We start from the raw sequence: 72,089 nt of genomic DNA on the forward strand, positions 1-72,089 counted from the left end.
TAAACCAAAGAACAATGCACCTAGTCAAAACACCAAGAGCAAAAGGAATAGTTGGAAAGCTAAAAAGGCTATGATGAAAGCACGTAGGGAACGAGAGCATAAATCCTTAGCTGAGGAGCATACCCAAGCTAAAGAGAAGATAAGACAACATGAGGAAAGGGTTTGACCTTCTCTTACATACACGTCTCAACCTCAAAAAGAACCATCCATGGAGGAGAAATCAAGAAGTGCTAGTTCAAGAGGATCAATGTTGATCAAGAAGGTTAATAAACCTTTAGACGCAAGTTTGGAAGCATATGAGGCACGGCTTAAAAATAACCAGACCCAAGAACAAAGGTGGCTGACATATTCATATGAAGAACTAGAAAATAAAAGGCCTAAAATGTTCTTGAAAATGATTCAAACAACAAAAGCTTTACTAGAACCACCAATTGGAAAACTTGAGGATGTGATCCTTGTCCCACCTACACTAGTAATCCCACCAAACTAGGAACAAATAGAGCCAGATTCCAGTCATGAGCACGGACCAAAGCTCAAGGACCAAACATTAGAACCAAGGATGATGCTGAATACCACGGATAACTCTTTCGAGGGATTTCACCTAGCTATACTAGAAGATTGTAGAGAAATAAAAGTTCTTGAATAACTGTGGAAACAAGTTAGAGAGGCCAATGAAGCCAGTGAGCTAAGCAGACGAGTAAACCAAAGTAGTGATGACAGGGGAGTGTTTATTTCACCAATAGAGGAATTGGAGGTTGGATCTCAAATGAATCCAACAGTGCAATTGTATTAGGGAGACAAAGGATCTATACAGTCTATGGAGAGCCATCCCCATTCACTAAGAATACTACCATTCTACACGGGAGAGCACGAGGCCAAGTCAGATGTTATTGTAGACCCAACTCACAGAAACTCTCTTCCAACAAAGTCGTTGACTCTAAAGGGTTAATAAATATTCTATCTACCCAGTCACCTGTACAATAATGTTAGCCGAGTTTCTCAGAATAAGACCAAACATGTGGAGTACTGTGGGAAAATGCCTAGAGAAATTTGGTGTAAGAAAACCAATGACTCAAATCGAGGAAGGTATCAAAGAGGTTGAAATTCCTCAGCTAAACACTAAGCCAGTTCCATTAAACAAGGTAGGCAAGTACTATGAGGCAAAATATGGGAACACCACTCTTCTTGTGGAATTCCAAGGTATAAAAACCATGGCAATCCTTGACATTGGAGTTGGTGTTGCCATTGCAAAAAAAGAGATCTGGAAAAAATGGGAAAAACCAGTAGTGAGGGCTACTAAAATGAAACTACAGCTTTCAGATGGACACATGGAAAAGCTCATAGGACTGCTAGAAAAAGTAGTTGTCACTTCTTACGGCATTGAGTATTAGCATACCTTTGCTATTGTTGATTTTGTCAAGAAGAAAAATTACAATGTAATATTGGTAGGACCATTCATGTGGCAACTAAAAATCGTACAGGATTGGGGATACAAGCATACCTACTTGAGACTTATGGAAACCACGACAAGGAGGTTTGATTCCGCTACTATAGCAATCAAAACTTCCAACGTGGTTGGGTAAACCTAAAGAACTATGGATGTGTGGAGCTTTGAAACAAGAGGAGTGTATTTTAGAAAGGGCAATCGATGATAAGAATTATATCCTAGAACCATTTTTTGAAGAAGCATTAGAGCCACTAGAATGGGATCACATCTTGGCTACTCTGGATGTTTGTGCTATTCAAGACGGTCCAAAAACAAAGTTTTGTGATAAAGATGGCTTTAATATCGTTCCTTACTTTGCAGTGAGTGTGATCCAAAAGCCAAAGAGAACCAAGCATGAACAAGTTCCCAAAATGAAAAGAAAACAAAGGAATGTCTCGAATCAAAAGATGAAGAATAAGATGAGTTTATGACTCCGTAGAACACTTAGAGCTTCAATAATATGCCGACAATGGAAATCCAGAAAACCCAATAGGTGACATAAATGAAACTTTAACTAATGCACAATTTTAGGATTATCCAGATCAAAGGTCCAAGAATCAATGTCACCTCTGCAAGAATAAAGTGCTTTGAAAGTGGACTCCAAAATTCCCGATGGAGATGCAACCACAACAAGAATCCTCATACATGGCTCCTATACAGGAAGAGAAGAGTCAGCCAAGAAGAAGATGGCCATGGAAACGAGCTAACAATGCGCTAATCAATGGTCTAGAAAAGTCATTCCCAAAACTGCAACCTAATAGCAAACAAACATTAACTTTTCATAACCAACCAAACCACTAAGGGAAAGCACCGGATATCAACCTTGCTGAGGATAATAGCGATAGTGATGATTCTTATGCCATCCCCTACCAGGAACTCACGTCATCACTATCACTATCAACTTCCATAACAACCAAGGAAGAACAAAGGCAAAGAACAACAAGTCAGAGCCAAAAATTTCAACACATTTGGATACCAAAGAGCAAGCTTGGCCAAAAGCAGGTATGGATCGAGACGATAAAGGTCTTTGATGAAAAATCACAAGATCCAACGACAAAAGGAAAACAATCTAAGTATGAAAGAACAGCTAAGAAAATCACAAAATCACAAGCTTTTTCAATCAGATTTGGTTTCCAAAGAAGTTGATTCAAGCAAAAAGAGGTCAGCAGTTTATTTGGATTCTGAAATGGTTGAAGTGTCAACTCCCAAAGTCTGAATCCCATCCCTAACCAAGCATACAAGGGCTAAAGCAAAGACCGTTTGCTGACTCACACAACGGCAAGGTGGATCCCAAAGAAGTCTCTTCAAACACAAACAATAGAGGGACAAGTATGGGTTCCCAAACGAGCATCATCAACGAAACAGTCAGGAATCACAAAGAAGTGGGTGCCAAAGGAAACCAATAAAACTATTATCACTGCATCTTCGCTTGAATTCTTTCAATTCCTCCTATGGTTATAGTACAATTAGAAGAGATCAAGTCGCTCGCTTCACCATTGCATGTTGCACAAGGCTTATGGATGAAGAGATGAAGTGAATGCACAAAAGAAGCTCGAAAGCAAAATAACCAGAGGTAATCAAATAGGAAGTCCAAATATCAAACAAGTAAGCTAAAACCTTTGAGACAAAATGGATTTTACAAACAATCAGGCAAACGACACATGACCTTCAAAGACCAACACATTGCTTAGAATAGGAAGCCTCACCAGCGAATGCCAATAAGCAAATTGCTTATACCCACATCTTGCACATCATAAATTTTTCCCATGCATTGACTGTGTATGCATAATAGGGCTTACAAGACCTACATAGATTGACACAATTTTTAATTTCCCAAGCACATCACATACCCTTGACGATACCCTGTCGTCCATGAGGACTCCAAATAGGAGGGGGGGAGGCATTCTAAATGCGGACCTAATATTATGAATATTAAAGAGCAATATTTTGTGAGATGCATTGAATTTTTGCGTTTGATTGTGATAATTTTTTGACAAAATTTAGAGTATATACTCTCATAATAGCATTACAAAAGGAGTACAGGACAAAAGCCATATATGAGCCCCTAGGGACATGTGTACAGTGTACATAGCGTTTAGAATTCTTTTTGAATGATTTTTCTTTTTGTTGAGTTGTTTTTTGAGATTCTCTTGAGAAAAACAATAAAAAATCCATAATCTAGATGAAGAAAAGATTGAAGAGATGCATGAGTAGTACAAAGAGAAGACGGTACAAGAAAATGACAAAACTTCACCAATGTCTCAAAAGCCATATGCACAATGCTATAATATCAGAGGTAAGAAAAGAATGTTGATCAGTCTTCAACCACAATATGAGGCCAAAATTGAGTGAGAATGGTTATAAAACTCTGGGATGGCCTACAAGGACAAAGAAATTTGGTGATGCGACTAAACAAAAGCACCCATCAAGTGTAAAGTTGCCTATCAACCACATCATGTGACTACAAGGCCATATACAGGAAGTAGATCTTTATACTGTAAATCTTCTATCTTTTACGTGACTTAATGAAGCCTAACAAATAAAAGGGACTAACAATACTGACAAAAAAACAGGGGGTGGGGGGAGAGAGAAATGACAATTAAGTCATCTATTAATAGATGTTTGCAGGAGCAACCATGGGTCAAGCCAAATTCAAGTCCAAATCAAGCCAAACTTTGTCAGTAGGCAGTGAATAGCGAATACAAGCTACATGTGAAGAAAATTTGAAAAAGGATAGAAGGCTAACCCCTAGCCAGAGATGCAATTTTTTCAAATATGAAGCCATGATAGCCATCTACATACCCTATACACCATGTATATGAGTTTTGGGGACAAATGGAAAATGATAGCTCATAGATGGTCATCTATCGCAAATGGTGTCAAATAAGCCCTTTTTGAAGCAACCTACTAACTTGGGGAATTTACTAGGGTTTTTCATGCTTGAACTAAGTCATGTATCAAGTAGAAGCATTCTAATGATTTACACAAGAGACAAAAGCTAACAATGGAAAATGCGAGCTCAAATGAGACTTTCATCACCTTGATGCAGGAACAAAGAAGTCCCCAATGAAGAATAGCAGACACAAAAGATAGACAATTGAAGACTCAAAGCCTTAAGTCATGCCTGAAGTTATAGTAAGAACGACAAGCAGTGGATGTCGAAAGAGATTCTAACAAGAACTTAACAGAGACATTCAAAACACAATGTACAAGTAGTGGACCAAACAAAAGAAAAAACAACAGCAAAGATCGCACCGACATTGACAATCAGGTTATGTCAGGGATGACATGAATTCGGAGGGGGGGAGTGCTGACCCATGGGTCAACAGTATGGCATAACTCACTTTTTGTACCAAAGTCTTATTTTTTGAAAGTTATGCAAATTATGGTTAAAAACATCAATTTTAATGAGGAGCTATTCTAGTTGCAGAAGCTAGGGTGCGATGGCACTTCCAGATTGTAAATACAAAGTCATTTGACCCATTGAACTCTATTTTTTGTTTAACCTATGGTAGCCTTAGTATATAAGGTACCTAGGTCATGTTTTAAAGAGAACTTTTTCTTTCTCAAAGTTATGAGCCGTCGTCAACTATGTGTGAGAGAGAAAGTGAGAGAGTGTGAGCTTCATCTTGGTGCTACATCCTGCCCGCTCATCACATTGGAGATCCGACTACACCATTGTGATAGTCTTGGAGAGAGCTACGCAACAACGTCAAGCATTCCACGCGAAATGAAGCTCGTACGCTAACTCATCTACATGCTTGTTGTGGCCGTGAGTGTATCAAATGATGTTTCTTTTCTACATGCAAGTAGTCATTATAATCGTGGCCACATAAGCTACACATAGGTGCTCATAGATTTCAGTTTCAAGCACTTTAAAAATTTCGCTATGTCTTCATAAGCGGTTTTTGTAGATGGGTTTAGAGTGAGGATTTTGAGTGTAGAGGCTCTGGAACAGGTGTATTCTAGTGAGGGGATGGTGTTCCTTAATTTTCTAATATTTGTGGTATGGTTTGGTGAGTTTCCTTTTGTTTTTGTGAATGTGGGTTGGGTGGTGTAGTTGAGAGCAATGAGATTCTTGATTTTGGTTTAGTTGGCCTTTTAGAGTGTTACATGTGTGGGATGGTCTCAGCCTAACAAGCTATAGCGATTGCCTCCATGTGCCTATCATGTCATCTATGTCCTTGATTGAAATTATGTTGATCTAAATAGTGTTGCATGCACTTTAAAGGTGGTGTGATTTTCTCTCGCAACAACTACATCAAGAGGTTTGTAATCAACACAAACCATTAGGCAAAATTTGGACTCACAAAGGGCCCCTTTAAGGAGTTTGACTTTACCTCTCTCTCTACCAAAACGGGCACATGGATAATTTTTTGCAAACAAACTCCAAAGTTGGCGGAGGTTTGACAGTTAGAATGTCCTCTTCAAGCTCTATCTACTGATATATAGCATGCCATGAGATTCATCATATTTTAGAAGATTCTTTTTTTGATTTACCTATGATGTGACAACTCTGTCGGAATCTAAGTGAATAAAAAAAAGAATCTTCTAAAATATGAGGAATCTCATGGCGTGCTATATATCAGTAGATAGAGCTTGAAGACGACATTCTAACTGTCAACCCTCCACCAACTTTGGAGTTTGTTTGCAAAAATTTATCCATGTGCCCGTTTTGGTAGAGAGAGGTAAAGTCAAACTCCTTAAAGGGCCCCTTTGTGAGTCCAAATTTACCTAATGTCTCCACTTACCATTCTTATTTGTTGTGACTACCACCGGAGAAACCCACTTTGAGTCTTTGACAAGGTAGATGAAACCTATTTCTAATAGTTTCCTTACGTCCTTGAGCAAGGCCTCTTGTTGAATTACTTCCAACCTCCTGAGATTTTGCTCTACAGGTTTACTTCCCTCCTTGAGCTTAATGTGATGTTGAAGTACTGTGATGCCAGAGATTTTATTATATTGATCAATGAACAATGTGGTAAAATTACTTAACATCAAAATATAATCTTCATGCTCATTGTCACACAAATCATTAGAGAGAATCCGATGTAGCTTACTTGACTCTACCAAAGATTGTATACTTGGTGGATCCCCTTGGTTTGATGATTATGCATCATGTTGCTACATCTTCTTAGGGTTCTTGAGAATGATCCCCATCACTTCAATGCTATTGTCACTTTCTTCAGTCATTGTTGACTCGTCTTTGAAGTGATTGAAGAGTCACTACTAAAAAACTCATCCTTAGAGGTTTCTAGATCCATTTCATGTTGCAAACATGTCTTCTGTCATATAGTATTGGCTTCCCTTTGGCATCATTCATCTAGCTTATGCCGATGTTTCAATCCTGCTTAGCTAAGCCAAGGCCTTCCTAGAATGATAGAATAGCCCTCCCCCTTATGTGGCATGACAAAGATATCTACATCCACTTCAGTGTTAAATGCTTTCATTGTCAATGCATTTACAGTGCCAACACATCAAACTTTGACATTATTTGCCATCTTGGATGGGAATGGTGTTGGCCTACTCACCTCTAAACACAAACGGTGCATCAATTTCTCACTTATGATGTATATTTGTGCTTCACCATCGATGTAGATATTGGAGATGTATTGCTCTTTGATGTGAGCATATATCACCTATAGTATGTCATCTAGATTCCTCCAAGAGATAGCCCTATCTATCTTTGGCTTTGGTCGTCTCATGCTAACCATCTTTGTCCATTGTCTCCTTACCCTAGGTGCAAGGTGAAGCAATTGGGGCCAGGTGATCTTGGGCCCACTATATGTGATCACAAAGATATCTTGAACCAAAGCATATAGTTTAGAACATTCACCAAGAGAAAAATCTTGGACAAAGATATTGATGGGGGCTTTTCACAAGCCAAGCTCCCATACCCCTCTTCTCTCGTCCCCACCCCATGAAAACCCCCTCTTAGGGAGGGAGTGATAAAAGGCATTGGAAAAAGTAAGAAAAAAAATAAAGTATGATTATGTAAATATATAAGAAAGGTAAAATAGGCCACCTCATGCCTGCGGGGCAGCCCATCCCCACCTTGCCTCCTTTTTCTTCATTGTTGCCCCGTCGTGTGTCCCTTTTCCTCTCCTCCACTCAAAAGATCAACCCCCTCTCTCTTCCCCTTGTCCTTTCTCCTTTCTCTCTCCCCTCAAGCTACCCCACCTCTCACCAATAATGCATTCTAACTCACCAATAATGCACCCTAACTCACATGAAACTTATCCTATCTTCCAAAATAGTATACCCCACACCCCCTTTCTCTCTCCTATCATATCTCATGACCCAAATACCCCCCCCTCTCTCTAAAGGGAGCCATGTCTCTTGTCTTGTAGCTAAATAACCTCCTCCACACTCACACACACTCAGTTTCACTGAAAAAGGTGCCCACAGACCCATCCCCACCCGGTGGTTACCTGATTTTTCTTGTGTTCACACACATCTGCACACAGATTCACCTCTGAACACACTCCCCTCTCTCCCCTCTTGTAATTACTTTATTCTCCATGTCACCTCTCACTTTTTTTTCATCAACCCATCTCTCTCTCTCTTAGTCTCTCTCTCATGAGACTGCTGTTCTGGCATATATACACACAGCCAGACAAGTGGGGCCCATTGTCACATGGCCTATGTAGATAATGATTTCTTCATTTCTAAATTCTAGAATTTCTCCCCCCTCCTCCCCTATATAAAGAGGGGTCACCATCACACTAAAGACACACACAACATCACCAAAGAGTACACTATGCACTGTGTGTGCCTAGTGCACACACACACACCCACACCATCACCATCACCGCAATCACCATGCTCGTCTTGAGCATGACCTCTACACCGTTGGGCTATGGAAGATGAAGGGCAACTAAATGAAGGATGATGACCATAACCCTCGTGCGAGTCTTCGCCATCAACTCCCACCTATCCGCCATGTGCTCTACCACTCTCTCCCATCTCATTCCCCTACCTTATGCTCCCCATTTCATCGCCTTATTCTCTAAATAAAGCTTGAGGTTTTGTGAGTATGTTTTCCTGCAATGTTTTGCCCATGTGAGGTGTGCGGAATCGCCACCTAGTCTTGTGTTTGGAGTGAGCTTGTGTATGTGTGAAGGGTGTGCGGATTCACCATCCTTCTATGGTGCCTAAGTACTAAGCCGCCATACCCCCTCCCTCTCTCTCTCTCTCTCTCTCTCTCTCTCTCTCTCTCTCTATTGATCTCATTTCCCTTCCTCTTCATCATTACTCCCAAGCATCCATCTCTCTTGGATGAAAACTTTGTTATGGTGGTGTGTTGTTTGCGTCCTAGCCGCTGAAGCTAGGTGGTGCCCCCTGTTTGCTTTACCATGACAGGCTCGAGCCATTCGGTCCCCGGTGTTTTAGATGCCGTCGGGGGTTCGGGGTTCGCTTTGCTCCCATCATTTGGTGCCCCCACGGAGGATCTTTTCATGAAACCCTTCAGTTTACAAGACCGAAACCCCTAAACTATTGTGAATGGATGAATGGCTAGCAGGATTTTCTAATTGGACGACAGAAGAAGAGCTCCAAGCACAACTAGACGAACTCCGCATCTCCATCGAAGCTCGAGTGCCAGGCATAACGGTAATCGATTTGCAGTGGGAGAGTCAACCAACACGCCAAACCCAATGGATATACATAGGCCAAGTGCCAAGAAGAAGAAGGAGAAGGTCGAAACCATGTCCGCAACCTACAACCAACCAACAGCAACAAAATGGAAGGAGCTCTGCACAATAGAGAATCAACACTATTCTACTTTGAGAATCGGGTAACTCAAGTCCCCGAGGTAATTATCACGGTCAGTTTTCAAGTCGCACCTGATGCTGCAGCACAGATAACGGAAGCATTGGCTCACACTCTCACTAGAGAAACTAGGGATCTACTGAGTTTGTTTCAGGAAAGAACACCACCCTCTCCCACAAGCTTGGACAGTGACTAAGCACCTCTAAGCTTCACATGAATCAGTACAACCTACCTCAAGACAGATCACACATACCAACACGTGTACGTTCAATCAAGGTAATATTGGACTTGAAGGCTCACTACCAGCACGTCATTGACACCATGCTGGGTGGGGAGCGGTTTTTTGAGGTTCTGGCATCAGATCAACCATTTGTCTTACCTTTGGTACAAGGCAATGTACCGTTTGAAGTTTTAATCTATGTCCTAGTATAAGAGGGTATACACGCCTCCTTGTAAAGAAGAAAAAAACTTTTGCAAGCTAAGCAGTGTGTCTTTCTAGCTCTCTCTCAGTAATCATGGCAAGTGTAGTATTTCCAACATTTAAAGGAAAGAAGGGGGAGGATTTAGTAACAGACTTCCTAGACGACTTTGAAGAGCATGTGTAGTGAGCAACAAAGATACGGATGAATCCCGGGTTAGAATCTTTAAGCATCTCATGAAGCTAGAAGCTAGATCATGGTACAATGCACTTCCACAAGCAACCAAGGATGACTGGGAACCCTTAAAAACCGCTTTTAAGAGGCGCTTTGGGGGAGGTACCACTTCAAAAAAGTTGTGGGACAAGTTGAGAGACTTGAAGCAAGAGGGTCTTTTAGAATATGCCGCCTATGAGTCCAAATTTGTGGATTTGTGGGAACGGTGGGTTGAGTCACTGGCAAGGGGGGAAGCTGCACCTGATTTCCTAAAAAAAGATCGGTTCACGCATGGCTTATGACCGCTTCTCAAGGAGAAGGTGAAAGGTGGATTCCCTGCTACGTACGAGTTAGCCGTTGAGATTGCTCACCTTAAGGACAAGAAGCTGCGAATGAAAGCCAAAGAAACCGAGTCAATAGAAGCAGGAACATCGTGTTGACCAGCAACTATGACAACCACCATTCCACCACCACCACCACCGACTCTTGGGGTAAGAGGTGACCAACAAGATATGTTGGCCCATATTACTGACCAACTGCAGAGTTTGTCTGTCCACTTAATAAAGCAAGCGAGGAGTCAAGAAAGAGATCAATACCCCGGAAGAGCACGACGACAAAATAGGGAGTATCACTGCTACAACTACAGAGAATATGGTCACAGTATGTACTACTGTCCCAAACCATGACAAAACTATAATAGAGGAGGTAGGAGGAACCAATTGTCACCCCCTAGAGAAAGAACACCGCCACCCCGAGCACCAGCCCCACCAACACAAATTCTACGTCCGCCACAATCACCACTTACAATCATCCTACACCCACCACCAATTGGTACCCGCACACCAAGTATCATTGGTCTTGCAGAAGAGGTCAAGATGAAGGTAACCGAAGAAGGATCAAGCGAGAAGTTTATTCAAAGAACTGAAGCAGTGGAACAAGAGGTTAAAGAATCAAAAGATGCTACCCAGGTGGGGGAGGTAAGTCAAGAAAATTGTGTTACAAATGTGAGTACATCTTTAACCTTGAATGAAATAGGCACCAGAGCGATCAATCGACATCATTGGGCAGTAAGGGTTAGAAGGTGTAAAGTCTTGATTGGGCCTCGTCAGAGTAAGAGGAATGCAAAAGTCATGAAAGATACAAGAGAAGAGGAAAACCAGCCTGTTAGCAAGGCTTTGCAGAAGATGGACAACATATCAAGCAAAGGGGAGGGCTTTGAAAATAGAAGCCTGTGCACCACCATGGACCCAGGACAGTGTAGCAAGCTAAAGGAATCTTGCATCAAGGAAGTTTCACTTGAGGACCATAACGAAGAGGTAAGTATGACTGAAGGTTTGGAGTTGGATATTTCTCCAGAGGCTTGGCAGCTGAGCAAGATTTTATTGTGTAGTGTTATAGACTTGGAGATGGGTAATGCCTCTAGTCTACTGAAAGATGTTATAAACTTGGAGATGGGTAATGCCTCCAGTTTATGTGAGGGTGTTCAGAGTAAGTGTGATGATCAATATGTTTCCAACCTTTTAAGGATGTTCCAAACTCCTCCACAACACAGCATTGTGTTTGCATGGGATGCATCGGACCTATGGCTATGGCTAGCTGATATAACATATAGAGAGAAGATCAGCATGGAGATAAGAGAAAAGGAGCCATGGATAGACAAAAGCCTGATAGAATGCAAGAATGAAGACCTCATTCGCAATTTGGTACAATTTTTTACAAATAGTGCATCCTCTCTTTGGAGAAAGGTAAGTGAATTACGCTTGTATTTAAGCCGCAAGGTAGGTGGCTTGCTATTAGCATCAGTAAAGGAAGCTGACATGTTTGAGCACACCCAAAAGAAGCATGATATGCTTGCAGTTTTTTCTAGTCATGGCAGTAAGCAGGATTCTGAAGAAAACTTGAGTTCACCACACCAACAAGGCGGCCATATATTCTTGGTACACTCTTGGGAATCATAATTTTCAGTTCTGTCTTTGCAGGAGCGAAGATGCTCATTTCCCCTCTCGCTACTGGTGGTTACAAATTTGGTCCAATTTGGCATGCAAATTTTATTGTTCAGACACTGCAGACAATGATCCTATTTTTCACTTGGGATCCAGGAGGACACTGGCACAAAGTTCTGGAAGCCATGGGCTTCCCATTTAATCAACCGACAATATTCCAAGGAACAGGCTATCACCCGGACCTGTTGCAATTTCATGAATATCCCATAAATCTCACCAATGGCCAAATGGAATGGCTAGTTGAGAAGGAAACTCGATATCGGATCCTATAGCTAAGCGGAAGAAGAAACAGAGCTAGAGACATGAATGCCTCTAGCCAAAAGGGGAGGGCTAATGATGGGGGCTTTTCACAAGCCAAGCTCCCATACCCCTCTTCTCTCGTCCCCACCCCATGAAAACCCCCTCTTTGGGAGGGAGTGATAAAAGGCATAGGAAAAAGTAAGAAAAAAAATAAAGTATGATTATGTAAATATATAAGAAAGGTAAAATAGGCCACCTCATGCCTGTGGGGCAGCCCATCCCCACCTTGCCTCCTTTTTCTTCATTGTTGCCCCGCCGTGTGTCCCTTTTCCTCTCCTCCACTCAAAAGGTCAACCCCCTCTCTCTTCCCCTTGTCCTTTCTCCTTTCTCTCTCCCCTCAAGCTACCCCACCTTTCACCAATAATGCATTCTAACTCACCAATAATGCACCCTAACTCACATGCAACTTATCCTATCTTCCAAAATAGTATACCCCACACCCCCTTTCTCTCTCCTATCATATCTCATGACCCAAATACCCCCCCCTCTTTCTAAAGGGTGCCATGTCTCTTGTCTTGTAGCTAAATAACCTCCCCCACACTCACACACACTCAGTTTCACTGAAAAAGGTTCCCACAGACCCATCCCCACCCGATGGTTACCTGATTTTTCTTGTGTTCACACACATCTGCACACAGATTCACCTCTGAACACACTCCCCTCTCTCCCCTCTTGTAATTACTTTATTCTCCATGTCACCTCTCACTTTTTTTTCATCAACCCATCTCTCTCTCTCTTAGTCTCTCTCTCATGAGACTGCTGTTCTGGCATATATACACACAGCCAGACAAGTGGGGCCCACTGTCACATGGCCTATGTAGATAATGATTTCTTCATTTCTAAATTCTAGAATTTCTCCCCCCTCCTCCCCTATATAAAGAGGGGTCACCATCACACTAAAGACACACACAACATCACCAAAGAGTACACTATGCACTGTGTGTGCCTAGTGCACACACACACACCCACACCATCACCATCACCGCAATCACCATGCTCGTCTTGAGCATGACCTCTACACCCTTGGGCTATGGAAGATGAAGGGCAACTAAATGAAGGATGATGACCATAACCCTCGTGCGAGTCTTCGCCATCAACTCCCACCTATCCGCCATGTGCTCTACCACTCTCTCCCTTCTCATTCCCCTACCCTATGCTCCCCATTTCATCACCTTATTCTCTAAATAAAGCTTGAGGTTTTGTGAGTATGTTTTCCTGCAATGTTTTGCCCATGTGAGGTGTGCGGAATCGCCACCTAGTCTTGTGTTTGGAGTGAGCTTGTGTATGTGTGAAGGGTGTGCGGATTCGCCATCCTTCTGTGGTGCTTAAGTACTAAGCCGCCATACCCCCTCCCTCACTCTCTCTCTCTCTCTCTCTCTCTCTATCTCTCTCTCTCTCTCTCTCTCTCTCTCTCTCTCTCTCTCTCTCTCTCTCTCTCTCTCTCTCTCTCTCTCTCTATTGATCTCATTTCCCTTCCTCTTCATCATTACTCCCAAGCATCCATCTCTCTTGGATGAAAAATTTGTTATGGTGGTGTGTTGTTTGCGTCCTAGCCGCTGAAGCTAGGTGGTGCCCCCTGTTTGCTTTACCATGACAGGCTCGAGGCGCGCCATTCGGTCCCTGGTGTTTTAGAGTCCGTCGGGGGTTCGGGGTTCGCTTTGCTCCCGTCAATATCTTGAACCAAATCATATAGTTTAGAACATTCACCAAGAGAAAAATCTAGTATGTCAATTTTGCATCGTGACTTGGATGTTTTTTTGCTAGACTCCCCTTGGTTTTCTTCTTTTCTTCTTTTTGGGAAGATTTAGCATGCCTAGCACGCTTTACTCCCATGGCATCTACCTCTTCTACCTTGGTCTTACATTTTGTTATTCCCTCGAAATGATCCTCTACTTTTTCCTTTTCCTTACTTACAAGCCAGATGACACTTACTGCCTCATTGCCAACTGGTGGTGGGGGTAAGGGTGGAATTAGAGGTTTTGGTGGTGGTGGGTGCGATTGAACTGGTGGTTGTAGGATTTGCACGGGCGGTGCTTATTGTGGTGGCCTCGATGGTGGTGGTCTTGCTCTTGGTGGCAAGACCTGATTTTGTCTTGCTCCTCTGTTAAAATTATGCCTCATTGGATGTGAACATTAATACATACCATGGCCATCCTCTCCACAAATGTAGAAGTGGTATTCTTGGTTTTGCCTTCCTTGTCCTCTCCCTTTCTCTTGATTGCGGTTGTGTGCATTCCATTGCTACATAAAATGCATGGATAGATTCTCCAATTGAGTGGTGATGCATCTCAACAGATTTTGTTGCTCTTCTGATGCCTCTTGTGGTTGGTTCCTTTGAGCTTCTGTTGCAGCCACTAGGGTTATTTGGGTTGATCTTGTCTCCTTTGACTCATTGGATTTTTGTTGTTGAATAAACACACAAGAAATGAATAATCTCCAAGAGATTGAGTTTTGATTAATTCAGGGGTAAGCAGTACTGTGTGTGAGATAGAATCAGGAAATCAGAGAGACAGTGAGAGAACGAGAGAGACTCAGACAAAACATCAGAGATTGTATATCAAGAAAATCCCCAGTAAAAGTTCCTAAACAAGACTCAATGCAATCCCGACTCCCAAAGTTTCCCATTCCCAAATATAAAGCTGCAACCTGAATTCAGTTAGAACTGCCTGATTCTTGGCATACACTAACAATATCCAATTAAGGTCTTCAGGCTTACAATATCCGACTAGCTACTAACAATCATACAATACATCCGATATCCGACTACATATCTGACTTTGTATTTACCCTTCAACACATGGCACGTCCCGGTGGTGGATTTGACAAAATCTGACTCGAATCCACACATCCCTTTATCAGTAAAGACCAAGTCAAAAAGAAAATGCCATGATTACATCATATCAGACAATGGGTTCATTGGTAAATAATTCAGAATTTGACAAGTAATCTGGAACAAGCACAATAGGTTCAGAAACTGTCACTGATCCAACATTAGCACCAACAACCACTTCATTATTTGGCAAAATAGTGATCTCTTGCTCATCTGATCTCTGAATTGCAAATAAACCTTCACCAGTACCCATATCCATTGAAATTGGATCAACTGATATCTTCTTCTCAGCAAATGCAGATTGTGAAATATTCTTTCCTTTATATTCCTGAATGTGTTTTTTGTACAAATCTCTGTCTTTGTTTAACTATTCCATCTCGTTTAGTAAATCAGCTTCATGGTTACTGACAAACCCTGATATGAGCTTCTCATAAGGATGCTTGATAAGGGAACCCATCTTTTCTCTAAAGGTTTCCCATACTTCCTGCATTCCTGTTTCCAAATGTTGCCTAAGGACCAACATGTCCCCTTCAGACATAAGAACACCATTGACATCTACTTCTTATTCTCCCAACACCTGTTTCTCCAATTGCTCCAAAGGTTTAATTCTTTGATTCAAGACCTGATTCTCCACCTGCAACTCTTTATTGACAGTGGCCAACTGTTGCAATTCTGATTGGACTTTTGTTTCCAAATCCACTGTCTAGTCTTCAAACATCTGCAAAGAAATATTTTCCTTGGCTAACTCATTCTGATGTGCCACCATCAGATCCTGAATTTCCTTCTGATGTGTAACTTTGACATTCTCCAACTCTTTTTGCAAGGCATTAGCATTAACAGTTTGATCATGCAACAATATTTTTGAAACACTAGAATCAGCCACAGATTGTAACTGTACTTCCATATCCTGCTGCTGTTGATGAATAAACTCTTTGACACCTAAAAGAATTTTCTCTGCCATTCCAACATCTGTTGGCTTGAAAGTCTTTGGAGAAGACAAATCATCAAAATCCAGTTGTTTGACTATAGGTTCCACCTTTGATTTTCTCTTCTTGGACAAAGTGAAAACCTTGCCAAGCTTGACCTAATTTGATGTCCCTGTATCAGGTAAGTCAGGATCCTCCTTGGTTTCATCCCGCACCACCTTGGGATAGATTGGCAAATCAACCGCCTTGCTGACTAGAATATCTGCCAGGTGAGATCGACTTGTATGGTCAACTTTGAATTCAAACTCAAATTCTTGTAGCTCTATCACCCATTTCATGATCCGTTTCCCTGGTTTCAAGTGTAACACTACTTCTGGTAATAAATTATTGGCCGTTAGCACAAAAAACTTTCGCACGATGAGATACACCTTGAACTTCCTGCAAGCAAAAACTAAGGCCATCACCCACTGTTCGGCTTCAATGTAGGTTGCCTCCCCAGGACTTATCACCCTGCTTTCAAAATAAATAGGTTTATAGCTCCTTCCCACCTTTTGCAATAGTATTGCCCCAATGGCCACAGTGCCTACCGTCATGGCAACATAAAAATCACCTTCATGATTGGGTTCTTTAATGAAATATCCATGTCCTTCAAAGAGTGTACAACTTCAGGAGTATGCACACTTTTGAGAGCTTCACTATGATTATAACCTGCTTTAATCATGAACACATAAGTCTCTGCCTTCACCTGATCATTGAGTAGCTCTGCAGGTACTTGCACCCCACGAATATTAGGGTGTGGCTGTGTATATCCTTCTGCCCTGCCTACAGTAGTCAAAGAAACATCACTACTGTCCAACTTTTGAACATAAGAAAACAAGGCTGCCAAATAGGCACACAACCTACTGTTTGTAGAAGGTTTCCTCCTGTTAAACATATTAATCTCCCCATTGATCCTCTCATAAACTAGATAAGCCCAATTAACACTTCCTCCTTACTCAACAAAACAGAGAGGAGCAAAATTCTCCTTGGACATGTAATCAAATTTAACTAGGAAACAGATTTTCTCTAGATACCACTTCAGCTGCTCTCTTCTAGCAGTTTTGACATTCTTCAACATATAATAATTTCTGCCACCCTCTCTGGCTCCAAACTCCTTCTTCAACAAGAAATCAGAGCACCTAGGAATCTGAGAAGTTCCATTGATTGGAAGTTTAAATACCTCAGCAATCAATTGAGGACTCAAAGATACATTGGTAGACAGCATACCCTTTGTCTTTCTGACAATCTCCACTTGAGATTTAGCATACATGTTTCCTTTCCACTTTTGCCATGGCAAAACAACAAAATCAAATAAACATATCTTCTTTAACCACAATGAATGTACCTCTACAGAATAGTCAAGGTCCACTCTGAAATCCACATAGGGATCCATCAAGGTTTGATAAAACTTGATAGGTGTCATTGCTTGTGGGTTGTCGAGCTCTTCTTCTCCAAAAGGTTGGTCTTCAAGCTTAGGAATGCTCACGTCTATCCTCATGGACGCTTGCTTTCTCCTTGAGCGCTTGCTGCTTGGCTCTTCTTCATCAAGCGGTGGTCGGGTAGCAGTTCCCCCTTTTGGTTTGCCCATCATGCAAGCAAGAGAATGATGAAAGAGAGCAGAGGGCTGAAGAATAGAATGGCACAGGTGAAGAGAATCAGCCCGTACGCAGTGCTTGAAAAGGAAACACGACGAGAAAGGAAATAAAATTTGGACAAGTGAGAAACTCTCAACTCGCACGCTGGAAATGTCACTTAAGTGCACCTTACACTTTTCAAGGCACTCATTAAAAATAGACCTTAGTGGACAATCATCACTCTTCTCGAGAAAATTTTGAAAAGTTGCAGTAAAAAAATATCCGACCTCCAATAATCCGATCCAAAAATCAGACAATTTCCAAATTTCGACATCTCCACCAAACGGCACCTGATTTCCCAAGACTTGAATATCCTCCCTTTTATTATCAGTATCTCTACACACTGCTTCATCCATCAACTCATCTACTTGGACAACTACTGCTGTAGGCCAATCTAAATGAGGTGGTTTACCAACAAACTTTTTCAATCTTAAACCATTAACTGGAGAATCCACTCTTGTCCCATACACATCAGCAACAATAAAAGTACCCTGACCCTTATCCTCAACAATCTGATATGGTCCTTTGTATCTTAAAGTTAATGTGCCAAGATGTGGTCCCAATCTAGAGTTATAAAGCATAACCCAATCTCCCATTTGAAAAACTTTGAACTTGATATTCTGATTCACCCAAGCTTTTCTCCTCCTCTGAATTATTTTAGTTATATAAAAACTGACATGCCTATCTTCTTCCAACTGCAACAAATACCTGCTTCTATGTTGAACAAACATTTTGGGAGTCATTTTCTCAGCACTCACCCTGAGACTAGGTACCACAAACTCCATAGGGATAACTGCTTCAAGCCCATAAACTAACCTGAATGGAGTCATACTTATAGTCACTTTGAAAGTTGTCCTAAAGGACCACAAAGCTGAATCTAACTTTTCATCCCAATCCTTCTTATTGTCCTGTACAATCTTCTTCAAAACCCTAATCAATATCTTGTTAGTACTCTCAGCTTGACCATTGGCATGAGGATGATAAGCTGTGGATTTTTTGTGCATGATCATATGAGTTTTAGTAAGTTTAGCAATAATAGCATTCAGAAAATGAGATCCTCTGTCACTTACCAACTCCACAGGACAACCAATTCTGGTCATGATATTATGATAAAGAAACCTTGCCACACTAGCAGCTATATTGTCTTTCAATGCTACAGCCTCCACCCATTTAGTACAATAATCAGTAGCCACCAATATGTACTTGCATCCTCTGCTAGTAGTTGGCTTCACTGGTCCCACAAAATCTAGACCCCATTTCTGAAAAGGTTCTAGAGGCAAGATTGGATGATCATTCATTCTTTCTGTAGAATTAGGCTGACCCATCTTCTGACATATCACACAACTCTTAGCGTAATTGTGAGCATCCTTCAACATAGCGGGCCACCATAATCCTGCTTGTAAAACTTTCTTTCCAGTAATATCTCCTGAAAAATGTTCTCCAACAGCCCCAAAATGTGCTTCCTGTAAAACAACTGATTGTTCAAAATTAGGGATAGATCTTCTAATGACCTGATCAATTCCTTTCTTATATAAAGCTCTAGCAATAACCAAGAAAGGTCTACTTTTTAGTGCAAACTTTCTTCTTTGATCTGTAGAAAAGTTTGATGGCATTGTACCATCCATTAAAAACACTAACATCTGATCATACCAATAATCAAAATTGATAGTTTGAACATCAAACAGCTGAGCATCAGGAAGATCATCTATAACACATGTAGGCTTTTCACCTGTCTCAATCCGACTTAATTAATCTGCAATAGCATGCTCCTTGCCTGGTGTATGAATAATAACAAAATCAAACTCTTGCAATAATAACATCCATCTAGCCAACCTCTCTGTAAGCAATGGTTTTTTGATTAAGTAAAGCAAAGCCTGATGATCTACATGAAAGATCACCCTATTGCACAACAAGTAATGACTGAATTTGGTCAAAGCATACACCATGCCCAAAGCTTCCCTCTCAGTCACTGCATAGTTTCTTTCAGCTGAGGTTAACACACAAGAATCATAATATATAAGTCTAAACCAACCCCTGACACCTTCCTGCATCAATACAGCTCCAACAGCCACATCTGAAGCATCCACAAAAAATGGAAAAGTAAATTCCAATCAGGAGCCTGTAAAATAGGAGTAGCTGATATCATCTTCTTAAATAGTTGGAAGGATCTTTCCTGAGCATCAGACCACATAGAAGGTACATGCTTCTTAGTCAAATGAGTCAGAGGAATGCACACATTGGCTAAATACCTGATATACCTGCTATGCCACTTAACCTGGCCAACAAATCTACCCAACTCTTTAACATTTGTAGGAGCCTTTGCTGCTTGAATCACTTCAATCTTCTTATCATCAATGGACATCCCTTGATGAGATACCACATGACCCAATAGAATACCACTCTTTACTGCAATCACACTTTTGTAAGGATTCAGACACATTCTGAACATCCTACATCTTTCAAAGCATAGCCTCAAATGGTGCAAATGTAAGTCCTTTTTGCCAAAAACTGAAAAATCATCCACAAACACCCTCATGAAATCCTGCAAATAGGGCTCAAAAGTCTTATAAGCTGTGTAATTGAAAGATGGCGGACCATTCTTCATCCCAAAATTCATGACAGTAGAAGCATAAGCCCCCCATTCTGTTATAAAAGTTGTTTTGTGCTGATCTTCCTCAGCCACCTGAATCTGGTTGTACCCAGAAAACCCATCCAAAAAACTATACATTTCTTGTCCAGCTACTGCGTCCAAAGTAGCATCACAAAAAGGCATAGGGAAAGGATCAGTAATGGTTCAATCCCTAGCGGGATCACCAAATGTGTTGTTGAATAAACACACAAGCAATGAGAAATCTCCAAGAGATTGTGTTCTGATTAATTCAGGGCTAAGTAGTACTGTGTGTGAGATAGAATCAGGAAATCAGAGAGATAGTGACAGACTCAAACAAAACATTAGAGATTGTATATCAAGCAAGACTCAATACAATCCCGACTCCCAAAGTTCCCCATTCCCAAATATAAAGCTGCGCCCTGAATTCAGTTAGAACTGCCTGATTCTTCGCATACACTAACAATATCCGATTAAGGTCTTCAGGCTTACAATATCCGACTAGCTACTAACAATCAGACAATACATCCGATATCCGACTACATATCCGACTTTGTATTTACCCTTCTACAATCTTTCTTTCATATGCAGCTTCTTGCTTTAAGGCGGGCTACTTCCACTACCAAATCATATGTTGTACGGAAACTCCCCTTCACCTTCTCTTTAAGTAGGGACCATAGGCTAGCAATGAAACGGTCCTTCTTGAGGAAATTAGGAACTCCCTCACCTTCCTCCAGTGAAGCAACCCATCCCTCCCGCAATCCAAAAACTTGGATTTGCAAGTGGCATACTAACTTTGTAAATAGATACCATAACTTCTTGAAGGTTGTGCCTTCACCAAACCTCTTCACAAAGGCAACACGTAGTAAGTCCCATGCATCCTTGGTAGCTTGGGCCAAAGCATTGCACAAGACTTGGCCTCTACTTTCATCAAAACAGGGAAAATGCATAGCCATGAAACATCATCATCCTTCTTGGAAACCACACAAGCGATGTCAAAGTTATCCAAAAATTTGGTGGTGATGTCTTCTCACTTCTTGCCACCAAATGTGGGGAAAGAGACACTTGCCACGGTAGTAAATCAATGAGCAGACAATCACAAACCTTTTTCTTTTTGGGAATGACTTAATGATTCATAAAGATTTATATAGGGCTGGATAAATGGAGCTAGAGCTAAAAAGAGCACAAGGCTAGAATAGAATAAATATGCTTACATCAAAAGAGTGGTAGTAATCAAGAATGGGCAAGACGATGGGACGTGGGGATCTAAGGATTTCTTCTAGAATTTTTGCTTCAAATAGGAAAACAATCTCTTCTAGTAGAATATTTTCTTATCAATGTATACATTTACATGCATGTGTTGCAAGAAACAAAAAGGAAAGACTTTTGGCCTATTGTTATTATCCATATCAGGTATAGGACAAGGCTTCGCCCACTAGAGTTGCATACCTTAAGTGTTGACAAGGTGTCACCTTCATGATAGGCCTCTACCTCTTGTTGAAGCCCACATAATTCTCCATACTAGGTTCAAAATAGATTGGGTGGGAAGAGTCTACCTCAATCAGCTTCCCATTCTACATGCGGTAGCGACGCCTGTGTGGTTGGACTTCACTTGAACTCTCTTGGCCCAGGGAGAGTGTAGGCCCACTTGCTTCCACTAAATGCTTTAGACTTTGTGGCTTGGACTTTGTGGTTGATATATTTAATGACTCTTCTTTGACCATTGGAGAGAAAACCCTTGGTGCTACACAAAATCTCACTGATGTGAGAGTGTTGATGTGGTTGTCAAAAGCAAAACTCACCGTCCTTTCTTCACCTTCTCTGTCAGCACTCATTGACATAATGCTTTGTTTGATAGTAGTGATGACACCTCATAGCCCTCCCCTTTAATGCTCTTGATTTGCGATTAGCATGGGCAATGTGAGATGGGGAGCTTACCTCTTGGATCATGATGACACTACAAGTGTTTCCACGGTCTCCTCTTCTTCAGTCCTCTAATTTGAAAACTCCATTAGCCACTCATCCATGATTGATGGCATGCATCACCACTCTTTGTAAGCTGAAGATCTTTGCAAATCCCCCCTCATGGGGGCACCAAATGAGAGGCAGAAGTGCAAAACAAACCCAATGGCCTCTACATTAGGATTATGCATGATGACCTCATCATGGGAGATACAGAGCAAGGGCACCACCTAGCTTGGGATATGGCTAGAACGTAGAAACAGATGACCAAGACGATAGAAATGACACCGTCAAGCTAAGCCAATGAGAAAACACTTATGATACATGGAGTAGGAGAAGCACACTCAACATGGTGATCTACGTACACATGCGAGTGTCTATATCACTTGACAAAACTTAGACATCGTGACATGCAAAAACACTATCGAGAAACTCGTTTCTTGATGATACTTACAATGGTAGCCAAGAGATGACACAAATATCCAAGAAGGAAGAGAGAGAGAGAGAGAGAGAGAGAGAGAGAGAGAGAGAGAGAGAGAGAGAGAGAGAGAGAGAGAGAGCTCCTAATGTGAGGTGTACATGGTGGAATGTGGACTGCCATATGGTGCATGGCAATCTCTAGAGTTAGCAGGTTACTAGATTAGCAGCAAGATTAGTATAGGAAACATCATGATGTTGGGAACGCCGGCAGAATCATGAGAAATGACAAGTTCTAGGAGTGCCCAAGAGTAGAATGGAGTCGTTGCCCATTGCCTAGAGTGCTCATGGTGCCTTCAAGCGCTTCCCTACTACCTTAGTGCATGATTTTTTGTGCGAGTTCATGTGGTGTGTGTGGTTGTGCATCCCACTGTGTTGCCATGGTTCCTCTCTCGTGACTCATGTCATGCATTGTGTCATTGCATTGGTGTGTTCTTTGGTGATGTCTCCCTCTAGGTAGAGTAAAAACGATAAATCTACAAGTGGCCATGCCATTGAAGATGATGCCAAATGCCTCTGAAATTGGGTTGCAATATGCCCTTTAATGCTTGATTTTGTAATGTGATACTCGTGCAAGTATGCCTTTAGCTTCGTTGTGTTGTTTGCAGCTATAGTTGCACACTTCAGTTGTTAGAGAGGAGACAAGGAGGTCCCTCCCTCCTCCTTTGTTGACTTTGGCTTCATTATTGGCCACCGTATTTCAAAGCATAGATATCATTTTGCTTAAATGAATTAAGAGTGGATCCATGTGGAGAGAAAAGCATGGAAAAGGAAGATGTTCTTGGCTCCACCAATGCTTGATCATAATGCACCCCGTTGACCATTCATCCCATGGCAAGCTCTTGTAAGAGATCTTTTTCCAAGCTTCGAGTCTTCAAGTGGATGTTCATCCGCGAAGCCTTGAAGCCTTTCCATCAAGTGCATAACAAGAGAGAGAGAGAGGTGGACCAAAATTTGAAAAGAGGCCCTCAACACTAGCTCCAAGCTCCAGTAGTTCTAGCACTCCCTTGAAGCTCTAGGTCTCCAAGGCAAGCACTGTCTTTTACTATGTGGTTTGATGGAGCATATAGAAGGGTAATACAAAAAGCAGGTGGAGGTGTGGTGATACGAGATCCACGCAACCGTGGGTGATCTTTTCAAAAGCCTACGACTTGGAGGATGTGCATACCAATAATGAGGCAGAGTATCTTACCCTCCATTTAGGTTTGAAACAGTGTGTTGAGTTTGGTATATCAAGGTTGGTGGTGAAAGGTGATGCGTTGTTAGTCATCAAGCAGTTATTGGGCCAATGGCAGGTGAAGCGGGATTCATTAAAGCATTGGTTCTATGCCATCAAGACGTTGCTGAAGTTTTTTGAGGAGGTTCAGTTCAAACATGTTAGAAGAGAGCAGAACCAAGAAGCAGATCAGCTTGCAAGCAGCAAAGTACAAGTGCACGTTGCAGGTATATATATGGCCCCAGCCACCTATGCTAGTCGTGAAACCTTGAAAGAGATTGAAGACTTTTTGGATACCGGTCAATGCTCTGAAAGGTTGTCGAAGCTACAAAAGCGGAGGGTAGTACAGAAATCTCGCAAGTTTACATTGATAGGGGAGGATCTTATGACCTATGGACGGGATGAAGTGCTGCAAAGGGTACTTTATAAGGAAGAAATCGGTATGGTGTTGCAACAATGTCATGAGGAAAGTGGGCATCAAGGTAAAGACCAGGTTTTGTTTCGAATCTTGAGAGCAGGTTTTTGGTGGCCGTCGATAGTACGTGATGTGCACTATTGGTGCAAAACCTGTCATGCATGTCAGACTATGGGGGGGAGGAGGCTGATAGCCAAATCACAGGGAGCTATCATTGCCCAAGATTCTTTTGAGAAGTGGGGTTTGGATACCATTGGTCCACTCCCGAAGTCGGAAAGCGGTAAAAAATACATTATAGTGGCGATTGACTACCTTACCAGGTGGGTCGAGGCCAAGGCTGTCAAAGAGGTAAATGCAAATGTGGTGTCTCAGTTCGTGTCTGAAAGCATTTGTTGCCGTTTTGGTGTTCCATGGGTGCTGATCTCTGACAGAGGCCAAGGATTTCGAAGCAAATTGGTGCGGGCTTTAGTGGAAAAGCTGGGTATCCAACACCGCTTCTCTTCGCCATATCACCCGCAGTGCAATGGTCTGGTAGAGAGTGCCAATGGGCAAATTGTGAAGATGTTGACCAAGTATGTTTATAAGCAGGTGACAGAGTGGGAGGTGAACCTGGAGAAGTGTTTGTGGGCCTGTCGCACATCCTACAAGGTGGCCACAAACTTCACTCCATTTGATCTGGTTTATGGTAAAGAGGCGGTTTTTCCAGTGCATGCACAACTAGGTGCATTGAAGGGTATGTGGCGTGTCAGTGCCACTCAACAGGACGTATTGCAAGATCGGATCACTAGTTTGGAGGCTTTACAGATGGATAGGGAGGCTGCGACAGACTTTTATGTGAAACAGAGAGATAAACGAGTGGCGAAGTTCAACAAGAGCTTGCCAAACAAGAAGATTCAAGAGGGAGATCTGGTGATGAAGTATGAGAGCTACTTGGAATTCACCTTCCAAAAGAAGTTCAAGAAGAAATGGACGGGTCCGTACAAAGTGCATAAAGCCTTTCCGAATGGGACCTATCAGCTAGTGAGAGCCAATGGCAAGCATTTGAGGCATAGGGTGAATGGTGTACGGCTCAAACTGTACTTTGACAGGGGGTTAGTGCCTGACGTACACCAGATTGTAGCTACGTGGGTTGGGCAACCAACCTAAACAGAGGGAGCTTGTGAAGAGAAAGGACACCTTGTACATACTCTGTACATAGCATGTACATACAGCTATGGTTTTTTGCTTCATTCCATACTTGTCAAGTATTGCAGTTTTCGGTTTTAAAGTGTGCTTTTAGTTGAGCATGAATGCTCAACAAGAGGGTTGGGCAATCATGGTGCACCCAAAACATGTCGATGCCAGATATGGGCTCATGCAAGGGTATGGATGCATGCAGGTGCACATGGTGGTGCTATGGCATGTGTCTAAAGCTGTTGTGGCCAAGTGGAAGCAGAAATGTATGTCCAATGCGGTTTTTTAGGCCAAGGAGGCTCCAGACAGGGCTAACAGGGCTGGCAGTCAAAGGTATCCAGAAGGCGACATCATGTGCCAAAGTATGTTCCTCAGTGTGCTCTCCAGCGGGTTCAAACGGCTCGTCAAACGGAGCCCCATCGCTCAAGATATTGCAGTTTAAAGGTAAAGTGTGTAGCAGATCCCCGACGGACGGGGCAGCTGGGGACAGGTGGCCCGGGCTGATGTCAGTGTATATGTATGAAGTGCTCGAGTTGTGGAGCATGCCTGTCTTCTCGGATTGCAATCGGAGCTCTGGATGGCAAGTTATGGCCATTAGAAGATTTTCCGGGGGCCGGGTTTGAGCCCACTGGGCCGCACTGGGAGACGTGCCACATGGAAGTTTTTCGGCCTTGCCAAGGTTCTCAGTGGAAGTGTGCACCATGTGGAGTTAGCACAAATTGACTGCACGTCAATCGGGTACTTGGTCAGTAAGTTATAGCAAGTTGAAATTGGCAGCAGGTGCTAAGGAGGATGATGCAGGTACTTTTCTTAGTTTTTGGCGGCCTCGGACGGCGGGCTCAAAGAAGTCAAAAGCCGGTGGAAATTGTGTAGGACGGAGCCGGGGATACAGTCTCAGAACACAGCTTTACAGATCTGGAGTGGGACTTGTCAACAAAGAATGGGAATGGGGCCAATTTGGCACCCAAGTGGGAGCCTCTTGGGTGCCAACAAAGAATGGGAATGGGGCCAATTTGGCACCCAAGAGGGAGCCTCTTGGGACTTGTCAACAAAGAATGGGAATGGGGCCAATTTGGCACCCAAGAGGGAGCCTCTCACAAAAGAAGTTTTTTTTAAAAGCCTTGGGAGGCCTTGAGGCTGAAGACTGCCATGTGGCACTGTAATAGTCCCACATGTGGACGCGCAGGTGAAGATTCCGGGGTATAAAGGGTAGAGCGTGACCTCATTAGGGGCATGTGAAGTGGAAGAGCTCGTGGGCTATGGCGGAAGGCGCCTGCGGCGTTGCGCAGGGATGAATGCCGGCGGTTTTGGCTCGAGGGTGGCGCAGTGGCGCGCGCCCATGCGAGCGGTGATGTTGGAGGTGATGACATGGCACCCCGCATGGTCAGGGCCATTTCCCGCGGACCAAATCTGCCCACAACCTTTTTTGAAGGCAAGGTGAATCCCTAGGAGCAACGACGGCACCGTCGTTGCTCCCTAGAGAGTGCTTGTGTGTAGAGTAAAGTGTGAAGCCTCGGGACGAGCACCAAGCTAGTCAAAGTCAAGCTGAGCCTCCCAAGGGGAGTGCCACATGTCGGCCTACCATGAAAAATGCCTAAAAACTCAAAAACGAGCCCAATAAAGGGGCAAAACTTTTTGTAACAGAGGGGCTCTTTGTTTTTTTTTTTACTGTATGTGTGGGAGAGCAAGTGAGAGAGAGAGTGAGAAGCTCAGAAGAGCATTGTAATGGAGCTTGGAAGCTGTTAATGAAAAATCCTCTTGGTCAATTGTACCGTGTCGCTCCCCCCTTCCCCTTTTCTCTTTGTCGTCTCGTCTGTTGCCAGCCGCGGTGTCGGTGAAGCGTGTGTACGCCCGGATCGTTGGTGCTTTGCAAAAGGAGAGAGAGAGAGAGTGTAAGTGTATGTGCGAAGAGAGGCAGAGCAGGTGCAGTGAGGAGTGGGCTCATTTTGCAATCTTGGAAAGCGCGTGTGAGCTTGGGAACTGTGCAAGTGAAGCGGATTATGTGCAAATTGTCGTTTTTGAAGGTGTTTTCGAGTGGATTGGGGTGTTGTGTTGACCTTGGGCTATAGAGAGGCACTTCTAGTCGTGCCGAGTATCGTTCCCCATTCCCCCTCTCCAACGCCTTCAAGAGGACATGCCTTTTTTTTAATGCTTGTAAGCTTTTTAGTCCAAAGAATTATCCTAGTGAAGAGTTGGACTTGGCTGCCTTCAGTAAACTAGGTTGAAAAAAAACTTGAACCAATTTGAGAGTTTGGTGAATGATGCAAAAAATTGCTTGGAGATCTAGATCCATTCATTGTAGTTTTGGCGATCAATATTAAAAGTACAAGCTTTCAAGATTTGTAGGATGCATGTAAGATGATTTCATCATGCAAGATTCTTTCCCAAACATGACGAGGCTTTGGGAGTTCCTTTTGTAATTCCTATGGATATAGTTGTTGTAGAATGTGAGTTTTCTCTCCAAAGTAGCATCAAATTAGCTCAATGGATACGCATGAACACAAAAAAATACATGCTCATAAGCTCAAATGTTCCTAAAAAGACGTCATATGTTCAATGGGAAGATGTCTTTGCAGTTTGGAATAAGAAGAAGAAAAAGAGAAGTGTCAAGATCTCTACATAGGTTGGTGGTGGTCCATTTGAAATCGTTTTATGTTGTGGCCTTATTAAAGCGTCTAAATTTTGAACTCAAATTTTCTATCTCTAATGCAATTTTTGTGTCCGTGTAAAGTTTTGTAACATTTTTGTTGATAGTTAGCGGCCAATGTTAATGACCTATTTTTTTAGGAATAACATGATGGTTTCTTTGTTAAATATGTTATTTCAATCTTCTACTTTATGTGTGGGTGTAGTCAAGATTTGATTTTTTATTCATAATGATAGCCGTTTTTTGGCTATCCATATTTGCCATAGTGAGCTACCTCCCCAAGAAAAATCATCTAAACACTATGTTTATCCTCATTTTTTCATAGTGTAGTCAAGATTTGATTTATTATTCCTAGTGATATAGATGTTTCCATAGAGCATATGTTCTTGCAAAGACATATCCACATTCCCCGATCATAGAGCGAGTAGACATGACTTGTGAGACATTATCACATCAGGTTCCTATAAACCATGTTGATGAGACCATAGTAGAGGCCATATCACAGATATTAGAGTCATTGGAGCCTACTTTGGCCTCTACACCAAAGTGTAGTGCTACTTTAGCAGGGTCCACAAGGGGTTCTAGCCATAGCTTGACTCATAGAGCTTATCATAGGAATAGACAAATTTATGTTCCCCATAGAGAGCTTCATGATAGCTTTTTGTCTAGTGACAACACACTTGTGTGGATATCAATCCACAAAGCACATGATTGTGCATCACATGGATGGCTAGGTTTGAGAAAATCACTAGAGGCACAAGGACTTTATGAGGGACATAGACACGTTTGGGTTAGAGGTAATGTAGTAGCACACCCCATGATAAGCACTCATAGTTGTTTTACGCTTCCTAGAGGAGATACATTATAGCAAAGATGTCCAATAGAGGAACCATAACAGTATACGAGACGTTCGTGATGATGACAGTGGCCATCTACTACAAGACAGTCTGGACCTAGAGGCAAACGAGCTAGACTTTTATGACCACATGTGAGGAGAGCTTGACATACATTCATTGCGACACGATGGAAGTTGAAGATCTAGCTACTAAAGAGACAACCACCTATCACACCACATGTGACACTAGCCATAGCTCACATGAGTTTTCCAGTGATTATGCCATTGACTTATGGCTAGACAAGAGTCAGCCATTGAGAGGGACCCCGAGCCATAAAGTTCATTGACCACACAATCATAGGTTGATGTCATCCCTAGACCCATCAATTGTGCTATAGATTCCACTATCCATATGGAGCTAGGTGCTAGCCAATCAATGACCATTAGATAGAGAGCTAGGAGATTGCATATTTTGTTGTTTGGAGAGGTTTCTCTTATCCCTCCTAGTTGCACTAGAGACTTGATTTGTGTAGATTGACTATGGTGCACTAGACACATGCATGTATACTAGAGGTACTTTTTTTCCATTGGCTTTTCTCTCTCTAGGAATCAAGGTATGAGACCTTAGTATAGGATTTCTTTCATTTTTTAACTAGGTAATAAAACTCTCACCTTTATGCTGACACATATTTACACGTGGTAGTATTTTGTTTATAATTTTGTAGCATAGATGGACTTCAGATTTCACACAGCATGGATAGATCAAGATCTAGCATCACATGTTTACTTCCACAACGATTGAGGAGACACATCACATATCTCTAGGTGTACTACTTTCCATGATTCATTGTTACCAGCAAGCTAACTCGGATACCATTTTTCGGAGCCTTCATTGTAAAAACATTTATTATTTTGATGAATCAAGAACATTGTAACTCCTACTTTCTGGGTAAAGATTGTAATTGATGAGCCGGAGCTAGAAGCTTCCAGATTGTATCAATGTGTCATTAGTTAGAGCTCCCAGATTATTAGTTTTGACCACCAAAAACCTTGGCTAAGGTATAAAAGCCAATTTTTGTAAGTTTTTCATAAGTTTTGGATAATAGAAACACAGCGTGAGTTAACAATGCTCACTTCTCTCCTTCTCGTACTTCCTACTCTCTCCCCGGTTTGTCACATTGCAGTTGCGTCTATTGCGTTGCAACCGCTAGTAAGAGCTCTACGCATTGACATAAGCATTTCATGATATTTTGTAACTTTTGGCGTCGTTGACCGACGGCCTAATTCCATCATAAGTAGGAATTTAAGCTTAAAAATAAAAAACTAAGTATAGGTGGGGTATTGGGGCATCATTGCTAAGCATTTAGATGCATTCTGGGTTGAAAACGACTAGGTCAAAAACTCACTTCTGTTAATAATCACGATTTTTGCACTTGACCTTAAAGTGAGATTTGAGACCATAAGCATGTGTCCTTAGGTCTTATAAACATTTTCCTAGAAGTTTTGTTACGTTTGGATGTTGTTTGATGCTGTAACGGATGTAATTTTTTTGTTGATGAATGATTAGCTTTTGGTGATTTCAGTCATTTGAGTGTAGCTTGAGTTAGATGTGGGTTGTTTGTTGTTTTCCAAGAGATTGACAACCTCTTGTAGCCTCTATGCACTAGTCGAGCGAGCTTCGTTCCATGGATTGACAATTATATTCCTTGTTCTTGCAATAAGATAGGAGTGAGGTTAGACACCCATCCCACATTTGGCACCGTTGTCGGGGATTGAAGAGACCTAAACTAGGGAAAACACGAGCGTCTTGTGAAGTTATCCTTTAACTTCCTCTAGGTTCACCTAGAGTAAAAACTTTCTTTTTAAGATCGCATAGCTTAAGATTGTCGTCTTTTGCTGTGTGGAGGTAGCTTGGAAGTAAGTCATACTTGCTAAGTGTCTTTAGGACTTTAAGATTGTAGGATTAGATTAGAATTTTGAGAATGATTGATGGACAAGACAAGTCTTAAGATCAAGGCTCAGAAAACCATAAAAAACAAGCAATCGAGTATTTGTGGACACTTTCCACAACCCCATTGTAGTAGAGTTTAGGAGTAGGGTAAGTAGAATCAGAGGTGGGTTTCAGAACATTGCTCTCTCCAAAGGAATCAATTGTGAGTTGTTATGTGAAGTTGCAAAATTTCAGGTCTACGACTAGAAATATCACCAGAAGACTATCAACCACTCAATCCGACTGGAGAGTATGCTTTAAAAGTTTATGAACTAGTGGGTAAGTTCAAGGACGGATTGAGGTAAAAATTTCAAGAGTTTGCAAAAACTCAGATTATTTACTTTTTCTTGACATTTTAAGCCAAATTAAGTTTTGACTTGACTCATAGACTTAACATAGCTCATGAAAAGACTGTCCAATGAAAAAGTTCCAAAAAATGTTTATTTTAGGCTTAAAGTGACCAAGGGTGATACCAAAGACTCAATGCATGTGTATAAACAACTTTTGTAAAGGCCCATAGAATTTGGATCACCAAACTGGCCAAAAACTTGGTAAAAACTAAAAATTATGTATTGACTTTCGCGAACCTGAGTGTAAATTGGGAAAATTTTGTTCAAACTCAATGGAACTTGACTTATTGGCTTATATTGATGTGATAAACAAGTGTACATGCTCATTTGACCAAAAAGATGCAAAAATTTGCCAGATGTAAATAATTGCGATTATTTACTTATGTCCCATTTTTCAACTTTTTTGACCAAGTTAGCATACCATTAGTTTTAGCATGATATATTGAGTCCACAAACTAAATTTGGTAAGATTTGGATCATTGGATTGAAAATTGTGGCCAAATTTGCAAAGTCAATCTTCAGATACAAAACTGATGACCGTTTGAATAAAAAATTATCCAAATTTGATGAAACTTGGCTAGGGAGCTTAAGTTGAGATGCTTAAAAGATTTGTGTCAAGATTGTGTCAAAAAAGTGCACAAAAATAACATGAGTAAATAATCGCGATTATTTACATCTGCTACCAAATTTGATATTCTTGCACATTTGAGTATACCACAAGGTCAAACATATCAAGTAGACCACACAAATCAATTTTGGTGAAATTTGGATCATAAAAGTGAGACTTAAGCCAGATTCTTGAAAACTGAGTTTGTGGACATGAAACAGTTGTTGATAACTTGGACAAATTTTTTTCAAGTTAGTGAAACTTGTCCAGAGACCTTAACAAGTTGCATACTTGGCAAATCAAGCCAAAAAGTGTAAAAATGTGAGTAAATAAACGCGATTATTTATTACTGATACATAGAGATAAAATTTTTGACTTTTGAACTTGTAAAGTGTTAGAACAACTTAACATAAGGCCATTGGGCAATTTTGGGCTCAATTGGATCCAAATTGGTACATGTTCACTCAGTTTTTAGGTTGCAGATTAGTCCTTTGATTTTTGGCAAAAGTAGAATCTGAAAGTCTCAATTGCTGACTCACTTAGCTCAATTTGAAGTGATACACATGGACTAGTCACAATAGTTAGCAAGAATTATATAGCCTTTGTGAAAGAATAGCTAACTTGATTAAAACTGATACAGGAATCAGATTGCAGACAAGAAATTCAAAGCTTGACAGAAGTTGCAATTAGATCAAGTGGAAGAATCTGACCACAAGTCAATCCGATGGTAAGTACTCTATCCAGCGCTTCACAAGTCTATATGAACCTTAGATCTGGTCGTATACTAGCAAATCAAAGCATATTTGGAGAGACTGCTAGTAGAGTATCCACCGAAGAGAGTGTGAATCAAGGTGATCACTTGCACACATCTTTGAAGAAGTCTCTAACATATTTTCAGAATCACATCTGAAATGTCTTCCTATTCAACTCATTCAGAAAACGGAACGAGAGTGTGATATAAGTACATACTCTCTTTTTATAAGACAAATTGCCATGGAGCTCAGGTTTACCTGGATCCTAATGAAGAGTATGTTATTTTCATTGATGACCATGGCATAGAGTTTGAAGAAGAAATCAGGGCAAACAAACAAGGAAAAATGTACATGAATAGAAATGGAACTCAGTATTTACAAGTTGAAAACCCTGACGTGATAGACAAATGGGGTTTAGAAGTAAATACCATAATTTCAGATATGGCAGCAAAAGAAGGACCACCGACTTTAGAATTTGAGGGATATGATCAAGTTGATTTGAAGCCTTTGAAACATCTTAGTACGGATAATCCTAGGATCGGAGTCTATTGTTGGGAGAATAGAAACGTCAAAGATCTTTTATGGACTTCTCATGCCAAATCAGGAAAACTAACACCCATGAAGATCATTTATATCTTCAAAATCAAAGATAAGGGTTTAACAGATCTACCAACCTATCTGTTTAAAGATTGTTATAACAATAACTTTGTTATGATGACTCCTGAGGAGGTGGAATAGACCAAATAGCAAGGGTACTCCATAAGGGATTGGATATTGGGCCAAGCACCAAAAACTATTCCCAGAGAAGAACTCCACTAGAGATCTTTTGAGAGTAATGTTAAAAAACCAGAAACCACCTCATCACGAAGAAAACCGGGTGAGACTAAAGTCAGTTCAAGATTACACGAGTCACTATTTCCAACAGACTGGTTTGAATGACTCAAAACATGATCAACTGCCAGGATACCGGGAGTTCAACCAAATAGACGTGTTAAACCAGTTGATTTTGAGAAACTTGCCCAAAGCTAGAGATACCTGCAGAAGAAAGACTAGTATCTTTGTTTCTAGAGGGACTACTAAACAAACAAACTTCATGGTATATTGTATATCAAGAAGCATGTGACCCTAGAAAAGTGTGTGTCAAATGCTATTGAGTTAGGAGATAATTGTGATATTTTCAATGAAAAAGATGTGCCTAAGGATAACCAAAGCAAAAAAACAACATCCACCAAACCACCATAAGTGGGAACGGCTGCTGTAGCACCACTTTTAGCCATAGAAGACATATTCAAAAGGATGAATGAAATGATGAATAACATGCAAAAAGCACCTATGAGGGGACAAGGCCAAGGGATATTGTGCACGTATGTCGCACGTGTCAATGCAAGGAACTTGCCGATACACCGCGTGCGAGCCACAAATGGCTCCAAGCACACAACAAGCCTAAACTAGTAAGCTCAAAGATGACGATGGTGTGTCACTCACCGCTCTATGCTTACTTCGTGGAGGATTCCTCACCGCGAAGAAGAGGGAGACACCGCTATGCCGCGCTCAACCGCCTCACCGCCGTCGTGCCGCCGCAATGCGCTCTCTCTCTCTCTCTCTCTCTCTCTCTCTCTCTCTCTCTCTCTCTCTCTCTCTCTCTCTCTCTCTCTCTCTCGTTCGCATACACACACACACAAGGAGATGAAGAAGAAGAAGAAGATGGAGATGGAGCAAGAGCACTCGCGCGTATGTCGCATGTGTCAATGCAAGGAACTTGTCGATACACCACGTGCGAGCCACAAATGGCTCCAAGCACACAACAAGCCTAAACTAGTAAGCTCAAAGATGACGATGGTGTGTCACTCACCACTCTCTCTCTCTCTCTCTCACTCTCTCTCTTTCTCTCTCTCTCTCTCTCTCTCTCTCTCTCTCTCTCTCTCTCATACACACACACACAAGGAGATGAAGAAGAAGAAGATGGAGATGGAGCAAGAACACTCACGCGTATGTCGCACATGTCAATGCAAGGAACTTGTCGATACACCACGTGCGAGCCACAAATGGCTCCAAGCACACAACAAGCCTAAACTAGTAAGCTCAAGATGACGATGGTGTGTCACTCACCGCTCTATACTTGCTTCGTGGAGGATTCCTCGCCGCGAAGAAGAGGGAGACGCCGCTACGCCACGCTCAATCGTCTCACCGCCGTCGTGCCGCCGCAATGCTCAATCTCTCTCTCTCTCTCTCTCTCTCTCTCTCTCTCACGCATACACACACACACACACACACAAGGAGATGAAGAAGAAGAAGATGGAGATGGAGCAAGAGCACTCTTCAATTGCACAAATGAGAGAATGAGTGAATTTTAGGTTTAGTTGACTTTTATATGATCTCACCCCATTCACACTTGGGCACCCATGCTTAGCCAACTAATCCCTTGAATGTTCCAGTTAGAGTGCGCCTCTCATCGGCGATCACTCTTACCCTTTTCCTATTGGATCAACAAGCCCTGTACCTGACTCTACGAAGTAAATAATACAACATCCGTCGTAGGTGATAGGGTGTCCGTGAGCCATGAGGGTTAACATGCCCCCCTTCCTTATGTAGATTCCATCCTCGGAAGCTATTGAGTTGAAGCTCGTTCGTCGAGGTGGAAGAGCATTTGAGATAAATGTCCTTAGCCTTCTTCAGTCACTGCAAAATCAAACAACATTGGCACAGTAATTGTTTTCATATAGAATTAAAAATCATATGCAGTTGTAGGAAGACAATGTGATTGGTAACAGAATTTTAAACCATTTGTCAGCAATAAACATTAAATTGCAATATAATCAAATGCAGAAACAAATGTAAAGGTAAAAAATTAAACAAGTCTGGGGTCACTAATTTAACGGGTGAAAGGTACTAAAGATCGACTATTAATACCATGGGTAAGCTTCTTAATTTTCTCTAGTCAATTAAGTTGTTTAATCACAAGAGCCAAGTATTTCATGTTCGAGGGCTGACTAGAGGTTATACCTAGAAGACCTTGTAGGTAAGCTACAATAAAAGGAATTTCTCATTAAATCATCGCCTAACTGATTACCTTTTCTTTGACCCCCCAAAAGTCTTTTCTCATTGATTTACTTTTGATGTGTGTGCTTATTTTGTATGCCTTGGGTTTTTTGCTTTTCAAGGAAAAGCGCCCACACTGGGAACCTCTAGGGCTCTAGTACCATAGGCGATACATGTGAGTGAAGTACCAAATCAAGCTGAGGTTTCTCTTCCAGCTTAAGATTTTACATTGTGGCACTTTGATTTTTTGTTTGTTTATTTTTAGCATTTTAATTTTGTAACTTTGGGGGTTCATATAACATTGTTACCCTCCCCATGCTCATCACACTAGTAAATTCCCTTTATAATACTTAAGCTAAAGGTCAATAGGAACTAAACCCACTAGAAAGCCCTAGTACATTTCACACAATGCTGCCTAAATCGGATTAAGAACCTAAGTAACCATTGATAATTAGGAAGGCAATCCCCATGGTATTAAGAGAAGATCTCTAACACCTAGCTTGGTCAAACTAGCTTAGTCGGACTGCTTGATTTTTAAACCTAGAAAAGAGATTACAACAAAAAATTACATTGAATTTAATGTTTGGAGCTAAACAAATGTGTTGAATATTATGATACCAATCACAATCAAAGCAGACAAACATAGATGCAAAAAAGATAAGGGGCAATGCTAATGGACAAGAAACACCTGTTTGTGTTGATGGTCGCGCTTGATTTGAAAAGTGGATGAGAGAAAGATTCCATGAAGGTCTAAATCCTAACAACAGCAACACGTTCCTGTACATACGAGGAAACACAAAGAATACCTCTAGGAGGCACATCACTGGGAAAAAAGAATTTTGCTAATCACTCAACTCTAAAACATAAACACTCCTATAGTACCAATTCTACCTACCCTCCATCATTCAAGTGATGAGTATCAAAGGTGTTTGATGACATAGGTTTCTGTTTCATGTACCGGATGTGAATGTGTAGGTTTGGGTCAGTGCTTTGACTTTTATTGTGCATACTCATTTTCTAATTGCTCTTTTTCTTTATTATTTTTGTTTTTTGTGAGTATAAGTCTTTATATATACATTCCCTAAGATTGGGAGATTAAGAGTTCAGGGAGGAAGGTTGAGAGGGAAGCAAGTGAATGATGACTGTCAGCAAACACTCCCCCCTTCCTTGGGTAGATCATACCGTTTGAAATGAGCTCATCACCCTTTGAAACCAATTGTTCCAGTCGGTGATAGGTGAGGATTTTTGCCAGTAGTTTTCTATTACCTTAGGTGCCTCGTCGAGTTGCAAGGGTGGTAAGGTACTCTCCTAGGATCGAACTTGAAGTGGTTCATCAGGTGATTCTTGAACACTGGGAGGTGTGGATTCCTTTGTAGCTTTATGGAGGTCCACTATTGTAGGTGGAGGCTGTGGAGAAGCTTTTACCTCTATGGATCCATTACATGAGGAGCTAGAAGCTTCATGGGACTCCCCCCTTCCTGAGCTAGGTGGAACAAATCGTTCTTTCTTCGGTACCCAAACTAGCTCTGGAGAGGGTGTGTAGCATTCTGTGATTTTTTTCTTTTCACGATCGTTTCGTTTTGGAGCTATGGGATTGAGCTCACATGGGTCAGGTGACACATAAGAACACAATCTACATTTTGGCACCCAGATTTGATCATTTCCTTGATAGTAGTCTTGGGCTTTTAATAGTTGTTTAGGAATCCAACGCCACATTTTCTTACTTTTCTTGGAGCGAGTGGTACGTTTCTTACAAGGCTTCTGTTGTTTAGTACTAGCCATGGTCGCTAAAGAAGCTTTAGGGACCCACTTGTATGTTTTCTTTGTTATATTAGAATGAATCTTGTCGGAAGCTATATACATTGCTTCTAGCATATTTCAGGATACGGGCATTTCATCCCCCTCAGATGTTACCCAGGTCGTCCCCCTGTTTCCCCAAGTATCTATGGTTACTGATAGGTGGACCCAATCCACATTGTCTGACTCAGTCCTCCCAGGTAGTACATCCATATAAGGAGAATCTTCCCTAACATCAGTGTCCGCTTTACACGTGTAACAATACTGCAATGGGGCCGAGTGGACTGTGGTGTCAGATCTATGATCAATTATAAACTTGTTTCCTAGAGGATGTGATCGACCTATTACAAGATCCACTCGAATGACAGAATCTTGGAACTTCACAAGTAGACATGGTTTTTAGACCAGTCATGCATCATTTTTGCTTCCCTCATGAAAGGACATCCTAAGATCATCTCCGATGCCATAGTGTGTTTGGAGAAATCCATAACAATGAAGGTAATCCTTATTTTATGTCCAAAGACCTTGATCTTGAGATCTTCTAGCATCCCAATAGGTTTAACAATAGACCCATTGGCCATCTTCACTACTATGGTTGTGGTCGCAAGGTGAGGTCTTCCCATAGTTTCCCAGCAATTTTTAGTCACAATGCTAACCCCAACGCTACCATCAAGGATTCCCTTCACAGTTAATCCCTTAGTAGTGATTGATATGGCCGCATTGGATTCATCACCCTCAAAGTATTGTCCCAACTTGTTAACATGTATTTCTATAACAAGGTTCTCATCTAGGTTGGGTTGTGGATCTAAGTGTTCCTCCTCTATTTGCATCTCCCCATCTCCATCCATCTGTGCAAATTGTGGTAGCCCAAACTTTAGTTCTCCATTGAGGAAGGCTCGAAGAGCTGAGACTAGCTCGGGGTCTTTATATAGTTTGGACATGATGGTGGTTCTAACTTCTGAAGACATGAAATCCATAAATTTGGCAATGTTTAACGGCACCTTTTGGACTTCAGCCCCTTGACGTGGGGAAGATGGGATCTCCATTTCTTCGATAGGATCAAGTAGTCCCTCTGTAAACATTCTTTCCATCAAGAAGTGAGTACGTCCACTTTCCCATGACTTTAAGTCACTTTCTTCTTGGATGACACTAAGTATGGCTAAGGGTCTATGGACTTGGTGACGTTAATGTTGTGTAGGGAACACGGTGTCTGTAATCTGGATCTTCCTAGGTGCTGGTTCTAGATCCCTTTGGGTATCTTCTACCAAACTCCTTAATTGCTTGACTCGCTCAATCTCCTCTGTAGGGTTTGGATAAGTTCCTATCTTCTTCTTGGATCCCTGCCATTGTGGCTCATGAAGATCTTCCTTGTTGGTTTATATCTTAGTGGTCGTTTTGGTCTCCATGGTTTCTCCTGAATCAGAATCCTCTTCAGTGTTGTTCATATATACGGGGTCATCACCAGTCCCTATATTGGTCTTTGAACTGGGGTCTGACTTCGCTGCTTTTTGCGATCTCTTCCTCCGTGTTTTCTTCTTTTTATGATATTGGGAAATTGATGCCATGTCTCTTTCCTCAAGAATATATATATTTTTTTGGAGCATCGATCGTGTGCGTACGTTTATTGGTACCACAGGTGTACTTTGTGATGGCTCCTCGGTAACTTCAATCAAGTTTAATGGCATGATCTTCGGTGCATTTGGATTATTTGGACATTGGGCAATCAAATGATCTATGCCACATTGATTACACATGAGTATTGGCATTGTAGACGTACTCGCTTGATTGGTTTGCATTAGTGTGGCATTATTTTGTGGCCTAATAAGACACTCGGCTACACGATGTGGGCCTCCAAACTCATAGCATTGAAGAGGTAGTCTCTTAGCAGTGTAATTGATATTTTGGCCTCTTGTCGGCAAGAGCAGCTACTTGATATATAGATTTGACTTGTCCCCAATAGTCCTCCATGTAGTATTGTGGAATTTGTTCAAGCACATCCATCCCATGGCAATATTAGGATCTATATCTTCCTCACAGCCTTCCAAAAAAGAAATAGATGACTCACAACCCACTTGATTCACAGAAGTGATTCTCGGATGTGGTGGTTGCGGTCCTAGCACTGGAGGTGGTAAAGGTGTTGTTTGAACAACATTTTGGGTCCTAGGTACCATGTGTTGTGTTGTTTCTTCAAGAGGTGGGGCCGACATCAATGCAGGCACTCGAGGTGTGTTTGTCCTTGTTAAGGTTGGTCTATTGGCCATCGCGCGCTTAAATACTATGCAATCCTTAGCTTGATGACCATACCTCCCACAGGCATTGCAGTTCCCATTGAATTTTACTCTAAAAGTAGGGCATTCACGAGTACTATGCGGTCCATAGCATATTGAGCACCATTGTTGATCCCTTCTTGGATACATATGATTGTTTTGCTGAGCACGATTGTCTCTAAGACTCTCTTGAATAGCCTTGGTGAGATCTGCTAAAGTCATCTCAGATATCTTTGGCTCCTTAGCAATAGGCTTTAAGGTCATTGGCTGATGCCCTGATGCTTGTGAGCTAATAGATTTAGGCTCAACAGACACTCTTTCTCCTTGAATCATTAAATTATCCTCCAATTGGATCGCATTGGTGGTGACTGCTTCCCAAGTGGTGATACCTCTAATGACTAGGCCATTGTAGATATCCTCATGTCGTAATCCCCGAATGAATCTATCGAGCAATTGGTTATTTTTGAAGCATTCATTTGGATTACAACAAGAATTCAAATGCTTCAAGCAACTTATAAAGTCTCTCACCGACTCTCCTTCCTCTCGTTGGGCTTTTTGGAGCTGAGAGGATAGACCCCAAAGTACTCCCTCTCGTATGTATTCCTTCAAGAATAGTCTCCTAAGAGTAGGGTAAATCGTTTTTTCTTCCACCCTTAGGCTTCTATACCAATCCCCTGCCTCTCCACTTAAGGTTAGGCTTAAAGCATTGCTCTTATGCTTTCTCACATCCCCATCTCCACTAAATTTTTGTGTGAGCTTGGCTATTTGTACTACCTTACTTCTACGCTCTCTATCAAGCGCGTTACGCATATTCTTAGCAATAGATCGATCGATAGCTTAAGCAAATGCTACCAAGTCACCTAAGTGAGGAGGCACCATGGGTGGAGGTGCTCTAGAGACTACATGTGGAGTAGGTATTGGCATCGGGCTTGGCGCATAGGAAGCCCTTGGGTTCCACGTGGGTACGATGTTGTGCCATGTGGTGGTCCAAAGTTCATATGTGTGGCCCTAGGCATAGCAGACGTCGGATGTGACATGCTAATGCTATCCGGTATAGTCCCATGGAAATAAGAACTTGGGTGTTGTGGTTGTGGAGCATAGGTAGTTGAAACAATGGGAGGGGTAGGGACTACATGAGTGTAGGTACTGTTGCAGGCATTGAGCTACCATGTAGCGGTGCTTTATTAACAAATGAGGTCCATGGCGTGTTTCTTGGCAGGCCCATCATTGGGGTAGCCGTGGTGTCATCAAGGGAAAGACGAGCTAGACTTGGAAAGGTGAAGCTATCACTTGTGGACTCAGATTGCACTGAGACCCCTGGCGAAACAACATATGGAGGATCCATCGGACTTACCGAGGGAGTCTCCATTTGCCATAAGGTCATTTGTTTAGCCTTTCTTGTATCCAAGAATCTCATGAGTCCCGTTGAAGGCACGTTGATCCCCTTGTTGTGTCTCTCTAACTCAATGACCCTATGGATGACCTCACAAACTCTTTGTTGTTGATCCTCCACACTAGTAGCGCCCTTTGTGGATTGTAGGACATCTAACCAATCCACGTGATAGGTGTGACCTGTGTATAGGTCGGTCAAAGTCTCTATTTGTAATTCGTACTCCCAGTTCTCATTTAAGAACACTCCATCTAGGATTGAGGTGCTAGGGGTGTCCTTTGAGCTAGATGCAATGTTGCTTTCTAGGGGTTGGCCCTTAGCGGTTGCTAAGTCAGGAGCACTTGATTACTCTCCTAGCAAAGATATTGACATAGGCCCTTTCAATTTTAACTCTCTTCATTGCTCCACCTTGCGTAAGCTCTCGACTTCCTTTTCCCTTGCTGCAAGGATATATCGCTCAACCTCTTGTACTTCGGCAATGCTTCTACCATCGGGTAATATGACCTCGAAGGGAAATAACTCTAAAGAGTCAGGAGGTGCAGTGAATGAAGTATTCACGTGCACATTCTCTAAGGGTATAGGGTCTACGTTGGTCACGAATGGAGAATTTACTTCCCCACCCCCCTCATTTACATTATTAGTTCATGTTCGGAGCGAGTGGCTCTACTAAAGGTTTCCTTCAGGCGGCTAAGCAAGCTCGGCCCGGACTGCGGGCCCATGGCATGCATGTCTTGGCTTGAGCTATTGGGATTAGGCATTGGGAAACCCTCCATGACGTCGTAGTCAGAGGAAGAGTCACTAGCCGCTATGTTCGGGTCTTGGTTTGTACTACCTTGGGTCCCCGCAGAGGGCTCGGAACCTAAAGTAGGTGGATATTGAAAACTCGCGTAAGTTGAAATTATCTCTAGTTGCTCCGTCTCTAGCACACGACCAGAGCGCAGATGCATGTGCCTTTGGCATCCTACAAGCCTCGGCAAATAACCTCGAAGGTTAACCGCTTACCTTTTTTAAGCGTCCGTTTTCACTCGTGTTTTTTACGTTTTTAATGGTTTTTGATTTTTGATTTTTTTTTATTAAAGTGTGTGATAGCTCGAAACAAGCGTATCACTTAGAGGGTCGTTGTGTGCTTTACATCACAATTTTCGAGCATCTGAAGTTCCGTTGGTCCTCAAAAAATCAATTTTTAGCTACGTGTGAAGCTAAAATTCGTAATTTTAAAAGGCGACTGAGGCCTAGGCCTGAGCTTGGGTCTGGGCTTGGGTCTAGGAGATATTCCGATCCCGGTCCTACCTTTAATTAATTAATTTATTTATTTATTTTTAATAAGGATAAGGTCGCCGCGGCCTGCGCAAGAGCACACACACACTCTATCTACCTACTTCTAACTAATACACCTACTGTTACACACTAACACACTCTATTAACTCTCACAGATCTACTTCCTACTTACTGTACACAGAAAACTAACAACCTTAGTACACAGAGAATAAACACAGTACCTTTGAAAAATCCATTAACAAAGAAAACTAACAACCTTAATACACAGAGAATAAACACAGTACCTTTGAAACTCCATTAACAAAAAAAAATGATAGTATAACACAAAATCCTTCTTCTCAACACACACACCCTCCTTCCTTACCTTTCCTACAATTGAAATTGCACCACAAAAGAAGCACAGAGTGCCATTCAAGCTTAGTGTATGGCAATCCCCAGCAGCGGCGCCAAAAATGTGCCCGTATGTCCCATGTGTCAATGCAAGGAACTTGTCGATACACCGCGTGCGAGCCACAAATGGCTCCAAGCACACAACAAGCCTAAACTAGTAAGATCAAAGATGACGATGGTGTGTCACTCACCACTCTATGCTTGCTTCATGGAGGATTCCTCGCCGCGAAGAAGAGGGAGACGCCGCTACGCCGCGCTCAACCGCCTCACCGCCGTCGTGCCACCGCAATGCTCTCTCTCTCTCTCTCTCTCTCTCTCTCTCTCTCATGCATACACACACACACACACACAAGGAGATGAAGAAGAAGAAGATGGAGATGGAGCAAGAGCACTTTTCAATTGCACAAATGAGAGAATAAGTGAATTTTAGGTTTAGTTGATTTTTATATGAGCTCACCCCATTCACACTTGGGCGCCCATGCTTAGCCAACTAATCCCTTGAATGTTCCAGTTAGAGTGCGCCTCTCATCGGCGATCACTCTTACCCTTTTCCTATTGGACCGACAAGCCCGGTACCTGACTCTACGAAGTAAATAATACAACATCCGTCGTAGATGATAGGGTGTCCGTGAGCCGTGAGGGTTAACAGATACCTCAACAATGACAACTAATTAGGCCGCAAAAATGGTTTGCAATCAAGGGTAAATGGACCAACCATGAGATCAATGAGTGCTATTACCGACCAAAGTATGATGGGAATGTTCAATATGTGCCTATGAGGTCACAGGGACAACCCATGTACAGATATCATCCTAATATGGCCCCAACTCAAAGACCACCGATGGGTATGGAAAGACCTCAACCAGTGTTGGGTAAATAACCTCCATATCCTGGACATAATGCAGTGCTTGTAAAGTACCAAACCAGTGTTGGGTAAATAACCTCCATATCCTGGACATAATGCAGTGCCTGTAAAGTACATGCATTCAGAGGGAGTCATAGATGAACAAGCACTAGTGCGTGTTACACCCTATGTTGAGCCTAGTCCATCTACAATAATGGTAGAAGAAGATTGGTATAATTCACATTCACCACTAATGGAAGAACCTGTGAATTATACTACACTAGAGCTTGCACCGATGTACTATGTAGCTAATCAAGGTGTTAGACCTATGATGGTAAGACCCATAATTAAGCCAAGAACTAGAAATTGTCACAATTGTGGTGTAGATGATCATTGGAAAAATGAATGCCCAGAGCCTGACAAGAACCTTAAGCTAGTTGAAGCTTATTGCATACAATGTTGCAAAAGGGAGGACAAGTAGTCCAAGTGAACGTAGTGAATGTAGTCCAAGTGATACCTAGTAGCTCATTCGAGAGTGAACTGATTGTTCCAATTAAGGTGATCACCAGAGCCAAGGCAAAAAAAAAAGAAACATCACTCCTCTGATGATTCTTAGAATACTAAATTTCCTCTCAAAAGACCAAAAGAAAGAAGCACAAGCAAAAGGTATGAGATGAGAAAACACAAACAAAGGGCTAAAATCGAGGAGAAACCAAAGAAACTATTCCAGAAAAAGTAAAAGGAACTGGAAGCAAAATCAAGGAAACCACTGTGAAATCTGGAGGATCAATTTTGGTAGGCAAAATTTTTGAGCCTATTAATGCACCCTTGGAAGCTTACCAAGCGGGACTTAAAGCATGCCAAAACATGGAAAACAAATGGAAAAACTATCCTTCTCCAGACATGGAAGCAGCTAATAAGCTTGAAGCTTATCAGAATTTAGTAAGAATTACTCAAGAGATGCTGGAAAAACAAAAACCCAAGCTCGAGAGTATGAAAAAACCCGAGGAGCTTGTGGTAGGAACCAGTAAAGAAAAATCCAAAATGGTGGTAGAACCCCACCTTGAAACCAAAGAACCAGAACTCATAGTGTCTGACAGAAAGATGCCTTAGACAAAATTCCATTCGTAGAAGAAGACTGGCCAGGACACTTATGGGAAAAAGTTAGAGAGATTAATGATGGGAGCCTCACTTTGAAGTAAGCTCCTATAGAGGAAGTTTGGTTAGATAGTCTACCTCTTGATACGGACATGGATGTACAATCCTTGTATGGGGATTGCGGATCTGAAGCTTCAGTAATGTCTAAACCATTGACATTGAAAACATTACCCTCTTACTTGGGAGATAACAAAGATGAATCCATAGTGTGTAAAACCACTCAAGTAAAAAGAACATGTGAGAGCTAAAATACTTGTGAAAGGAGGGGAGGAAAAGTGTTTTGAGTTTCCAAACCAGAAACCGAGAAGACAGAAATGGTATAGAAGAAAAAGAGACACAAGAAACTTGAAAGCTAGACCTTTGCCATCAGTCTCTAGTAGAATACAGTTTTTGATGCAGATAGATGCACATGGTTGTGTCAAAGACAAAATCATTGGTAGATATCCTTTGAATGAAAAGCATGAAATATCAAAAACTTTGAGAAAAATGAGAAAGGAAACTCAAGCAAAACCGCAACACCAGAACAAGAATTCAACCATGACACGAGTTGAACCAAAAATTAAGTATCAAGAGTTGAAAAAAGCTCTAAAGGAGATATATACAATGGAAATGGAAACTACCAAGGAGGATGATAAAGATGTAATGAGTGTTCCATCCCATTACAAGAAATATACTCGCCAAGACCAAAAAAGCATAGTCAAACAATCTGTCAGGGAACTACAAAAACAGGGCGAGTCCTATAAAGTACCTGAAAACGCAAAAAAGATAGATCTGGTTGAACCAGGTGAAGAGCCTAGACCTTCCTACATTGCAAACGACCTAACGAAAAAAGAAGAAGAACTTTTGTTAAGCTTACTAAAATAATACAAAGATATCTTTGCTTGGTCTTATAAGGATCTCAGGGGTGTTGATCCAGAAATCTGTCAACATACCATACCCATGAGAGATGATACAAAACCAAGTAGACAAAGGCCATACACGTATAATGAGACATTTGCCAGAAAGATCAAAGAAGAGATAGAAAAGGTAAAGGAAGCCAAATTCATTTATGAAATTGAACACACAAATTAGGTGTCTCCAATTGTGGTAGTACCCAAGAAAAATGGAAAATTAAGGGTGTGTGTCAATATCAAGAAAGTGAATGCAACTACCATTAGGAAAAACTTTCCTCTTCCAATCACTGAGCATGTTTTAGAATGAGTTACAGGAAAAGAAGCTTACACTACAAGAGGTTGTGTGCTCTTGTGACGCTGTTAGCGACGGAAATACACTGGGTTTTTATAACCCCCGGCGTTGCTAAAACCGTCGCTACGAGAGCGTCGCTATATGTGTCGCTATCTGCGTCGCTATATGCGTCGCTATTTGCGTCGCTATAACTGTCGCTATATAGAGACGCTCATAGCGACGTTTACAGAGAAGTCTATAGCGACGCTCATAGTGACGCTACAGAGCCATAAATAGCGACGGTTATAGCGACGCCCGAGAGAAAAAAATTTTGGTGACAGGGCATTGAATGCCCTGCCACCCATCAACCATATTGTACTTGATTCACTTTTTAAAAAAAGTGCAAGGGTAGATAATAGACCCAAAATAGTCACCCACAAGACGCATTGTTTGCAAAATTGACAAGCGTAAAATTAACAATTGTACACATCATAGGCAAAATGAATTGATTGGCAAATGTAATAATGACAATTGTACAACATCATAGGCATAAAGAATTGATTGGCAAAATGAACTGCGGTGACAAATGTAATAATATACATGGTTCAAAAAGACGTATAAAATCCGTCTCATGATACATAAGCTATGAGAAACCCTAAACTAATGCTATCTAGCTATGGCTAAACTGACGTCGTCTAGTCAGACGTCTCATCGCGTCCAAGCGGCGTATCTGTCGGATTCTGCAAAAAAACACAATAAGACAGCTTTCAGTAAGTATAAACATATAACGACATTTATAAAACAACACAAAAAATAGAAAAGAGTAAACCCTAATACTAACCATGCCGCCGTGAGAACTGAAAATGTCCATCAGGGCGTTTAAGCCCTTCCTGCCTGCGTACTCGCGCTCGTACGGTGTGGGATCACGTCCTGTCATCGACCACTGTCAAAACATACAAAGAATTCATTATGTTAGAATTAAAAAACTCATAAACCCTAAACTATCGAACATAAAGAGCAATGCGAAAACACTTACAAAATCGGCCTCAAATGATGCCCATCCACCGCTCCCCAAGTGGTGCAAGCTCCCTGCCTCTACTCGCGCTCTGGCTGCATCCTTTTGTTGCTTCCACTTGTCGAGATTCTCGCGCGCTGCTTTCTTCGCATTCTTCCAATCTTCTTTGGCCAGCCAATCTGGCATGTTCCACCCATGCTTGATTGCTTTTTGCACTTCGGAACGCTTGTGTTTGCAGTATTCGCGCATTCGAATCTTCATCAGGTCTTCATTGAAGCGTTGATCCCGTGTTGGAACGGGAAACTCATCATGAAGTATACTGATGACTCTGTTTTTTAAATCACTTGGTACTTCACTCCATTTGTTTAGTATGTAGTGTCTAAACAGCTGAGAGCAAAGACCACGCATGCGCGAGATCACCTTCTTGCCGTCATCATCCATGATGATGCCGCCGCTGAAGTCGACGGAGTAAGGCAAGCCCTCTAGCCGGTGACGCGTGAACCTGGGTGTCCCGGCAGGGGTCTCTAGCGGCGTGTCGATGGGGGTACGGACGTCAGGTGTCTCCACCGGTGTCTGGGCCCCGAAGTGAGGAGTGTCCAGTGGGGTGGCTCGTGGCAGAGTAGGCAGAGGTGTGTAGCTGCTAGGAACAGTCAGCCGTGCAAAACCTGGCGTAGATGGCGATGTTGTGGCTGGTGTGGGGGCGGGCAAAGAAGGGGAGGATAAAGAGCCTCGTCGAACACGAGGCGGTGTGGACGCATCGGTGGCGGAATCCCCACAACAACCGCCACCGCCACCACTAGAGCGCCGGTGTCTAGACGAGTGTGAAGCTCGTCTCGTCAACGCCGAAGCTTCGGAGCGCGCCGAATGCTCCGAAATAGAGGGAGATGCGGATGGAGTAGGAACGCGCGATGATGCGCCAGAGCGATGACGCTCCACGTACCACTGTCTCTGCTGCGGTGATAAGGAAGAAAGAAACTGCTCATCATCCATACCTGCATTAAACACACGAATATTTAAACTTAATATTGAATGAATAGAGTAGACAATGACGCAAAGACCATTAAATACAATGACGTAATCATGCATATAAATACAATGACGCAATGAATTGAGTGATAGAAGAGGCAAGTCGAAAACTCAGAATTTTCAATCAAAAGATGTGAGCGCGAGTAGAAAAGAGCGTTATACACCATGGAAGGTACTTAGAGAGCCAGAGCTTTTACAACACGGAGCAAAATTGTTCAAATACAATATTTGTGGCTTTAAGAGATCTCTCTCTCATCCTCGCATAACTCAGCATAGCGTCCTATATCTATATAGAGCTCTCCGTTTAAACACATATCCTCTGTTTCATTTTGTAGCTCCTCTGCATGCACCCCATATAGAGTAGTAGCATCTTGATGCTCGTCTGGCACCACCGCAGCGGCTTCTGATTGAGCATCTTCTCTGATCTCCTCCATTGATGCCGTTGTGATTGGCGCATGGTAGCCTTCATACGTCCTTGCACTACGAGGGGCTACCTCTATGAAGTACCACCAGTTTGATGTAGACTTTTCATATCATCATAGATAAGCCTTTCTGAATCCATGATCGTCTCGATCATTTCATCAATCTCGGGCTCAAACATTGCCTCGTTGGGAATGTGCTCTGCATGATCATCCCCCGAGCTATCAGAGGCTACATCTTGTGGCCTCACATATGCTGCTTGACCAAAGCGCCTGCGAACACGTCTATTGGGTTGCAAGATTGCTGCTTGTTGGCCAGCGTCAGAGTCTGACGAGTTATAATTGGCAACAACTCGATCTATAATATATGGATCGAACTCACCAAATTTGCGAACGTGCTGCAAAGAAACACGTCTTGTCCGTCGCACAGCATGCTTGCATTGATTACAAGGACATAAGACCCTCGTTGAGAGATAGGTGTTTCGGTTGGACGGTCCCACATCCTCGTCACTACTCATAATGAGGATAAAAATCTTATAACCTGGACAACAAATTTAATATTCTATTGGAATTCTTCGTCTTATCTCTCTCTCTCTCTCTCTCTCTCTCTCTCTCTCTCTCTCTCTCTCTCTCTCTCTCTCTCTCTCTCTCTTTAACTCACATTCTCTAGTCATGTCCAATCCCCGCACACCTCGGTCTAGAGGTGCACGGAGATCAGAACCACCGGGTTATAATCTCGTCTTTATTGGTCAATACCTATATTTGTGGGTACAAGAAATCTACAGACCCACGTCTACATGATACTGCATGTAGTGGACAAAACCCCTTTGCCTCTTCTCTAGCTGTAGCACTTCACAGCATCTTAACATCTTTTCACAGTAGATCTTTTCACTGTTCGTCTAACTCTAAACCCTAAACCGTAAGTAATTCTTGCGTGGACTCGATCTAACGTAAATAAGCGTAAATCTAAATAAACGTAAATCTAACTAAAAATAAACCTAAATCTAATTTAACGTAAGTCTACATCTAACCTAACCTTTAACGTCTTTTGGGATAGTTTCCTACGACGTTAAAACTCTCTTCTTCTTGTGTGTGTGTGTGTGTGTGTGTGTGTGTGTGTGTGTGTGTGTGTGTGTGTGTGTGTGTGTGTGTGTGTGTGTGTGTGTGTGTGTGTGTGTGTGTGTGTGTGTGTGGGTAAACCTAAATAAACCTAAATAAACCTAAGTCTAATCTAATATAACATAAGTCTAAATCTAACGTAAATTATGTTATATTAAAAACAAAGAACTAAACTAACAGGGATTATAAGAACCTTAAAACTGATTTAACACATAATTTTTCACATAACTCGGCAAGAGTTGGCATTCTCATCACTAAAGATGTGAGAGTTAACTTCCGGCGGTGACACTGCCTCATCTCCATCCACATCTGATGACAGCAATTGGCCCTTTAGACCGTTCTTGCTCTTGTTACTAACTTTGAAGTTGCTGTTGAATGACTAGAGGTTGTCTAGATGGTCATTGTGTCGGGGATGTAGTGACTCTTGCCGCCCTGAAGATCCACCTTCTTCCCTATCTTCTGAAGACATTTCACCATTACTTTTGGATCGACGGAGCCCACCATGAGTGAAGGCAGCAATACCCTATATTCCATTGAGGGCTTTCTTCACCCGCTTCATGCAGGCATCGTAGTCTATGGAGACCTAAATCTAATCTAATATAACGTAAATCTAAATCTAGCGTAAATAAACGTAAATCTAATTAAAAATAAACCTAAATCTAATCTAATTTAACTTAAATAAACCTAAATCTAATTTAACGTAAGTCTACATCTAACCTAATCTTTAACGTCTTTTAGGATAGTTTCCTACGACGTTATAACTCTCTTCTTCTTGTGTGTGTGCGCGTGTGTGGATGTGTGTGCCAATAAAAAGAGATAAATGGTATAACCTTTCTATCACCCATGCCAAGTATGATAGATTGGTTATGCCATTTCCCTCTTGAATAATAGGTCTTGAGTTCAACTCCTCGTCGGCTAGATCTTTAGGTCTTTTAATTTTAATTAGTTTCCTACGACGTTAAATTAGTTTCTCTCCCTTTCTCTCTCAATGTGTGTGTGTTTCTTTGTTTATGCATGTTTTCTCTCTCTTTTCCTCTCTCAATGTGTGCGTTTTTTGTTTATGCATGTTCTCTCTCTCTTTTCCTCTCTCAATGTGTGCGTTTTTTGTTTATGCATGCTCTCTCTCTCTCTTTTCCTCTCTCAATGTGTGTGTGCATTCTTTGTTTATGTATGTGTGTGTGCGTTTTTGTTTATGTTTGTACTCTCTCTCTCTCTCTCTCTCTCTCTCTCTCTCTCTCTCTCTCTCTCTCTCTCTCAAAAACACTATGTGTGTGTGTGTATGTGTGTGTGTGTGTGAGAGAGAGAGAGGGAGAGAGAAAGAGGGGAAGGGAACATGAGAGTTAGGAGAGAGAAGGAGCATACCTGGCTCTCCTTCCTCTCCTCGCGCGTGTGTGTGTGTGTGTGTGTGTGTGTGTGTGTGTGTGTGTGTGTGTGTGTGTGTGTGTGTGGAGAAGAAAGAGAGAGAGAGAGAGGGAGAGCGTTACCTGCTCCTTGCTTGAGGGCGCCGAAAAACTCAGATCTGAGATCTAAGTTTTTGGGCGCTCTCTGTTATTTTTTTAGCCCAGTCGGCGTCGCTATGAGCGTCATAAATTTACAAAGAAATTTGCGACGCTCATAGCGACGCCGGGATATTTTTTTTTGAGGGTCGCTAATATGAATAGCCTCTTGTAGTGTTACAGCTTTTTAGATGGCTTTTCGGGATACAGTTAACTTTTGGTTGATGCCAAAGATTAGCACAAACCTCCCTTTGCAACTGAATGGGGTATTTTTGCCTATTGAGTCATGTCTTTTGGGTTAACTAATGCTCCTGCTACCTTCCAAATATTGATGAGCCATGATTTTTAAAGAATACCTTTGGAATTTTTTGGAAGTATATATGGATGATCTATGTGTACATTCATCAACGGGCTGATCATTTTGAACACCTCAAAAAGGTATTCAAAAAATATAGACTTTACAGGACTTGCTTAAATCTTGAAAAGTGCACATTTATGGGCAGACAAGGAAACATTCTTGGACATATAGTGTCTAAGAATGACATAACTATTGATATGGATAAAATTCTGTTATTGCTAATTTTCCTAGATCGACCACAATCAAGGGGGTTCAAGCCTTCATGGGACATTGTGGATATTATAGACGGTTCATTTACATGTACTCTATAATTGCAAAACCCATGTACAGCTTGATTACACACTTTGAATGAACTGACGAGTGGGAAGAATCCTTCATGAAGCTTAAGCAAGCTCTCACTTCAGCTCCAATATTGAAAGCACCGGATTGGAATAAGGTATTCCACATACATGTAGATGCTTCCAATTTTGCCATTGGGTGTATATTAGCTCAACTAGGATACGGGAAGATTGATTTTTATATTTCGTATGCTAGCCGCCAGTTGAATATGGCAGAGAAAAACTATACAACCATCGAAAGGAAAGGATTAGGAATGATATATATCATTAAAAAGTATAGACATTACCTATTAGCAAACAAGTTTGTGTTCTTTGTGGACCACCAAGCCCTATTATTCTTGGTCAACAAGCCATGCAACACATAAAGAATAGTGAGATGGTTCATCATTCTTTTGAAATTCAGTTTCACTGTAGTTGTGAAAAAGGGCACCACTCATCAAAGAGCAGATCATTGTCAAGGATTGTTTCAGGAGAACCACCTAAAGGAGTAGATGATGATCTACATGATGCATATTTGTTCTCCGTGGAGATGATACCTTAATTGTCGGAAAACATGGTATCATTGATGACCATAGCTCAAGTGGATTCGCAAATACCACTTCCTGTTACAAACGGATTAATTGAGCAATTGGCTATGTATAAATTACTAGCTGGAAGGTTGTACAAAACAAATCGAGATGGAATATTGCTTTTATGCATTAATCTTAAGGAGAAAACCAATACCTAAGTCAAGCACATATTATCGTAGTAGGACTTCACTTTGCGGAAGACCAAAGTATGCGACCAATCTTGAGACTTGGAGTATTTTGGCCAACTATGAAGAGGGATATTCACTCATTTTTAAAACAATGTTTTCAATGTCAAAAACAAGCACCCATACCTCATGTAACATTGTTCCAAATATCACTTGTTCCTAAGTGAAGTAACTATCTAGTTACTTACTTATTAAATCGAACATTTCCTGAGGATATGAGTAAACTCCGTCAAAGAGCAATTGAAACTAAAGCAAGAGACTATGCTCTTATTGGAAACCAATTGTATCAGAGAGAAAAAGATCAACATCTGTGTCTTTGTGTAAATGAAGACGAATATATTTCCATTATAAAATAAGCACATGCTGGATTAGCTGGAGGTCACTTTTCAAGTGAGACCACCACAAGAGAAATCTTAATGGCAGGCATATGGTGGCCAACACTTTTGAAAATGCCAAGGAATATGTTCAAAGGTATGATGCATGTCAACAAGCAAAAATGCCAACCCGTGTAGATAGCATGCCCTTAAGACCAATGATGAGGGCAAGATCTTTTGCAAAATGGCATATAGACTTTGTTCGGCCAATACAATCACATGCTTCTAGAACCCAAGCTCAATATATCATTGTAGCTACGGACTATTTGACCATGTGGGCAAAAGCCAAAGAAACTCAAATTAATGATGCCAGAACCACATCCGCATTCTTATACGAGTACGTGTTTACAAGATATAGATTGCCAAGATATGGACTACCAATAGAAATTTCCAGTAATAGGGTAACTCATTTCCTCAATGAGGTAAATGAGTATCTGCTTAATGAGTTTATGGTCATCCATAACAAATCGGCTCCCTATCACCCACAAGCAAATGGACAAGCTGAGCATACAAATAAAATTCTTAGCTCAGTATTGACTAAAGTGGTTAGCTCAAGACAGACAGATTGGGAAATGAATCTACATGCTTCTCTATGGGCTTATAAAGTTTCATTCAAGATAGCTTTAAATGTTTGATGCCATACGGTCGATAGAATTTCTATTGTCGATACTAAAGGTAGCTAAGAATCTTGAGTGGAATGGACATGAATTGTCAGTGAGGCTTGAAGATTTGAAAAAGCTTGATGAGCAAAGGTTAACTATTGTAGCTCACATTTGCGAGGATTTCCTTTTCATATATGCCTAGAGCTTGCTCAACAGGGTCGAGCCTTCGACTTTCATAGGCTATGGTGTGGCCTTCTTCGATCAAAACAGCTCCAAGGCAATCACCACAAGCATCACATTGAACCTCAAATGGCTTTGAGAGATCTAGCAATGTAAGCATAGGTTGAGAGATAAGCTTTTCTGTAAGCTTTTTGAAAGCATTGTTCTCCTTGGTGGACCATGTATACCTAACATTTTTCTTTGTTGGGTTATGTAATGGTCCTACTATTAGTGAGAACTTTTCTATGAAGCATCTATAGTATGCACACATACCTATAAAGCTTCTTAGTTCATGAAGTTTCCTTGGTTTAGGCCATTTTTATTACCTCTAGCTTTGATGGATCCATTTGGATGCCATCTTGAGAGATAATGTGACCTAAATATTGAATCTCTTGTAAGAAAAACTCACTTTTCTTTCGATTAACATAAAGTTTATTCTCTCTTAAGACTTGAAATTACCTGGAGGTGTTGCTTGTGTTTGTCTAGTGAATTAGAGTAGATGATAATATCATCAAAGAACACTCCAGTAAAGGTTCAGTGAGGCCTGAATAGCTTCTCCATCAAGCGGTTGAATGTGGCTGGTGCATTGGTCAAGCCAAAAAGCATGACAATGTATTTATAAAGACTAAATATAGTGTGAAATGCGGTCTTTACAATGTCTTGATCAACTATCCTTATTTGATGGTAGCCACTTTTTAGGTCAATCCTATTGAAGTAGGTTGACCCTTGAAGCTTATCAAATAGGTCTTCTTCCCGTGGAACGGGAAACCTATTTTTGATAGTGATCCTATTTAGTGCTCTATAGTCGACGCACATATGATATGTGCCATCTTTCTTTTGCACTATTAACACGGGTGAGCAAAATGGAGATGAGCTAGGCCTAACCATTCCCTTCTGCCGTAACTCATGCACTTGCCGCATAATCTCCTCTTGTTGAGCTTGAGAAACTCTATAAGGAGGTTTATTAGGCGGTGAAATTCCTAGAAGAAGTTCAATTGCATGGTCATCATTGCCTTGTTTAGGAGGTAGTTCACAAGGGATGTCGTTCAATAAAGAGATTTTGAAATACCTTGAGAAAATTGGATAGCTCTATTTCTTTGTAATTGTTTATATTTTATTTTGCTAAAGCATTATGTTCATTTTGAGAATATTTAACAAAAATCATGTACACGGAAATAGAGCTCTTTATTGACTTATTGAAAGCTTGCGTATGTACAATGGGTATGGTGTTACCCATTTCTTTGGCATCTATGTACTTATCGTTTTCCGTGAACCTAAAGTAGAGTTTCCTTTTAGGGAATTTAACATTGGCAGCCATGCAATCGAACCATGGTGCCCCAAGGTTTACATCCTCGTGCTTGAGAGGAGAGATAAAGAAGTCCTCTTTGTCCACATAGCTTTGGACATGAAGGTTCAATTTCCCAATTAAGGGAGTGACTGAATCTTATTGCCCCTTGAAAGTACCATCTAGGGTAGGACATCTCCCATCTCATAGTCTTGAATGCCTAGCTTGGTGGCCAACTCTGTGGATATGAAATTGTGAGTAGAACCAGGGTCAAAGAGAATAAAATCATCATGTTTTGTTACCTTTCCCCAAGCATGGCATAGAGGAGATCCTGTAGTGAGCTTCCTCTTCCTGGATTTCGACCAAGGTAGCTCTAGGAGGCTCATGGCGGGTGTTCTTTTGGGGGCAAGCGCGGTACGCATGCCCTTGCTCATCGCACTTGAAACAACGGTTATCCTTACGATAATGCTCAAGCTCTTCAGGAGAGACTTTTTTTTTTACTTTGTAAACTCCCTTCTCCTTAGCTTTGTTGTTATTGGAATTGCCCTTAGGAGACTTTTGGACATTGTCCTTCCCCTTAGGCTCATTGAAACCCTTGTTTTTTGTGGGCTTAACATTTCTCTTAGCCCCTGTTTGGAAATGAACATAGTATGGTGTATAACCGCAGATATGGTGCGTGGCCTTTGGGAGTTGACATACTCCGCCATTTCCTCAGTTAAAGCCGCACAAAATTTTTGTTTTTTCTCTCCAAAATCCATCTTTTTGAAGACAGTGGCTTTGAGATGTAATTCCAAAAGCTTGTCTACATATTTGTGGATGGATTCATAGGAAGAGAGCTTCAAGCTTCACCATTCGGTGAGTACTTTGTCTTTGGAATCAGTGGCCAAAAACTGCTTCATGAGGGAAGCTCTTAAATCTTTCCATGTTTGTGGAGCTTCACCGTTGGCCTGTAGGCTAGACCACCATTGCTATGAGGACTTTTGAAAGTGCATAGCTACATGGTGTAGCTTAGAGGACTCCGTGAAGCCCTCATCTCCAAACGCCCATCAAATTGTTTGATGAAAGCCAAGACTTTGTCCGTAGCACCAAAGGTGCCATCGTAGGTAAGGAAAGAGATGCTCTTTCCTCCCTCTTTGAACTTCTTGAGATTGGACAATCTCTTCCACGTGGCATAGGATTTCCTATGGCCTCTTCTTTTTTATGGTTCAAAAGTTGCACCATCACTTTCTTCAGAAGATGGAGAAGAGGGTGACCTCTTTCTCGCCTTTTTCTTGCCTTTGTCCTCCTTGTCTGCACCATCACTTTCTTCATAAGAGGAAGAGGATGAAGAAGAGGGTGACCTCTTTCTCGGCTTTTTCTTCTCTTGCCTTTTGTCATCCCTCTTTGAATTATGGTGTGGAGAAGTATGCGATGGTCTTCTCCATTTAGGAGGTGATGGAGAGCGTTTTGCCCGCCGTCTTCGTGGATCCATCTCCGTCGAGGTGGCAGAAGACTCACTTATTTCTCATTCTTTTGGTAGGGGCTCTTGAGTTCTCCTTTGAGAAGGAGATGCGTCGTCAAGTAGTAAATCCTTGAGCCCTTCGTACGCATCCGAATCAGAGAGAGGCCTCTTTTGGAAGTCTCGCAAGGAGTCTTCCTAGGTACTCTCTTGTGATGGTGAGGAGCTTGGAGAATCCCATGAGCACGAAGTTGCCATTGCACTTCACTTTAGAGGGATGGATTGCCCATGGCTTGTTGAAGCGTAGAAACAAGGTAGTTAACAAGCATAGGGGCATCATTAGTAGCCTATTGATTAGCAAAATCAAAGATATCAACATTCATTTCACTTCTTTACTATTGTTCAGCCCTAGTTGGTACTCCTCTTTACCCTTTAGAAAAGCACTCAAGCTATTGTACCCATGGCTTGAATATCATTAATTGCAAGGAACAGAAGATAGGGTCTTTCAACACAAAAATAGTACCGGCTCCTCTCAAGCTTCTAGTAGCTCAATAGTGGTTAAGCCATAGGCAAGCCCCGTAGGACTCCACTATTAAGAACATAGCTCTTGACGATGATGCCCCGTTATCTGCAAGAAGGCAGGTACACTGCAAGGCTGAAAAATCCCTATTCTACTTACTCAATTGCAATTAATAATAACAACCATTTATAGCTAGCTTGAGGACCTCCCTTTTTGAGCAAGAAAAGAGAAACCTTGTGCTATGATACCAATGTAACATTTAATGGCCTAGTAACTTGTGTGTAGTGGAAAATAGCATGAACATAGTGAGTATTTCATTAGAATAGATTCCTAATGAGCATAGCAAGAGTGCTTGGATGGAGAGAGCAACAAAAATCATAACACCTAGTTAGATAGGCATGAACAATACTTCAAAAGGCAGAGAAATTAAGCTATTGACAACATTTGAGGATCATATTTACATGGAGCCGGTCCCCCCTCCAAAAGGCTTTGTATTATAGGTTTCCCCCATGAAGGGAGACATTTTACAATACAATTATTTGTGTTCCTTCAATAACTAGCTAGTGCAATGAAGATGGAAGCTTCAAGAACTAAGAAAACACTTGTAAAACACAACATCAATTCCCTCATGGTCTCAGACCCAAGACCTCACACACCTTCGAAGATGGTGAGAGCTAGCGGGGTATGAGAGTAGATTGAGGGGAAGAAGGAGTAGTCTTACAAGAAAGAAGTATATCTCCTCACATAATCACTCATAAAATCTTAGCATATCTTAGTAATTAGCATGGTAGAGGAGGTGAGCATGCATTGAAGCTTGGCTCTTGGTTGGATTTGCATCACAAAGCCAAGAGTTGTTGGTGTAGGCCTCCCTTCTCACAAGCTTGGAGTAGATGATGAGATTTCCATTAAAGCTTGAGAAGGAGAGAGAGTCTTCGCTTCACACATGAGATAGTGTGAGTGTGTGTGGAATAACGCCTTTGAAAAATCATCCCCCTCTCTCTCTTGGTCGACCCGTCTTGCTAAATCCTTATGTTGACACCTCATTGGACCTCTCCACGCTTTGCCAATGAAAATTGAGAAGCATAAGTGACAGCCTTGTGAAATGTGTCCCCCTTTCCCATTTTGTGAGAGCTTTAGGTAATTAAATAATGCAACTAAACTCTCATTGGACCCCTTTGTCTTCTCGCCAATAGGAATCAGGCAAGCCATTAGGTTGCTGAATGCTCAAGAGACTGTACAATAGTCTTCTAGAGAGCTTAATTCTTATTGGTTCTTTTATCATGTTTTTTTAAATGAATTAAACTAGATATACTCTAGCCTAATTCTCATTGGTCCACCTCTATGTGTGTGTGTGTGTGTGTGTGTGTGTGTGTGTGTGTGTGTGTGTGTGTGATTCTCTCTCATCCCCTACTTGCAGAGCTTTCCCCCTCCTATGTAGGACCTTGAAGACTTTTTGGCACATCATCAAGCATCCAATTTTCCCTAGGGTTGGACCATTGGACATAACCTTTGAATTTTGGAACCTTAGCATTTTGGAAGTCTTAATGGGTTGAACCTTACGGTCTTTGAAGCCCATTGTTGCACATTACTCTTTTGCAGATGGATCCCCTTTTTCATCCCTATTTTCCCTCTTTTGGATCCCTATTGAGGCCGGTCTGCCAGCTTAACCAATATTCTAGCTTTTTCTCCCCTGGTACTTCCCCATATTAAATGATCAGTTTAACATGAGAAAATCATTAAGGAAAATTAGATATTAGTTATTATGACATTACCTCTCTCTTGAAATCATAGTCATCCTCTACTATGGGGAGAAGATAAATCCTATTCATTAGTCCTTTTCCTAGCGGGTAGAGGATCCCTATTTACCCTACGACATCATTCCAGAATGGATGACTAATCCATTTGGTGGTTGAGAGCCTAAGCTGCCGCAAGCATGTCTGCACATTAGTCCTATGAATCTTCCATAGTAGAGTGACAAGCTCTCCTTGGTGTTTGGAAAACGTCGTCTCCACAAACTTGATTCTAAGCATGCATACTACTTAACATTTGTGCACAATATAGGGAAAGAGAGCCTTATAAGACAAAAGCTTTGTTCGTTTTAAACATTTTTACATTTGCTTACTCTAGGGAAGCATTGTAAGCATTGACAAGGTTTAGGTTATCCTTTAATTGTATGCCTTGCATCCATCTAGCATCTTCAAAAGGATAATTCTTAAAATTAATAAGATACCGTTGGATAGTCTTATCGCCTCTTAATACCTTGTCTTCATGTGGGAGAATGGACTTGGGTTGCAGTACCTCTTCTTGGTCCTCGATCTCCGGTGGGTCTTCAATAGTTTATTCTTGAGGTGGCTCTCCTTTATAAGGCTTTAGTAGCCTCTCATGGAAATCATTGTGTATGAGCCAATCGCTGGGCAACTTGAGTTGATGGGCCATCTCATTGATTGGTCTAAGAATCTGGAGGGGACCATAGTACCTTTTTGCTAACTTACCATAGTACTTTTGGTGTCTCGTAGGATTCTTGCCCATCGTGTGCCTTAATCAAGCCTTGGGAAATTTAAGTAATACCCAATCATTTTCTTTAAAGGCTTGGGCTCTTCTGTGCTTATCAGCAATAACCTTTTGACTCTGCTGTGAGATAGAGATATCATCCTTAATATTATGGAAAGATTCTTATAGGTCTTGGCTATACTCATCTGCAAAGAATATCTTCCCGTGTACCTTAAGTAGCAGGGGACTTTTAGATCTACCCTCAATTACCTCAAAAGGTTCTTTTCCTGTGGAAGTATGCACAGTGTTATTGTAGGCATACTCCACAAAGGGTATGTACTTCTCCCATTGGGATCTTTGATCTCCTTCCGTTACATAGACTTTTAGTAGATCAAGAATTGTTAGGTTAGCTATTTCACTTTGCCCATCCGTTTGCAGGTGATAGGCCGAAGAGAAATTTAGCCTTGTCCCTAAATTCTCAAAGAGACCCTTTCAGAAATTACTGGTCATTCTAGGATCTCTGTCCGACACTATGGACATTGGCAAGCCATGGTACTTGAAAATGTGCGATATGAAGAGGGTTGCCATTTGATGGGCTTTGATAATTTTTTTGACAGGTATAAAATGAGCTCGTTTGCTAAACCTGTCTACGATCGTCCATATTCCTGTATTCCCATGGATAGACTTAGGCAATCCAAAGATAAGATCAATGGATATGCTCTCCCATGGTGAATTAGGATTGGCAATGGTTGAAGCAATCCAGGCTGCTTCCCTCTATCAAACTTTGTCTTTTGGCATACCACACATTTAGAAACATACTCTTGTATGTCTACTTTCATGGTAGGCCAATAGAAATATGTTTCAATCCCTTTTAGGGTAGACTGAATCCCTCTATGGCCCACATAAGGAGGAGCATGAGATTCATACATTACTTTCTCACGTAGTGTGTTGGTAACGCATAGTCTATTACCATAGAGAAGATAACCATTTTGAAAAGTAAATGGTTCCTCTTTCTTCCCTAATGCAAGGGTTGAAATCATGTGGGACGGGTGTCCATCTTATTGCAAACATAGCGAGAACCACGAATAAATTACCAATCCATGGGACGAAGCTGACTCGACTAGTGCATAGATGCTACAAGAGGTTGTCAATCTCTTGGAAAACAACATACAACTCCCATCTAACTCAAGCTACACTCAAATGACATAAATCACCAAGAGCAAATCGCTCATCAGCAAACAAATCACATCCGTTACAACATCAAATAACATCTAAACGTAACAAAAGTTCTTGGACATGTTTATAAGACCTAAGCACACATGCTTATGGTCTCAAATCCCACTTTAGGTCAAGTTCAAAAATCACAATTATTAACAATAGTGGATTTTTGACTTAGTCGTTTTTGGCCGTGGGTCGGCGATGCCAAAAGCTACGCAATATCATGAAATGCTTACGTCAATGCATAGAGATCATACCTGCAGTTGCAACGCAATAGACGTGACTGCAATGTGACAACCGGGGAGGGAGTAGGAAGCGCGAGAAGGAGAGAAGTGAGCATCGTTAGCTCACGTTGTGTATTTCATTATCCAAAAATTTAGTAATAACTTATAAAAATTGGCTTTTATATCGTAGCTAAGGTTTTTGGTGGTCAAAACTAATAATCTGGGAACTCTAACTAAGGACAGGTTAGTACAATCTGGAAGCATGTAGCCCCGGCTCATCAATTACAAAGTTTATCCGAAAAATAGGAGTTACAATATTCCCGATTCATCAAAATAATAAATGTTTTTACAATGAGAGCTCCAAAAAATGGTATCCAAGTTAGCTTGCTGCTAAAATTCCCACCCTCCTCGCCTATGTTGTCCCTTGGCACAGCTTTATGGGCTGAAATAATCTTTGAGTTGACGACGGCTGGTGAGGTGGTCTTTAAGTGCATGTAAAGCTTTCTCATATCTGATCTTTCTTTCTTTATCTGGAACCTGCAAAAATTGCATGGTGACTCTGTTCTTGAGCTCGATGGCTGAGTAGCCTACGAATCTGGGAGCTAGGTTGTTGATCACTGGCCCAAAAATCTTCCTTTGCCAAGTGGAAAACCCTGTATAGAATGCTTTGTCAAACACCAACATATTGTGAGATGGCAAGAACATGCAGCGAGCGTACAAGCCATAAAGGACTTCTTCAAAAGGTTGGTCGTTGAGGTTGTAGCAAAGACCTTTATTTCCCTTGAGGAACAACATCCACAGTGTAATGGAATTCGCCTATTTAACTTGAGAGTAGCAGAAATTAAAGAGAGTAATTTTGAGAAATGACTTTGTGAGCATAGCGGGTGAACACAATTGCAAATAGCAACATAATCATAGCAATTAGTTAACTTGGCATGAACAATACTTTAGCAAGAGAGAGAATTTAGAGAACATGACAATAGTTGAGGACCGGATTTATGTGGAGCTGGTCCCTCCTCCAATAGGCATTTGTATTATGATTTCTCCCATTAAGAGAGACTTGTTACAATACAAGCTTTGTGTTCCTTGTTATCTAGGTGATGCAATGAAGATGGAAAGCTTCATGCATCACAAGCATAACATAAACTTGAAGAAAGCTTTAACTATCCCAAGCCTCAGTCCCAAGACCTCAAACACCTTCAAAGGTGGAGAGAGCTCGCAGGGAATGAGGGTAGGCAAGAGGAAGAAGAAACATTTCATAGGAGAAAGAATTAGTTCCTCATTTATCATAAATCTTCTTGCTAGCATAAATAATAGCATAGTAATGAAGATGGAGAACATGGCAAGTTGAAGCATTGAAGCATGGCTCTTGGTGTAGGCTCTAAACTTCTCAAGGAGCTTGGAGAAGGAGATGGATCTCTTGCACTTTGCATAGCACACAATGAGAGTGTTTGTGAATGTGTGTGGGTGAGTATACCCCCTAAGAAATCCCCTAGCTTTCTTGGGTTGACCCCCCCTTGTAGCTCATTCTTGAAGCTCATTGGACCCCTCCAGGCCTAGCCAATCACAAGCAGGAGGCATAACAAGCAGCAAGGGTAGCCTTGGGACAAGTGTCCCCCTTTCCTCTTTGAGAGAGAGAACTTGATAAATGCAAAATGAATTAATTAAATCTCCTAAATTATCATTGGACCCCTTGGGTGGCCAACCAATAGGCTTCAGGCACACTATGAGGGTAACATGAGGAGGAACTTGACAAGTGTCCCTTTTGCTTTCTTTGTACCATGCATGCCTTGCATGAGTGTGTGGGTGCTCTCTCTCATCCCCCCTCTTGTAGGCCTCGCCCCCTCCTTGTAGGAATTGAATATTAACCTTGTGATACCTCAAGCCCTTCATGCATAGGCCCAATTCCCACCACAAGCTTGGCCCTTAAGCACTTTAAGCTTGGGTTGGGTTCTCACCTCAAGTGCAACCCTAGCATCTCAAGCATGACAAGCACCTCAAGCATCTCAATCATCAAGCACCTCAAGAACCTTAAGTACCTTAAGCTTGGGCCGATTTTCCACCTCAAGCTCAGCCCTAGCTTACCTAAGGTCAAAGGACTTTTACACTAACTATTGAAGGTCTTCAATGAAGCTAACCCTAAGGTCTTATGATCCATTGGTTAGCCTTGCTCTTTGATAGACCATCTCTAATTTGGGCCCCTTTACCATTGGCCCTGTGTTGAGATAGGTTTATAAGCATACCTCAATATCTTAACCCTTGTTCTCGTTTATTCTCCCACATTAAGTGATCAGTTTAATATGATAAAATCATTTGGGTTGGTTAGATATTAGTTTTTATGACATTACCTCTCTCTTGAAATCATAGTCGTTTTTGACTATGAGGTAGAAGAGATAAAGCCTTAGTCATTAGTCAATCTTATGTAGCGGGTAGAGGATCCCTCAAGATGGATAACTGATCCATTTGGTGCTTGGGAGACATAGCTTCCACAAGCATGTCTGCTCTTTAGTCCATTTCATTCTCCCAAAGTAGAGTGACAAATTCTACTTGGTGTTTGAGAGACGTTGTCATCACAAACATGATTCTAAGCATGCATACTATTGAATTTGTGCACAATAAAAAGAGAACTAGTCTTATAAGACAAAAACATTGGTAATTTAAAAGAAATTTGTACATTTGCTTACTCTGACGTAGCATTCTAAGCATTGACAAGGTTCATACTATCCTTAAGCTATATTCCTTGCATCCATCTAGCATCTTCAAAGGATAATTTTTGAATTTAATAAGATACCATCGGATAATCTTACCATGTTGCAGTACCTTGTCTTCATGCCAAAGGATAGCTTTGGGTTGTAGCACCTCTTTTTGGTCTTCAACTTCGGGAGGGTCTTCACTAATTGGTTCACTTGGTGGCTCTCCTTTGTAGGGCTTGAGTAGGCTCACATGAAAATCATTGTGGATAAGCCAATGGTTGGGCAATTTGAGTTGGTAGTCCCCGTCTCATTGATAGGCTTCAAAATTTGGAAAGGACCGTAGTATCTTTTTGCTAGCTTAGCATAATACTTTTGATGGCCCATGGGATTTTTGCCTGTGGTTTGCCTTAATCGAGCCTTAAGAAACTTAATCAAGACCCAATCATTTTGTTTGAATGTTAAGGCCCTTTTGTGCTTGTCAGCTTCTGCAGCTTTTTGCCTTTGTTGAGAGATGGATATAGCCTCCTTAATTTTTTGAAAAGATTCTTGTAGGTCACGGCTATACTCATCGGCGGCGAAGATCTTTCGATGTAGTTTGAGTAGCAAGGGACTTCTTAACGTTCTTCTTAGTTAAGTCATGTAGTGGTCCTGCTACTTGGGAGAATTTTTCTATGAAGCGTCTATAGTATGCGCACATACCAATAAATCTTTTTAGCTCATGTAGAGTCCTTGGTTTAGGCCATGCTTTTATTACCTCTAACATTGATGGATCCATACGAATACCATCTTGAGAGATAATATGGCCTAAGTATTGAATCTCTTGAAGAAAAATTTCACTTTTCTTGTCGTTGAGAAAAAGCTTATTCTCCCTCACTGCTTGAAAAATCACTTGGAGATGTTGCTTATGTTCCTACAAAGACTTGGAGTAGATGATGATATCATCAAATAACACTCCAGTGAATTTATGATAAGGTCTAAAATTTTTCTCCATTAGACAATTGAACGAAGCTAGTGCATTAGTCAAGCCAAAAGGCATGATTAGAGATTCATAAAGACCAAATGTTGTGCGAAACATGGTCTTTAGGATATCTTCATCCACTATCCTTATTTGATGATAGCCACTTTTAAGGTCAATCCTACTAAAGTAGGTAATGTATGTACTTAGTGTATGCTTTGGCAATTCAAAACCTTAGTTGCCACTCCTCTTAGCCTTTGAAAAATCGTCATAGCAGAGTTGTCGAAGGCTAGCTCCTTTTGGACTTCTTATGGCTCAATAATGGTAAAGCCATAGGCAAGTCTAAAAAGACTCCATTATTAAGTCCAAAGCTCTCGAGGTGTGCACCATATCCCACATAGTGGGCTCAACAAAACCGATAATAGATCCGAGTTCCACTTACCCTAATATAATTAACAATATCAACCATTTATAGGCTACTTAAGGACCTCTAACACCATATTAGAGAGCTTGAGACTTTAGAGCCAATTTGGAAATCACCAATATCTTTAAGATTTGGCCATGTGGACAAATCCCAAATTGTTTTTTAAGAACAAAGCATTCCACAAGGTAGTACTTGAAAAGTTCTTACGAGCCATGCTCTCAAAACTTTGGCTAAGATTTGGCCATGTGGTCAAATCTTAAGCTTGTTTTGAAAGTGGGAATTAGGAAATTCCCAAATTCACTAATATGGTGATCTCTCTTCTTAATCAAGAAAAGAGAAACCAAATGCTATGATACTAGTGTAATTGAATTGGCCTATTTAACTTGAGAGTAGCAGAAATTAATGAGAGTACTTTTGAGAAATGACTTTGTGAGCATAGCGGGTGAACATAATTGAAGATAGCAACATAATCATAGCAATTAGTTAACTTGGCATGAACAATACTTTTGCAAGAGAGAGAATTTAGAGAACATGACAACAGTTGAGGACCGGATTTATGTGGAGCCGGTCCCCCCTCCAATAGACATTTGTATTATGATTTCTCCCATTAAGAGAGACTTGTTATAATACAATCTTTGTGTTCCTCGTGACCTAGGTGATGCAATGAATATGGAAATCTTCATGTATCACAAGCATAACATAAACTTGAAGAAAGCTTTAACTATCCCAAGCCTCAGTCCCAAGACCTCAAACACCTTGGAAGCTGGAGAGAGCTAACAGGGAATGAGGGTAGGAAAGAGGAAGAAGAAACATCTCAAAGGAGAAAGAATTAGTTCCTCACTTATAATAACTCTTCTTGCTAGCATACATAATAGCATAGTAATGAATATGGAGAAGATGGGAAGCTCAAGCATTGAAGCATGGCTCTTGGTTGGATTTGCACCCCATAGCCAAGAGTGTTGGTGTAGGCTCTCAACTTCTCAAGGAGCTTGGAGAAGGAGATGGAGCTCTTGCACTTTGCATAGCACACAATGAGAGTGTTTGTGAATGTGTGTGGGTGAGTATACCCCCTAGCTTGCTTGGGTCGACCCCCCCAGCTCATGTTTGAAGCTCATTGGACCCCTCCAGGCCTAACCAATCACAAGCAAGAGGCATTACAAGCAGCAAGGGTAGCCTTGGGACAAGTGTCCCCCTTTCCCATTGAGAGAGAGGACTTGATAAATGAAAAATAAATTAACTAAATCTCATAAATTATCATTGGACCCCTTTGGGTGGCCAACCAATAGGCTTCAGGCACACCATGAGGGCAACATGAGGAGGAACTTGACAAGTGTCCCTTTTGCTTTCTTTGTACCATGCATGCCTTGAGTGAGTGTGTGGGTGTTCTCTCTCATACCCCCTCTTGTAGGGCTCGCCCCTGTCTTGTAGGTATTGAATCTTGACTTTGTGAAACCTCAAGCCCGTCATGCATAGGCCCAGTTCCCACCACAAGCTTGACCCTTAAGCACTTTAAGCTTGGGCTAGGTTCTCACCTCAAGTGCAACCCTAGCATCTCAAGCATGACAAGCACCTCAAGCATCTCAATCATCAAGCACCTTAAGCTTGGGCCGGGTTCCCACCTCAAGCGCCTCAAGCTTGGGCCGGGTTTCCACTTGAAGCTCAGCCCTAGATTACCTAAGGTCAAAGGACTTTTACACTAACTATTGGAGGTCTTCAATGAATCTAACCCTAAGGTCTTATGCTCCATTGGTTAGCCTTGCTCTTTGATAGACCATCTCGCAATTGGGCACCTTTACCATTGGCCCCGTTTTGAGATAGATCTATAAGCACATCTCAATATCTTAACCGATGTTCCCAATTATTCTCCCACATTAACTGATTAGTTTAATATGAGAAAATCATTTGGGTTGGTTAGATATTAGTTTTTATGACACACGGTGCTCATGCTTTCTCTGGCTCATGAAAAGCTTCAATGCATGTGAGCATTTGGCAAATTTTGTAGAGCATAGCACATGAGAGATTAGGGAGACTTTTGAAGAATGCCATGGCGCCTGTTAGGGTTTTCACCATGTATTTCTCTGTCAGTGTTCCCTTTTTTGGAGCTGGTAATCTTGGATAATTAAGCCATGTAGGCCGTTTCTTTGTCATTGCTTCATATGCTTGCCATGTCTTTACTCTGGGTATAGGACAAAAATTTGGGTCTTTCTGACGTGCTGCAGGTGATCTTGCGAACAAAATCAAGTATCTAGGATTCTTGTTTAGCCAGCTCTTTCTCCACTTGGGGTGGACTTCCTTTGCACCTGCTGCTTGCATGTCTTTATATAGTCGTTCCTTAACATGTAGCAGCTCTACCTTGATCAAGGGATATGGCATTGAATTTTTGATGCCATTATGCATTGATTTGGTTGGGAGTGAGTTGAGTAACATTGACTGAATGGAGAACTCTCAACTCCCAATCCATCGCTGCTTTTCATTGTTCATTTGTTTCTTGGGGAACCTGCTCCTTAAGTGCATCTTCTTCAGCTTTTGACAGTTAGATCATTGGCACTTGATAGACATCTGTTATTGGTACCTGAAAGTCTTCTTCTCCTAGCCCTTCTGCCGACTGTGTTTCCATCTCAGCACAAGCAACTGAGGGGATTTCAATGTCCTATGTCTCTTGTTGTCCGTCTCGTGAAGCAACTGATTAACTCTCTTGAGCTCTGATATCTCCTTGAGCAGTTGTTCCTCTCTTTGTACCCGCATCAATGCAAGGTATCTTCATTGTGACTGCTCTAGCTTTAGCTCTAGCTTGAGATATTTATTCTTCTTTTCTAATGCTTTATATACTTTGGTTGTTCCTTTGATCGAGGCAACTACAAGATTTTCTCTTATTTGTCGTAAGAAGGTTGCCTGATCATAGATCCTTTACTCTGAGTATTGCAGTGAAGCATTTGCTACATCGAGCTGCACTTGGATCTTTTGAACTGACAGAGTTGTAGTGAAGAGTTTATTGGTAACCTTTGTCTATTGTTCGTCTTTTGTCTTACAGGCATCTGTTAACTTCGTGAGAAGTTCACCTAATTCCTCCATTTCCTTTTGCTGCTTATCTCTAGCTAGCTGGTATTGTTTAGCTTTAGCTTTGAGCTCTCGGATTTGTCTTTGCACATCGGTGATGACAAGAATTCTGTCCTCTAGCTCTCCTTGGAGAGCGTCAATAACCATCTTTAGCTCTCTAGTCTTAGCATTGCGGCTAAGTGCGGTTGTTTGCATTTTCTCTGTCATTTGCTTGACATATTCATTTACTTGTAGAATAACCTCATCATTTGTCTGCCAATATTCATGATCTGTCGGCTACCTAGATGTTTCAACAATGTCCGTGTCTGGTTCCTTGGGTGGGGCTGTGGCTGGCTCAAAACTAGCAGTCTCTTGTGGTTTAGGACTTGGTGCCCTTTGCGGTTCTGGCTCTTTTGCTTTGGCTTGCTCAAAAGTAGTGGCTATTTGTTGTTCAAATCTTGCCGCTTTTTGTGATTCAGGCTCCTTTTCCTTGATTTGCTCTCCCTCAGTGGGTTTACGTGTTGGTGAAGGGGCAGGGTAGGGCATGGCGTAGTCTACCTGTTCTATAGATGGTGATGATGGTTTGGGAGACATCTCACCCTGTTCATGTTGGCTTTTACTTTGTTGGGCCGCTTCAACTTGTCTTTGCTGCTCCGCTGCCTCTTTCCTTGCTTTTCTTTCTGCTTCTTGAGCTTATTTTTGCTTTAATGCTTTTGCTTCCTAGTGCATGCGTTCAAGAGAATCCTTGGGATCTTTTGGTTCTCTCGTGGTAGGATTCTTGGTGCGGGGGCCTTTTATATCTCTTGGAACCCACCGTGCTGGGTCCTCACCTGTAGCTTGGTGGCTTCTTTCATAGGTCTCTTTTTCCCTTTCAAACCTCCCTTTCTTGGGATCTTTTGGTTCTCTCGTGGTAGGATTCTTGGTGCGGGGGCCTTTTATATCTCTTGGAACCCACCGTGCTGGGTCCTCACCTGTAGCTTGGTGGCTTCTTTCATAGGTCTCTTTTTCCCTTTCAAACCTCCCTTTCTTTTGTTGAGGTTCTTCCTGATGTGTAGCCACTGCCTTCTTCTTCATATCCTCTCTTGTGGCTCTCTTCTCTTCATTGTCTGAGCTTTCACTACTATGTGCTTCATGAGAGATTTTTGCAGACTCCTCATCGGATTTGTAAGCACTTTTTGTCGACCTTGTGGTTCTTGGAGATGGCTCTGCTGACACTATCCATGTGTTTTGATCTGGGGCAGGTGGAAAATTGTCTGACATGCCGATAGCATGGTATGCTATTCTTGTGAGTACCTCAGGTGCACCAAGGTAAGTGATCTTACCCTCTTTCTTGGTACCTTTTAGTGTGGATAGCACATACTACGTGTGATCGATGGGTTGCCTAATTGTTGACTTCAACACTTGTGTGAATGTAGTCACAACTGCATGATTAGGTGTTGTGTATCTTGGTGGTCTCTTTGCTAGAAAGTGGAAGTGCTGATGATATAACCGTGCGAGCTCTTCCACTTGCTTCTGGATGAGATCAACAAAGGTTGTCGTAGCAATCTCCTTGGTGAAATTGCCTGCTATTTTTTTTTCTCTGGCCCTCATTGTCATCCCCTCTATTGGCAACTTGAGAGCCTCGACCACAATTTCCTTCATTATGAACACTTCTACCTTCTACCCTTGCTGGTCAGTAATATGGGCTGTTCCATCTTCTTTTATTGTAGACAAGAGCTCATAGGCTTTTTGGAAGTCTACACCACATGGTTCTTGGTCATAGAATTCTCTGAGTCCGAGCCTTCTGTTAGCTTCTTTTGTGTCTGGCTTTGCCGCGACATCATAGATTTCTTTTGGCAACAGCTGCAGCTCAACCTGGTGTCCTTTTTAAAACCTGCCTGTGAAAACTGTGGTGTTGATTTCTTCAAGCTGTTCTCTGGATAGATATGTTGCCTTGGTTGTTTTTACTAAACTAGGGTGTAGTTGATATGGTAGTAGCTCTTGTAGCTTCTCTTTTTGGGATACCCTCTTCTTGGCCTTCTCCGCAGCTTGCATTGCTCTTGTTAAGTGAATAGAGTGCCAAAGTTAGAAAATTATGCCATTGCCATTCTGAAATGCCCTTCAGCGTGAATTGCTGACAAATTGAGTCCAATTTGCTTCAAATCAATTTTTGAACATGCATAGATGCATAAAAATGTGTAAAGATCAAATTCATAAAGTCCAAGTAAAATTTTGCAACAAAAGTAAATAATCGTAATTATTTACAGCTGATAAATTTTTCCAACTTTTTGCAATTTTGACATCATAGGCTTGAAAAACATATCAGTTAGATACTCTGAGTGAAAGGTGGGCTCATTTGAGTACACAGGGTGAGAATGGTGCCAGATTTAGGCTTTCGATCTCTCTGAAACAGTAGTTATAAATGAATTTTGAGATTTTGAGCTTCGAATTTGTCCAACCTTTGTTAGTGGGCTTTGGACATCATGTGCTTTGGTCCCATGAAGGCAAAGTTGCCATTTCCCCCCATCTTGGCCAAAAAGTAAATAATCGCGATTATTAACTTTTTCATCAAAAAAGAAATTTATGAAGTAACTTGGTTCTAGGCATGATGTAGACCTTGTGTATGAGATATGAGGTGATTTGGATCAAAAAAATGTGATTGATAACTCAGAAATTGGTTTGAAAGGACTTCTTTGTGTTTTTTGACAATTTTCCAAGTTATTGTTGATCATTTTGGCTCATATTTGAAATGTAGCATGTAATAGGTGTGCAAAAATGATGGGTGATGTGAAGGTACCATTTTCAAGCCAAAAATTTGCAAAAGTAAATAATCGTGATTATTTACAGCAGTCAACTTTTTTTGCAAAACTTGACAAATTTTGACCTAAACGTATTCAATACACCTAAAATAAGTCCTAAATTGAATTTGGTAAAGTTTTGTCTTGCTAGCATCACTTCGTGCTTTGTCGACTCTGAAATCAACGATTTTGTGACTACATGGAGTATGGAGTTGGTTAGTCACTTTTGAGGCTATGGATTGTCCGCTACATAGTCCTGAAGCAACTCATCCAATTTTGGCCCATTTCGAGTCAGTTTGACTGCGTATGTCAAATTTGATGCTTTGTAACCTTCGAGCTATTTTTTGCTTTCCGAGGGCTTGCCTTGATTGATTTTATGAACCCAACCATATACATTGTATATAGACCCACTCTATAAGTTGTTTGTGGAGTTAGAATCTAATGCTGTCATCTGCCAAAATCCTAGGTTTTCTACTTGGGACCCCCATCGACCCCTGCGGAATGGTCAATTGTTGATATAGAAGTGTTCTATGATGTTGGGGCATGCTACAATTCAAGTCTCGTCTGATTTGGTTGAGCTGACAGGCCACTATGGTCAATTTTTGGTTGTAGGACTACATGCGCTACTCGGATTCTAGGGTTTTTTCTTGGGGTTTAGACTACATAAGGGCCGTACAAAATGGATCATTGATAAGTATAGAACTTACCCCTCATGTCTCGTGTGAGGCGGCACTGTAAACAGGTGACTGTGGACTCCAGAAAATGCGCGCGAAGAAGGTCGAAGGCTCTGTCTATACTCGGACTTCCCGAACCATTTTTCCCAAATTCCCCAGTTAGTCCTACTAGGCCGTGTAATTTATGCTAGACTCAAATTTCCCCAATCGGATTCCTGTAGCTCATTTTGCAAGAATTCTGCAAAAGTAGGACTTGGCCGCGTAATTTAGGCTTCCCGCTTCCGTCTGACGATTTGATTGAATTTTTTTTGTGTCCGTGGCGCCTTGTCCTTCTGATCATCAGCGTGTCTTCATTTTTTCCATCTCAGCTCATTTGCTATTTATTATTAATTTTTGACATGTTTATTGAAAAAATCAAAGGAAATAACAAAATGCGTTAAAAAAGCAAAGTGAAAATCCAATAATTATAAAAATCCATTGAAAAACATAGCTTTATTGTTTTTTGTTTGATTATTTCTTTTTCAAGTCCCTATATCAAGAAAAGAGATGAAAAATAACCAAAAAAGACTTATTTTTTATGATTTTCTTATAGTATATACACTATTTACACTCATCGAGGAGATATTATCAGTTAAATTTCCCCTGTGGATGATTTC

At 41.5% G+C, this 72,089-nt stretch overlaps 1 protein-coding gene and 1 pseudogene across 1 annotated transcript; one reads left to right on the plus strand and one right to left on the minus strand.

Moving 5' to 3' along the window:
* Nucleotides 1-15,091: 15,091 nt before the first annotated feature.
* Nucleotides 15,092-15,982, minus strand: LOC147441530 (uncharacterized; annotated as a pseudogene).
* A 6,157-nt stretch (nucleotides 15,983-22,139) lies between these two features.
* Nucleotides 22,140-25,760, plus strand: LOC147441531 (uncharacterized). Its single transcript, XM_086483445.1, has 4 exons — nucleotides 22,140-22,202; nucleotides 23,963-24,618; nucleotides 24,730-25,207; nucleotides 25,677-25,760. Exons 1-4 carry the CDS (start codon nucleotides 22,140-22,142, stop codon nucleotides 25,758-25,760), a joined length of 1,281 nt encoding a protein of 426 aa, XP_086339571.1.
* Nucleotides 25,761-72,089: the final 46,329 nt, after the last annotated feature.

This window comes from Adiantum capillus-veneris, chromosome 15, assembly GCF_014529385.1.
Source record: "Adiantum capillus-veneris isolate H3 chromosome 15, ASM1452938v2, whole genome shotgun sequence".
NCBI lineage: Eukaryota > Viridiplantae > Streptophyta > Polypodiopsida > Polypodiales > Pteridaceae > Adiantum > Adiantum capillus-veneris.

Coding starts and splice junctions, on each gene's coding strand:
- LOC147441531 (XM_086483445.1), top strand. CDS start 22,140: ATGGGCAATGTGAGATGGGGAGCTTACCTCTTGGATCATGATGACACT. Junction 22,203..23,962: donor ACACTACAAGTGTTTCCACG/GTCTCCTCTTCT, acceptor GGCCAATGGCAG/GTGAAGCGGGATTCATTAAA. Junction 25,208..25,676: donor AGATTCAAGAGGGAGATCTG/GTGATGAAGTAT, acceptor GGATGCATGCAG/GTGCACATGGTGGTGCTATG.